A 66,373-nucleotide genomic window follows, 5' to 3' on the forward strand; every position below is an offset into this window, starting at 1 on the left:
AAAAAAAAACAACAAAAAAAATTTATTTATTCATTATGTATACAGTATTCTGCCTGCATACATGGCTGCAGGCCAGAAGAGGGCGCCAGATCTCATTACAGATGGTTGTGAGCCACCATGTGGTTGCTGGGTATTGAACTCAGGACCTTTGGAAGAGCAGTCAGTACTCTTAACCGCTGAGCCATCTCTCCAGCCCTCTGTTCCTCTTTCTTAACCTTTCCTCTCCTGGTCCCGGCTAGAAAACTTCAGCCTATATCGTCCCCAGGCCAAAAACGTTTCTGTCACTCCAAGTTGTCTTCTGACATCCCTGCATCCAATCTGTCAGCATATCCCATTCATTTCACCTTTGTGAAAATTCCAGGGCTGGAAGGCGGCTCAGTGGTCGAGTGGTTGTCTGGCATGTGCGAGGCCCTGGGTTCCATCCCCAACACTGGAAATAAAACCAAAACTAAGAGAGCTGGTGTGGTGGCACACACCTTTAGTTCCAGTACTAGGGAGGCAGAAGCAGGAGGATCTTTGTGAGTTCAAGGCCAGCCTGGTTTACAGAGTGAGTTCCAGGACATCCAGGACTATACAGAGAAACCCTGTCTCGAAAAACGAACAAAAATAAAAACAAAAATGATGAAAATCCACTCACTCCCTTTCCCAGCTCTTCGCCAGTCCAGGGCTAGGTACTGGGAACTCCTGTTCCTTCGTCAACCTGTTCATAATGTTGCCGCCAGAGGGCGCCTGTTACAACCTTTGCGTAGAGCCCTCTCAGCTCAGAACCGTGAGTAGCTCCCACCTTCCCCAGAGTGAGAACCTCAGTCCAGGGCAGGTGAGATGGCCCAAAGGGTATCTTAGTTAGGGTTACTATTGCTCTGATGAAGCGCCATGACCAAAAGCAACCTGAGGAGGAAAGGGTTTATTTCACTCACAGCTTCACAGGGCGCATGTTAATATTCTGACCCGTCCCTTGAAATCCTGCCCCCTGGGACCACCCTGCATTCTGAAAAGCCTCATTTTAAGGAAAAACCCCTCCCCTTCCTCTCGCTCTTCCTCTCTTTCTTCCCTGCCATGAGGTGCGCACACCTCTCTGCTTTTCCTTCTTCTCTTCCTTTCTCTCATTTCTGTCTCCTTCTGTCTGTATTATAATAAACTCTTTCCGCGAGGATGCAGCGCCTGGGTTGTGAATGAATGTCCACAGCCACTGCCACCGCCATGCCTGCATGGTGTGTCTCGCCGGCTGCCCACCGCTGCATCTGCGCAGCATGCCAGCATGTTTCCCTGCACGTGCAGGATACCCTTGGGGTCCCCCATGCAGTGTATCATAACATTGGTGCCACACGTGTCTTTTGGGCTTTAAGCCCTCTGGGCCCTGTCCCCATGCGACGGCATATGGAGACAGCTGTGCCCACTCAATTCCAGGGCCCAAAGCCTTCGGTACAATGATGGCCCATTGGCTGTCTTGCACCACTATCGTTGGCCCTTGCTGACCCTCTGGGACACTGGGGGTCAGTCCGCTGGACCTTACTAACGCACTGTGGAAAATGCGCCTATTTCCTCCTATCCCGCGCCTCTGCTCCACTCGGGACCAAGCCCATAGCCTAGCCGCAGAAATGTCTGTTCACTTGACTGTTCACTTGCCGTTAACACTGGGACTCCTGCTGTTGTGTCAAGCTGGGTGGAGCGTAGCCCCTGCCCCCACCACGGCCACGCACACCATGCCACAGCCCAGGGGGGTCCCTCTCTCCACTAGGCTGCACCGCTACTCTGTTTCCTCTCCACAGCACACCTCTGAGCTCCAATGCATTAACTGTAAAAGTTTTCCCCCAATTTTTTCTCTGTCTTTGTTTCACAAAGTCTGTTTCCTATGTGCGGATTGATACGGCCATCTCTATTTCTTTCTGACTGACTTTTAAATGCCGCTGTTTATATGTTCCTTATCATTTCAGTTTATTTTGCAAAACAAAACAAAAAATACCCCACATGACCACCATATTCACCATATTTGATAAGGGCTGTTATGTGGTCAGACAGACGCCATCTTTGCTAAGGTCAAAGGGGGACAGGTCATATGACCTCACCACCATCTTTACTAAGGGCACCAGGAAGTCACTTTCTGACTCAGTTGTGGGCAGGGGCAGCAAGATCCTATGCAGGGATAATGGGATAATGTAGCAACAATGATGCTTAAGAGATTTTAAATCTTTTTAAAATGCCACATGCTTTATTTTTGGTATTACAAGAAGATATTCCAGAGATCTTGAACCTTTCCTTGGGGAGCGGTCTTTAGGTCTCTTGATAAATGGTTCAGGATATAAATACCAGTTATACATACTTCTTTAGCACAAATCTGTAATTCTGCTAGAACTCAAGGGTATGAGTCTATTTCTGCTGTTTTGCAGACACCCATTGTCTGCTCTCCTATGATAGGGATTTCAGTACTGATTGATAATACTAATTAATCTAAAACTTTTATTTCTTTTTATAAAATAAGTATTCATATACACCTCAGGAGATCAAAAGAAGCCATTGGGTCCACTTCACAGAGGTCAAACGACCTCCAGATAAATGCATTTCCTCACGTGTCTATTCCTGAGGATGGTTATTTTCTCCCTCCTGGTCTCCCTTTCCCAATCACTAAGACCATGGGACAAAAGGTTCCAAATAAGTTCATAAATTTGAACTCTTGTTTCTAGTCTGTATCTCAGCAGACTGGCAGAAACATCGAAGCAGCAGTGTGGACCACAACCTGCAGGGGCTTTCCCTGCTACGGATGCCAGCAGAGACTCTTGTCTGTGTGATGTGGACCAGCCCAGGCAAACGTAATTGTTCCCTGTCTCTACAGCCGGGTCAGATGACCACATACTTTTGATAAATACCCCATTTCCTGGGCTCCCTCCTTACCTTTGACTAGCCAGGGTCCTGAGCACCTGTGCCCTAGTTCAGCTTGAAGCAGCTATGGAGGAGAATACGTCATCCTGTGTCCCCTGTTCCCAGGACAGGTTTCAGGGCTGAGTTCAGGATGGAACCCCTGGTATAGGGAACCGAATTGGCTACCTAATGACCATTGATATACCAAGAAACTGGACCCAATATTGCAATAAGACGAGACACTTGACCTTCTTAGTGCAGAACAAAAGAGGTATTACATAATCTTGAGAAATTATTTCTACATAAATTATTCAGGATTATAATCTGACTGTACTCAAAGATCAGAGCTATAGAGCTACAGGGCCTTAAAAATATGTAATAGATTCAGATATCACTGCCATCATCTTAAAAAATGTCCCTCCTTGCTCAAGGTCTGTTCAGCCTCCCTGTCCTTGCTAACTTCATTAAGCTGTAGCTAACTGGGAAATCTGTACACTGAGATTTAAGTCATATATATGCTCTCAAAGTTATAAATACATCTAACAGATTTTGTTCCCCCAGTCTTCAAACACCTTTAGAAATCTGAGAATATGACATTTAGTATAAAAGCTTTTATGATAGAGAGACATGTCGGCTCCTGGCAGCATCCTGTATCTTCTCCAAGAAGGTAGATGGTCACAGAAGAACTTCCACCTGGAAGCTTATGGCAAGGTCAGCCATGAAGTGAAAAGTTGAGATCCTGTTCAGATTGTGAATAAGTAGAACAATGGAGGACTGATTGCCCCATACGGAAAAGTCAAGGTGGGTCAGTCTCCCCAAATTTCTACTCCACAGGAAAAAAATCTCTCAATCTTCTGGGCCTATCAGCTGAACAACTGCTGCCTTTGGGGCTTCTGTCTCCCAACAACCACGGAGAGACTTGGGATTGCTGCCCAGGTAGCTGGAAAGCTGTCTCACTTCTCTTTAAATTTATCCTTCTTAGATCTGATGATGTTTGAGACAAGGGTGGATCAGTTTAATAGCCCCAGTCCCAAGATTACTGGCAGCTCATTAATAAGTTTCCTATTAAAATTACAGACATGCATGCCTCATTCACAGACTTCATGGTACAGAATAGGTTGGTTTCAGATATAACTTCAGAGGTTCAATGTTTTAATATTGATAAATGCAGCTTTGATAAACTGATAGAACACTGACTACAAAGAGTTCTTAAGAGTCCTTAAATTTCTATAGATTTTTAGCCCCCTTTCTATGACGTAAATCCATTCCAGCTGTCTTACAGATGCCTGTAGGTTCTTGGGAAAAGTTCTGCCACTGTATCAAGAAATCTGGTCTGATGAAAACCAACAATCTCCAGAGCCCATTTTTGACCCCACCTATTTTTTGAGCGTATTTTGCAGATTCACTGTTCCTGCCTGACCTCCAGAGAAACGGCAGATGCTGTGGCTTCTCTACTCCTGATTTGGCGTGCCATTTCCCCCCAGGCTCCTGGAACACCACTGCTGCAACCTGCCTTCCGGCTTCCTGAGATCTTTCGCCATGCATGACTCCAGTTCCCCCCTGCCCACTTCACCCCTTGTCAGCTTGGAGCAGTCTCGGGAATTCAGCGCCCTTGTTCCCCACTTGCTTGCATAACTCACCTCTTTTTATAATAATCAAAATGGAGGAATGTTAATATTCTGACCCGCCCCTTGAAATCCCACCCCCTGCGGGCCACCCTGAATCCTGACGTAAAAGTCTCATTTTAAGGAAAAACCCCTCCCCTTCCTCTCTCTCTTCCCCTCTCTTTCTTTCTCGCCCTGAGGTGTGCACACCTCCTCTTCTCTTCTCTTCTCTTCTCTTCTCTTCTCTTCTCTTCTCTTCTCTTCTCTTCTCTTCTCTTCTCTTCTCTTCTCTTCTCTTCTCTCCTCTTCTCTCCTCTTCTCTTCTCCTCTCTTCCTCTCTCTCCTTTCTGTCTTTCTGTCTCTTTATCTCTATATTATAATAAACTCTGTGAGGATGCAGTGCCTGGGTTGTGAATGAATGTCTACCACCACCACCACCACCACCGCCACCATGCATGCATGCATGGTGTGTCTCCCCCACCGCCCAGCATCTGCCCAGCATGCCAGCATGCTTTCTTGCCTGATGTCACTGTGTGCCAGGCAGAAGCAGGAGGGAAATGGTTAGCAGGAAAAGGCACTTGGAGCCCAGCCTGAGGATCGGGTATCCATACAAGAGTTCATCTTCAAAGCCAGTGAGGGCAGGAACTTGCAAGGACAGGAACCTGAGGCAGAGGCCATGAAGGGGTGCTGCTTACTGATTGTTTTCCGTGGCTGGCTCAGCTTGCTTTCTTATAGAAACCAGGACCAGCAGCCCAGGGATGGCACCACCCACAGTGGGCTGGGGCTCTCCATCAATCACTAATTAAGAAAATGCCCTACAGGCTTGCCTACAGCTGGATCTGGGTGCTCTCTCTCTCTCTTTCTCTGTCTCTCTCAGTAACTGCTGAAGACCTTGATCCAGGGTCTGGGACTGGTAAAAATAACTCTTAGCTGTTTCTATCCTCCAGGGTCTTCCTTCCTTCCTTCCTTCCTTCTTTCCTTCTTTCCTTCCTTCCTTCCTTCCTTCCTTCCTTCCTTCCTTCCTTCCTTCTTTCTTTCTCTCTCCCTCTCTTTCTTTCTTTCTTTCTTTCTTTCTTTCTTTCTTTCTTTCTTTCTTTCTTTCTTTCTTCTTTCTTCTTTTTTCTTTTTCTTTTTCAAGACAGAGTTTCTCTGCCCTGACCATCCTGGAACTCACTCTACAGACCAAGCTGGCCTCGAACTCAGTGATTCACCTGCCTCTGCTTCCTGAGTGCTGGGATTAAAGGCACGCACCACCACCACCCAGTTCAGGGTGTTTCTATTAAGCCAGATTCACTTTGTTTCAGTGTTCTGTTTGAATCTATTGTGGATCCCAGGGTTTCATACATACTGTGGAAGTGATCTACCACCAAACCACTCCCCTAGCTCATAATCTTTTAAAAAAGTAATAAATTGAGGGGCTGGAGAGTTGGCTCAGCTGTTAGGAGCACAGGTTACTCTTGCAGAGGACTGGGGCTCCGTTCCCAGCACCCACATGGTGGCTCACAACCATCTGTAACTCCTTCTGGCCTTCTCAGGCATTGCATGCATGGGGCATACAGACATACCTGCAGGCAAACACTCATATACATACAAAATAGATAAAATCTCAAAAGTAATCGAATCGGGCGTGGTCTTGCATGCAATGCCTGCACTTGGGAGGCTGAGGCAGGAGGATCATCAGTTCAGGGCCAGTATGGGCTATAAAGTGAGACACTGACTTTAAAAACAAAACGGTGAGGGCTGAAGAGTTGGTGCAGTGGTTAAGAGCATTTGTTGCTCTTGCAGAGGACCTGGTTCAGTTCCCAGCACCCACATGGTGGTCCTAACTCCAGTTCCAGGGGAATCTGACACCTTCTGAACTCCTCGGGCACCAGGCACACACATGGTATATAGACATACATGCAGGCCCAACACCCATAAACATAAAATTAGAAAGAAAATAGACTTGAGTAGGTAAAAGTACGTGGCACCAAATCTGATGACTGGAGTCTGGTCCCTGGGACTCACGTAGTAGAAGGAGAGAACCAAGTCCCATGGGCTGTCCTCTGACCTCCATGCACACTTGTGTCTTCCCCCACATACATATATATATATACACACATAGAAATTAATAAATAGCCGGGCGGTGGTGGCGCACGCCTTTAATCCCAGCACTCGGGAGGCAGAGCCAGGCGGATCTCTGTGAGTTCGAGGCCAGCCTGGTCTACCAAGTGAGCTCCAGGAAAGGTGCAAAGCTACACAGAGAAACCCTGTCTCGAAAAACCAAAAAAAAAAAAAAAAAAAAAAAAAAAAAAAAAAAAAAAAGAAAAAAGAAAGAAAGAAAGAAAGAAATAGATGTAAGAAAAAAAAAGAGAGAGAGAGAGAGAAGTTTGGAGCTAGATGTAGCAGCACAAGCCTGTAATCCCAGAACTTGGGAGGTGGAAGCAGGATGGTCAGACATTTAAGGCCAGCCTGGACTACATGAGTCACAAAAACCGAAAGAAAAACATATCATTAGTTTTTATGACTGGTTATTGTTTTGGTGGGAGCTCCGCCTCAGCCCTTGGCACCCTGTCATCCCTATACCCAAAGAGTCTGGAATGTTCTGGTAGAAGATCTATCCTCAACTCCCCTCTCCCATCTCTTTTCCCAAACCTGCCCCTTCAAAGCCCGCCAAACACAGCTCCTCTCCCAGAGATGCTCAAGACCGTTCCCACAGGGTATTTAAGCTGCATCCCCCAAACCAGACACGTGGTTTTCCAGTCTCTCATCCCCGTCTCCTCTCTAGTGGGCTGGAGAATCATCTGGGAATGCTTTACCCATTAAACCGGGGCTGTTTCTAATTCGGTCTGGTTTGGATTGCTGCGTCAGCAGCGAGTTATATCGGGGTGCAAAAACCCTTTCAGTTGCTATTCTATCACCCAGATGAGCTGCTTTCCTGTTTTCTTTGACGGGTCACTTAATTTTCCCATCTTTTTATTGATCACGCAGAGTGCTACTGTAAGTACAAAAGCGAACATGTGTATGTGTTTTCAGTTCTTTGGGGTCTGTACTTAGGAGTGGAATCTCTGAGTGACAGGGTAATTCTGTGCTCAACTCCTGGGACCCTTGCTGTACCACTTTACCTCCCCACCAACAGAGTCAGCGGAGGGCAAACTCTTTTTGTTTGTTTTTGTTTTTCGAGACAGGGTTTCTCTGTGTAGCTTTGCGCCTTTCCTGGAACTCACTTGGTAGCCCAGGCTGGCCTCGAACTCACAGAGATCCGCCTGCCTCTGTCAGGGCAAACTCTTTTTGTTGTTGTTGTTTTGTTTGTTTGTTTGGAGACAGGGTTTCTCTGTGTAACAGCCCTACCTGTCCTGGGACTAGCTCTGTAGACCAGGCTGGCCTCGAACTCACAGAGATCCGCCTGTGCTGGGATTAAAGGAGTGCGCCACTACAGCCCAGCTGAGGAGGGCAAACTCTTGCTCAGGTTTGGGAGCCCTGGGAAATACCTTTCAACTTCATTTTAAAGTTACATTTACTTATTGGAAGAGGAGTATCGTTGGCAGTGTATCGTTGGCTAGAGGACGGTTTGTGGGAGCCGACTCTTTTCGTCATGTGTGTCCTAGTTAGGGTTACTGTCGCTATGATGAAGCAACATGACCGAAAGCAAGTTAGGGAGGAAAGGATTTACTTGGCTTGCACTTTGGTATTGCTGTTCATTATTAAGGGAAGTCAGGACAGAAACTCACACAGGGCAGGAACCTGGAGGCAGGAGCTGATGCAGAGGCCATGGCAGGGGTGCTGTTTACTGGCTCACTCAGCCTGCTTTTTATTTTAAAATAGAACCCAGGACCACCAGCCCAGAGCAGCGCCCTTCCCCGTGAATTACCATTTTAGAAAACCTCCTACAGGCCTGACTACAGCCTGATCTTACAGAGGGATTTTCTCAGTGGAGGAGTCTTCTTCTCTGATGACTCAAGTTTATGTCAAGTTGACATACACCAGCCAGCATAATGTGGGTCATGGGGATCAAACTCAGGCCTTCAGCCTTGTCAGTAAGTATCTTTACCACTGAGCCATCTTTTTTACCTTAAAAAAAAAAAAAAAAAAAAAAACTTTTTAAAGATTTTTTTTTTTTTTTTTGAGAGAGAGAGAGTCTGTTTATGTAGCCTGCTGGCTTAGAATTCACTATCTAGACCACACTGGCCTTGCCTCTCACATTTTTAAGATAAAAAATTATTTAATGATGTTGATTTGCGGCAGAGTATGTGTGTGCACATGCGTACAGTGCCTGTCAGGTCAGAAAAGGAGCTGAAGGTACAGTTGGTTGTGGGTTGCTTACAGTGAGTGCAGTGAACTGAGCCTGGATCCTCCTCCCGAACTGTGAGTGCTCTTAACTGCTGAGCCATCTCTCCAGACCCTGGAAAGACCTTTTAAAACATTAATGGTGCTGGGAGAGTAGCACAGGCCTTTAGTTCCATGGAAGGCAGAGGCAGATGGATCTCTGGGAGTCTGAGGCCAGCCTGGTCTACAGAGTGAGTTCCAGGACAGCCAGTCTACACAGTGAGACCCTGTCTCAAACATTATTTTTAAATGAATTCTTTGAATTTTATACATGTATATACTACATTTTGAGCATATTCATCCCCCCATCTCACTCTCACCCCTTTCTTGCCAACAACTTCCCCTCTCACTTTCCTGCTTTTCTATGACGTAATAGGGGCTTCTTGTGTAAGCATGGGTCAGGGGGTGTCATTTTCCGGAGCGCTGACTGGCCCCTTCTGTGCTCTGCCTCTGGAGCCCACACGGCTGTCCTGAACCATCTCCCAAGTCTAGTGATTGTTTCCAGCTCCTCCCGTTCTGTGGTCTTGCTCCCATCCTGTCTCCTTCCTTTTGCCCACCCCCATTCTGTGAAGTGGGAGGTGACCAATGCGAACCCCTCTGGGTTTGCCTGCTGGCTTTCGAGTTGGGTTCAACTAAGAGGGAGCCACAGCAGGCTTTAGAGGGAAGGAGAAAAATGAGGGGCTCGGCGCAGGGGTCCTTTGGTGACCTGGTGAAGGCCCAGGGTCCTTGGGATAGGCCATTCACGTGATGTCACCTGTCACTACCTTCCTTACCCTCCGCCCCCAGTCGGCCTCTGCCTGTCCTCACTCTGAGTGAGCTGTCACCCACATTCGACTCCATGCACAGCTCTGTCTTCCCTTTTCACCCAAGTGACCCATCCACCCACTCCCGTGCTGTCCACTTTCACCCCAGTGAGGTGACTCAGACTCTCACATGTGTCCTGCTGCCTACCTGAACATCCCACGGCCCTTGTGGACTGGAGGTGATGGAGTGAGAGTTTCCCTCTGCACTGCTGACACTTGTGACCCCTTAGTCTCTGTTGCTGGGGGTGTGCTGTGTGTGGCAGGACACCGACGGCATCTCTGCTCTCCACCGATGACATGCCAGTGGCACCTTTTACCCCAGCGTGATGACCAAAAGTGTCAGGAGAGACTGCCCGTGTCTGCTAAGCTGGCACAAATCAATTCCCAAACTCAAAGGGCCAGTACTTGCTTCATGCCAGATGCAGGGCTGAACGTTCTGCAAGCACCACCTCATTTCACTGTCCATTTTATCTGTAGAAGGATGGGTAGCTCAGAGCAGCTGTGTGACTTTCCTAACACCACACGGCCAGGAAGCCTACTGCCGGTGCCTCTACACCCAGACTGTTGGGTTTATTCCTCTTCCCTGGTATTCATCTCTCTGTATCTTCCAGTCCCACATCCAGCCTGTGATGGAGGTAGCTAAGGGTCCTGGGCCTCAGCCCCAGCAACTCCCCTGCCCCCCGGCCAGGTCTCCATTAGCCATTTTCAGTCACTGGAAAGATCCTTTTCAAACTCTCTGCCTTCGGAAATTTGTGTTTCTTCCATGTCCCCAGTAAGGTCTTCGTTAGCACCATCAGCAAAACTAAATCACACAAGTGAAAAGATAAGTAGGTTCTAATATGTTTTAAAACTAGGCAAGCAGTATGGGGGCACTTTTGCCCAGACGCCGTCTGTGACTCCCCATTGCCCACCAGACCAGCCGGCATCCACTGAAATTGACCCTCAGGGCCCTCCCAGCCTCTTCAGCTCTCACACCCCAGGCCAGGAAAAGCTACCTGCCGGGCTGCACCTTCAGGTTTCTTTGTGCCTGAGCCCCACCCCCTCTGGCGAACAGGTTGAAATTCAACCTCTCCCCACAGACCTAGCTCTAATATCACCTGCTTCAGGCCACCTGGTCTGCCCCCCCTTCTGTGGTTTCCAAGCAGAAAGCTTCGATTATTTCTAACTCTCGTTCTTCACTTCGAATTCCCACCTTCCCAGGGCAGAGTGAGAGAGGTTGACTGGAGGGAGAAGGGAATCTCTGAAGTGGAGGCCAAGTGTTAGTTAGTTAGTCTTCAGTTAGTTCTCCCCGCTCTCTGCCAGCGGGCCCATGTCAGCTGCCTGCCCACCCCAGCCATGTGCTCTGTCTCACATCTAAGGGTGGGGCTGACTGGATACCTGTGGGACGGGTGGGGCTGGCCAAGGACAACATCCCGGTGCAAGGTCAGGGTGCCTGTGAGTGGGTGGCTTGTGCCGAGGTGGCAGCTGAATAGTCTAATGCCTCTGGAGACTCTCCCTTCATCTTTTCTGTTTTCATTTATTCATTTAAAATTTTAATACTTTTTAGATGTGTTATTTATTTTATTTTGTATACGTGAGTGTTTTTGCCTGCATGTATGTTTGGGCATCATGTGCGTGCCTGGTGCCCTCAAGGTCAGAACAGGGTGTTGGATCCCCCAGAACTGGAATTACAGATGGTTGTGAGCTGTCACATGGGTGCTGGGAACCCAGCTCGAGTCCTCTGCAAGAGCAACAGATGCTCTTGACGTCTGAGTCATCTCCACTTTCTATATTTATTTAAGTACTGTGTGGACCACAGCGGTCTGTGGCAGGCCTCTAGAGGTCAAAGGACAACTCGTGGGAGTTGGTTTTCTCTTTCCATCATGTGGATCCTGGGGATTGAACTCAAGAAGTCGTGCTTGGTAGCAACCGCCTTTAACCTGGTGAGTCACCTGGTTGTCCCTTCACTTTTTTTTTCTTTTAAAAAATATTGCTCTTACTTACAGATTTTTAAATCATTTTTGATTGTGTGTGTGTGTGTGTGTGTGTGTGTGTGTGTGTGTGTGTCTGCTCACACGAGTGCACAGCCTCTGGTCTCCTATGCCCTGGAACTGGATTTACAAGCAGGCAATTGTGAACAGCGAGTGTTTTAAATGTCCGAGCCGTCTTCCCAGCACTCTCCCTTTCATATATATTGCAACATTTATAAATAAACAAATACTACACACACACACATTTCGACAGGGTTTCTTTCCTTAAGTAGCTCAGGCTGGTCTGGAGTTTGCAGTCCTCCTGTTACCAAGTTCTGGGACAACGGAGATGGTGTTGGGAGGACTTGAAGAACAGCGGTAGAACCCCACCCGGGAGGGCATGCAGGGCCGGGTCCAGGAAAAGCAGGTAGCCCGCCACCTTGGCCTGATGGAGCCTGAGAACTCTTGAGAGCCCCCAAAGAGCGCTCCGGTGGGACAGTGACGATCTCAGAGGTGATGGTTTAGCAACTCCTCTGCAAGCTTGAGAGCCAGTTCTGCCTTGGGGCTCTGAGGGGTTGGTGTGGGAGATGGGTGACCCTGAGTGGTAAAAAAGCTCTAATAGGAGTCAGAGCCAGGGAGTCTGAAGGTTCCCGGCTGTTAGCTGTCTTAGTCTTCTCATCTCCATCTCTGTCTGTTAAGTTTTTGCTTTTGGCGCCTGTCCCCACCTCCATGTTTTGGGTCTAGTTAGAGCTCTGGATTTCGGGGGCCAGGCTGGCAAGCGGCAGGGCAGGGGTGTTGCCGTATGGGCGTGGCCCCGCCGCGGAGAGGAAGGGCTCCGGGCTCAGCCTGGCGGGTTTAAAGGGCTGGCGCTGTCAGACCGCGCTGTCAGAGCCCAGGTGGCTGGCGGCACCTGCAGATCTGGATCTGGATCGAGCTCCGCAGACTTAGACCCGGGTGAGTGAGCCGGTCCAGCGGCTGTGGCCTGAGCGGGGCGGGCGGGGCGTGCGTCTGTGGGCGCAGTCAGTTCCAGGACCCCGCGACCAGCGGATGAAGTTGAATGACCAGGAGTGGAGCGAAATGTCGGTGTCTCCCAGACAGTTGTGGGGTTTTAAAATTTTTTAATTTTCTGAGTGCTCCCGGTGTCCTGGAGTAGCTCATTTTTGAGTACCAGTGGTGGAGATAGAGGGAGCTTCTTGGGCCAAAGATTTCTGTTCTGGGACACCTCTTTAGGCGCTGCCTGACATATTGTCTTGAAGAGGAGGCCTGAGCTGGCATGTAGTTCAGTGGTACAAGTTTTTTTCAGCATTCTTGAAGCTGTTCATCCTGCAGATGAAACCTATCTGCTTGTAGCTGCTGTGTGCATCCACAGAAGTGTCAGGACCTCCAAGTTCCCTTCTTGAAATAAAATGGTGGCCTAGCCCCTCGACTTTTGGCTCTGAGCTCTGGAAATCAGTCAAAGGTGGTATTTATCCCATAAGTGCTGACTGGTGTCTCCGGGGCCTTTTAGAACTACTGCTGGGCTGCCCAGCTTGAGCCTTGCAAGGGGGATCTCTGGCTTGAGGTGAGAGATAGGGAGGAAGAGGCTGCCTTTGGCCTCTGCACCGGCAAGTGTGTGTGTGGGGGGTCCTGACAGTCCCTTTCTTGGTTCATCTTCACAGTTCACCACGCCCCCTTTGCCCACAATGAAGTCCTCTCTCCACGTTTCCCTTCCCTCCCAATCTCTCTGTTTTGAATCAAGAGCTCGTAACCTCTAGTGTCTTGAAGATGAAACCCCTGAGATCCCTGCACAGACTCTGATGTGACTGATGGGGAGCCTGAGGGTTAGAGAAAGGGAATGGGTACCTATGGACACTCAGTGGGCATGCTGGGATTGGAACAAACCAACCCTGTCTGACCTCAAAATCCTGGGCTGCTTTCTGATGGCCTCGGCATCTCTGTAGAGCCCAGCTTAGGTTTCTGAGCAGTAACCTTAGCCGTGGGCTCGTGTCTTGGTGGTGACCAGAGTTGGGAACCACAGAGGGGCTCGGATGACCTGGGAGATATTCAGAGAATGAGACCTCATCTCTCCTCCATGACCAACTAGCTTTGGGCTTTGTTCTGTAAATCCCAGATGTCCAGGTAGCAGGAATGAATATGCTTACAGTAACAAGTGGTACTATGCCTGATAGTGAATGAACACTTTGAATATTCTATATGATTCTTGTTTTAATGTGTGTGTGTGTGTGTGTGTGTGTGTGTGTGTGTGTGTGTGTGTACAGGCACAAGTGTGGAAGTCACAGAACAGCTTTTGGAAGTCTGTTCTCCCCTTCAGGCCTGTGGGTGTCAGGGACTGAACCCAGGTTGTGAGGCTCGGCAGCAGATACTTTGACTCAGTGAGCCATCTCGATGACTCAAATATTTTATATGTCATCATAGCTCTGCAAGGTGGAGAAATATGGTTCCCATCTGAAGCAACTGAGATTCAGAGAGGCATGGACACCTGCCTCAAGTCACACAGCTACAAGGGATAGAGCACTATAGAATCCCTTCTGTGGCTCCTGTCCAAGTGTGGCCACATTTGCAAGGGTGTGCAGAGGTCATAACATCCCAGGGTGCCAGTGACCTTTGAACTTCTTTTAGGCTGGGCAATGGTGGCGCACGCCTTTAATCCCAGCACTCAGAGAGCAGAGGCAGGTGGATCTCTGTGAGTTTGAGACCAGCCTGGTCTACAGAGTGAGATCCAGGACAACTAGGGCTACACAGAGAAACCCTGTCTCAAAAAACCATAATAAGTAAATAAATACTTCTTTTAAAGGCAGGACCTTTTGCGGAAAATGCATCTATGTGCTTAACATCGACACTCTATTCTTCCCTGCTTGCTTTGGCAGCTCAGTTCTGTCCTCATTCGTGATAACTGATCCCGAGCTTTCCCTCTGATTTCCAGACATTTGGCGTGCTCAGTGTGGAGAAGCAGACCCAAAAGGCTGTTTTCTTCAACTCAGACCTGGAGTCTGGCCCTTTGGTGGGGGAGAGGAGTCCCTAGGGTGAGGCAGATGTTTTGTGTTGAGAGTCAAGGATCGGCTGGGACAGGAAGCAGATCGCCCTAACTATTGGCTAGGAGAGGGAGACTGGTTTGTGGGGTGATAGATTAACTCTGGGGTGTTCCTATGTCAAGCCCTGGCCAGTGCTCGACATTCAGGAAAAGGCATGTATGCAGTACCTGGCCAGGGTACATGCTCTGAGTTCTTTCTTGTGAGCCCACACACCTTGTATAACAAGTCCCTGGCTGGTGGCTTGCCAGCAGAACCTGACAAACCAGAGCTCCCTGGGTGTGGGTTGGGCTAGGCTAGGCTGCAGGGCTGGTTGATGGCACCACTTCTGCCAGATAAGGCAGCCCCAGCAGAGTGGAAGGGATGCTGTGACGGGCAGGATGGGCATCTTGCTGATCAGGATGACACCCGGGGCTGGCCCTGCCAGCCTCCCACAGCCTTCCAGAGGTGTGGGCTTTGAATTTGTTTCACTTTTTATTTTGATGAGAGAGTGTCCCTTGTAGCCCAGACTGGCCTCAAACTGACTTTGTGGCTGAGGATGATCTTGAACTTCTGATCCACCTGCCTCTACCTCCCAGGTGCAGGGGGTGACAGGCACATGACACACACCTTGTTTTCTGGGATGCTGGGAATCAAACCCAGGGCTTCATGTGTACTAGGAAAGCACCCCACCAGTTGATCGACACCCTCGGTCCCATTTCCTCCACTTCTGCAGAATACTAATAAGCTATGGGAATTGGTTCACACCTGTCATTCTAGCACTTTAGAGGCGGAGGCAGGAGGATCTTGAGTTCCAGGCCAGCTTGGACTACAGAGCAAATTTTGGCCTAGCCTGGGCTATGAGACACTATTTCAATCCTAAACCAAAACTCAAATCAAACCTATGAAATAGTGGTCATAGGAATGGATCACATACTATGTGTATGTGACATGTCCTCACATACCACTGAACTCTCCCCCAACAACTTCAAGAGATAAACCTAGTTGTTGTTATATTGCTACATATTATTAATTTTTTTTTGAGACAGGGTCTTACTATGTAGTTTTGGCTGGCCTGGAACTCACTTTGTAGACCAGGCTGATCTTGAACTCTCAGAGATCTGCCTGCCCATGCCTCCTGAGTGCTGGGATTAGAAGCATGTGCCACCACACCCAGCCCCAAATTCTTAAATTTTATCACATTTGTTTATAGTGTGTGTGTCGGTAAGCACCTTTACACACTGAGCCTAAACCCTCTTGCTGGATCCTTAAAAAGAAAACAAAATGAAAGTCTTACTGTATAGCTCAGGCTGGCCTCAGACTCTCAATCATCCTCCATCCCACCTCAGCCTCCCAAATGCTGGGATTGCAGCCTGCATCACCACATGGGCTATTGTGTTCCCTCCCTCCCTTCCTCCTTCCCTCCCTCCCTCCCTTCCTCCCTTCTTTGTAATTGTGTGTGCAATCATGTGTATGTGTGGTTTGTGCACATGAGCACAGGTACCTGTGGAGGCCAGAAGTGGGGGTCAGCTCCCCTGGAGCTGGAGTCATAGGTACATTGTGAGATATCTAATGTGGGTGCTGGGACTTGAACTCTGGTCCTCTGGAAGAGCAGAATGTTCTTCTTGAATCTGGCTTCCAAGCATTGAGCTGAAGTCATCAGGCTTGTGTGGCAAAGCACCTTTACTCATGGAACCACCTTTTTGGCCTCTTATATGTATTTTTTTTTTGTTGTTGTTGAGGCTTAGCTATTCAGTATAAAATTAACTCTTTTTTTTTTTTGATGTTAGGGACCGAATCCATGGCCTTGCACACATTGTCATGCCCTTGCACACACTGTGCTCACACTCTACCACTTAGCTGCATCCCTCCATTGAAACAAACCCTGTTACAGTGCACAGTTTACAGACATTTGATTCTAGCATCTTCAAAATGGAGGGTACCACAACCTCTTCAGGGTTCCGAAGGAGACCCGATGTCCGTTATCGGTCACTGTCCACCCTCCCTCCGCTGTCCCTAACCCTCGCCAGTCTGCTTTCCAGCTCTGTGGATTTTTGTATTCTGGACATTTCTTGTCACTAGATGGTGTGTATGGCCTTCATGTCTTTCTCTTAGAATCGTGTTTTTAGGTCCATTCAAGTTCTGCCTTTATAACAGCCTCATTCTTCTCCATGTCTGAATAGCATTCTGTTGTGTGAATGTGCCATATTTTACCTGTCTCCTCTCTGGTGGGCACTTGGGGTTTTCCTCTTCTTGACAGTTGTGAATCACGCTGGTATGAAAAGTCTTTGAATACTTGTTTTCCAGTCCTTTGAGTATACACCTAAAAATGGAATTGCTTGGTCATGTGATAATTTAAGGTTTAACTTTATGAGAAAGAACCAAATTGTTTCCTGTGGTGGCTGCACCTCAAAACTTTTTTTTTTTTTTAGAGGGAATCTCACTGTTTTAGCTCAAGTTCTCCTGGAACTCACTGTGTAATCCTCGTTGGTCTCAAACTCACAGAAAGCTGCCTCTCAAGTGCTGGGATTAAAGGCCTATGTGAAAGCTTGAAGACTACTCGCAGGAATCGGGTAACAGGGATTGACCTCAGGTTGTCAGGCTTGGCAGCGAGTACCTTTACCTGTGAGCCATCTTGTTGGCCCTCAAAACTTTTTGTAGTGTGTGTGTGTGTGTGTGTGTGTGTGTGTGTGTGTGTGAAGTGATCTTCTTTGGGGTCAGAATATACTCAGATGTGGAAAGGGTAAGATTTCTCTATTGCAGGCTGGGAGTGTGGATCAGTGGCAGAGTGCTTGTCCAGCATGTGTGAGGCCCTTAGCTCCCTCCTTAGAACAGAAAAAGAAACAAACAAAATTTTCCGATGTACTATTTATGTAATTTTCATTTTTTTAGTATGTGTGTGTGCATGCACACACATGAATACATTTGTAGGTGTTGCATATGGAGTCCAGAGGAAGATCTCACTTTCCAATTTATTCTCTTGAGACAAGGTCTCTCTCGCTGAGCCTGGAGCTCACTACAGTCTCTTCTGCTCCCAGGGGTAGAGGTGGGAGTGTGACCTCAGGTGTGCTAGAGCCCACAGTTGGCACGGGATGAGGTGAGGTGGGCACAGGACTTCAGAACCCTTCTTATCCTTGCACAGTGCCCCTTGTGTACACAGCCCCCAGAACTAAAGCCAAGAGTCCCCTAGCCCCGGTTCCTTCCTGTGGCAATCCCTTTTTTCCACGCAAGGCCTCAAGCTTGACATGGCGTTTGCTGTGTCTGCACTGAGCTGTCATCCGCCTGCCTCCAAATGTTCCTGACCAGAGTAAATGAATGAATGGGAAGGCTACAGCCTAGGGCTGGTGCTCACTCATGCTTCTGAGAGTGATGGAGGGGTGGAGGCTGACCGGGGGGAGAGGAAATAGGCTGCTGACAGGGTTGGGTTTGGCAATGAGAAGGAGCTGGTGTGGGCAGAGCAGGGAAAGGCATGTGAGCGAAAGGAACAGCACATGCAAAGCTTAGAGGTGAGAACTGGCTTGGCCAGAGTGGCCTGGAGTTGTCAAGGACCACGAACAAGGAAGAGGGAGACAGTACTACCAGGATAAACAGGGACCAAGGCATATAGGGTGTCACAGTCCAGGCAAGGTGTCTGAATGTCACTCAGAGTGTAATGGGGACTCAAGGGATGGTTTGAGCAGGGGAGTTTTATGATCTGATTTAAATTTTGTGATTTTAAAAACATTTTCATTTTTTGGTAAGTGTGTGTGTGTGTGTGTGTGTGTGTGTGTGTGTGTGTGTGTTACAGGCCACCCTGTGGGTCTGAGGGGATTGAACTCAGGTTGCCAGGGTTAGCAGCAAGCACCTTTATCCACTGAGCCTTCTTGCTGGCTCCTGATTTTATTTCCAGAAGATGCTTTTAGCTTCTGTGTGTGCCTTGGAAGACTGTGGGAGCAAGGGCAAACCAGCGGGGTATTGCCACTGTGGCAGGCAGATGTGGGATGAGAAGATGGACTTGAGGAAGAACTACTCTGCATTGCAAAAGAATCCACCGGCATATGGCATTCTTCTGAGGCAGTGATTGTGAAACTTGGGCTTAAAAAAAATTGTTACCCATTGATGCAACAGGAACTGAACAGGGCTAGTCACTGAATACATTTGTTGAACTGACCCACTCAGGAAAAGGGATTAAAAAGACTTGTTTGTGGAGGAGGGGCCTTGTAATCTGAAAATCTCTCTCCTTTTCTTTCTGTTGTGGTGGTGTTTAATATGGAAACTGTATACTATACATAACACCCTTTTCCTAGTGTTTTTAAAGATTTATTTTATTTGTGTGTGTGTGTGTGTGTGTGTGTGTGTGTGTGTGTGTGTGTGTTCTTACGAGTGCAGGTGTCTTTAGAAGCCAGAGGCTTTGGAATCCCTGGAGCTGGAGTTATCTGTGGTTGTGAGCTGGCTGTTGGAAACTGAACTCAGGTCCTCTGCAAGAGCAGCAAGTGCTTTTAACTACAGAGGCATCTCTCCACACAGAGGCATCTCTCCAGCCTGGAGACTTTTTTTTTTTTTGCTTTGTTTTTAACATGTTTAGTTTGGATGTAGGAAGGGGTGAGGAAATTTGAGAAACTCACTGTTTGGTCCTGAGGCATAGGAATCAGCTCTGATATGAGATTGCTGAAGGCCTGGGGGTGGGGTGGAGAAGGGGTGTGGTGATATTTTATTTGTGCTGAAATGTGATATTTTATTTGTATGTTAATAAGTAAAGCAGCTAAGAACCCCCAGCATCTATAACTTGTGTGACAAAGAGGACTCCACACTGGACTGGGGAAAAGGACCCTCGGTGAGGAAGAGAATGGTGGAGGTGGGACCTCCGAAGGGGCTCTGGAGCCAGGTGAAGACAGACAGTGGGGACCCACGGAGGGTGTTAGAGCATGGGACTGGCAAGCCTTTAGGAAGCTGGTAATGGTAGGGCTGGTAGATGGTTTAGCTGGTAAGCATGCAGATCTGAGTTCAGTGCCCAGCACCTATGTGAAAAGCTGGGCATGACAGTGTGAGTCTTCTCCCCCTCTGGGGAAGCAGGGACAGGAGGAGCCATGAGACTTCCTGGCTGGCAAGCCAATCAAACCAGCTGTAGGTTCAGTGAGAGAGTTGGGGGGGGGGGGAAACAATTGAGAAAGAAGCCCGGCATGGATTGCACAAGCAGGAACACAAAACCTAAAAGAAAGAAAGAAAGAAAGAAAGAAAGAAAGAAAGAAAGAAAGAAAGAAAGAAAGAAGGAAGGAAGGAAGGAAGGAAGGAAGGAAGGAAGGAAGGAAAGAAAGAAAGAAAGAAAGAAAGAAAGAAAGAAAGAAAGAAAGAAAGAAAGAAAGAAAGAAGGAAAGAAGGAAAGAAAGAAGGAAAAAGAAAGCTGTTAATGGTGGTGTATGCCTGTAACCCCAGCATTCAGAAGCTGTGACTGGAGGATCTGTAGTTTAAGGCCAGCTTGGGCTCCACGAAACAAACAAGCAAATAAATAACCGGAGCTGGGGCGATGGCTCAGTGGGTAAAGGCACCGGCCACCGAGCCTGACACTGGAGTTCAATACCTAGGATCCACAGAGCAGAAAGGAAAAAGCAGTTCTTGAAGGCTGTCTTCGGTCTCCACACATGCACTGTTGTGTACTTGCCTCCTCAATAATAATAATAATGGTAAATAAACGTAATTTAAAAATAAAACTAAGACAGGAAAATGGGAGGAGGGTGGAAGCATGTCCCTCCCCGCCTCCGCCGCGCCACCCTGATTCCAGGGATTAGAAAGCGCCACTCTGGAGAGATGGCTCAACAGGTGTAGTCACTTGCTGTAACATTTGCTCGCCTTAGTTTGATCTCTTGATCCCATATGGTGCAAGGAGAGGACTGATTCCTGCAAATGGTCCTCTGACTTCAGCATGGCACCAGGACACACACACACCACACGCACACACACACAAATAAATACTCTGTGAGTTCGAGGCCAGTCTGGTCTATAAAGTGAGTTCCAGGACAGCCAGGTGTACACAGAGGAACCCTGTCTCAAAAACAAACAAAGAAACAAACAACAACAACAGCAAAATACACGTAAAATTTACTAAAAAAAAAAAAAAAATGAAGTCCCTAAGTGCCACCCTCCCCACTCCCCACCCTCCCACCCCACCTGCTCCTTGGCAACATCACCAGATACCTTGGACCCAGTTGCATCATTGCCATAAGTGATCTCCTCCCTCCGGAGCCAGAGCCACGTCCGTCATGTTCACCACTTTAATCCCAACGCCCAGAATTGAGTCACTCACATCGCGGCCTCTTGAAAGTATTTGCCAACCAGCTTTCTGAGGAAAGGCATGCGGAGCACTTAGCGTGGGTGTGGCAGGTGAAGGCCCTTTGAAAAAGGTCTCAATGGACGCATTCAATCACTGGCTGGCTTCCTTGGCCTTGCCAGAGAGATCTTCTCATCAGCTACTGTTAAATTGTTAAACAAATAAAGAGTTATGGATACTTCTTAGGGTGTGTGTCCCCGGGAGCTGCTCAGGTGAATGCCATCCATTTTTTTCTTTTTCTATTTTTAAAGATTTATTTTATGCACGCAAATGTTTCCTGCGTATTTGCCAGTGTATCACATATGTGTCCTGAGGAGGTCAGAAGAGGGCATTGGATCCCCTGGAACTAGATAGTTGTGGATAGTTGGGAACCGCCATGTGGTGCTAAGACTGGAACCCAGGGCCTCTTAAGAGCAGTCTGTGCTCTGTTGAGCCTCTGAACCATCTCTCCAGGCCTCCTTCTAAAGAGTTACTTTTATTATTTAAAAATTATGTGTATGTATGCATGTCTGTGTGTGGGTATGTACTTGCGAACACAGGTGCCTGTAGAGGCAGAGGCATTGGATTCCCTGGTTCTGTAGTTGCAGGTGGTTGTGAGTTGCTTGACATTGGTGCTGGGAGTCCAATGCAGGTCCTCTGGCAGTAGGGTCCTTAACTTTGTTTTCGTTAGTTTATTTTTTTAATTTTGGAATAGGGTTCATGTAGTCCAGGCTAGCATTTAACATAACATGTAGCTGAGAATGGTCTTGAAATCCTGCTCTCCCTACCTCTCCCCGCTGAGTGCTATGATCACAGGCATGCACCCCTCTCCCCTACCCTGTGATGCCGTGCTGGGATAAACTCTAGGGCCTGTGTACCCTAGGCAAGTGCTCTACCAATGGCACTATGCTCTCAACCCTCTTGCTGTTGTTGTATTTATTTATTTATTTTGATGCAGGGTCTCACTCTGTAAGCCAGGCTGGCCTTGGACTCAGTCAGCTGAATGCTGATGTTTCAGGCTTGAGCCACAGTACAGCTAGTTGACCACTTTTGAGCATCTGTCTGCCTGGGACAGTGCAGACTCTGGAGCTGCTGTGCTTCCATTAGGGAAGCTGTTCTCTCTCCTGCCCCCACCCCAGGGACATACCTGATCCTCTTGGCCTACGTGTGTGTGTGTGTGTGTGTGTGTGTGTGTGTGTGTGTGCGCGCGCGCGCACGAGCCTGTGAGTGCATGTGGAGGCCAGAGGAGGATTTCTGTTCTCCTGCTCTCTACTTTCTTTGCATTGGTTTCCATTGAGGTGGGGGTCTCTCACTGAACCTGGAGCTTGTCATTTTGGGGCTCTAGGAACCTGCCCTCTTCCAGGCCTGTGCTTGTCTCTATCCCCCAACACCCTGGTTAGAGGTGCACACAGTCACACCAGTTTTTTTTTTTTTTTAAATTCTATTTACTTTTAATTTTGTTACATTTTTTCTCTTCTTTCTTTCCTTCTTTCCTTCCTTCCTTCTTTCTTTCTTTCTTTCTTTCTTTCTTTCTTTCTTTCTTTCTTTCTTTCTTTCTTTCTTTCTTTCTTTCTTTCTCCCTCCCTCCCTCCTCCCTCCCCCCCCTCTCTCTCTCTTTCTTTCTTTCTTTATTTATTTTCTATTATCAGCTCGATAGAGTACAAATTCTTATCCTAACAGTGAAATATTTCACTGAGGCTTGCCCAATGATTGAGTAAAACCAAAACTTATTATAAGCCACAGTCATTCTAGGGTCTCCCATGCTATATATATATAGCCTCCATGGTTCTGTGGGTTGCAGTCTGATTGTTCTTTGCTTTATATCTAGAATCCACTTATGAGTGAGTACATACCATGACTGTCTTTCTGTGTTTGGGTTACCTCACTCAGGATGATTTTTTTTTTCTAGTTCTATCCATTTGCTTGCAAATTTCATGCTGTCATTGTTCTTCTCTGCTGAGTAGTACTCCATTGTGTATATGTAACACATTTTCTTAATCCATTCTTCAGTTGATGGGCATCTAGGTTGTTTCCAGGTTCTGGCTATTACAAATAGTGCTGCTATGAACATAGCTGAGCATGTATCTTTATGGTATGAATCAGCATTCCTTGGGTATATGCCCAAGAGTGGGATGGCTGAGACTTGAGGTAGATCAATTACCAACTCTTTTTTTTTTTTTTTTTTTTTTTTTTTTCCCGAGACAGGTTTTCTCCGTGTAGCTTTGCACCTTTCCTGGAATTCGCTTTGGAGACCAGGCTGGCCTCGAACTCACAGAGATCCGCCTGGCTCTGCCTCCCGAGTGCTGGGATTTAAGGCGTGCGCCACCACTGCCTGGCAGATTCCCAACTTTATGAGAAACCGCCATACTGATTTCCACAGTGGTTGTACAAGTTTGCACTCCTACCAACAGTGGAGGAGTGTTCCCTTTGCTCCGCATCCTCTCCAACATTGACTGTCATTAGTGTTTTTGATCATAGCCATTCTGAGAGGTGTAAGGTGGTATCTCAGAGTCGTTTTGATTTGCATTTCTCTATGACTAAGGATATTGAGCATTTCTTTAAATGTCTTTCAGTCATTTGAGATTCTTCTTTTGAGAATTCTCTGTTTAGCTCTTTAGTCCATTTTTAAATTGGATTGTTCAGTATTTTGATGTCTAGTTTCTTGAGTTCTTTATATACTTTGGAGATCAGTCCTCTGTCAGATGTGGGGTTGGTGAAGGTCTTTTCCCATCTGTAGGCTGTCATTTTGTCTTATTGACCATGTCTTTTGCCCTACAAAAGCTTTTTAGTTTCAAGAGATTCCATTTATTAATTGTTGTTCTCAATGTCTGTGCTACTGGTGTTATATTTAGGAAGTGATCTCCTGTGCCAATGCTTTCAAGAGTACTTCCTACTTTCTCTTCTACCAAGTTTAGTGTAACTGGATTTATGTTGAAGTCTTTGATCCACTTGGACTTGAGTTTTGTGCATAGTGACAGATATGGATCTATTTGTAATCTTTTACATATTGACATCCAGTTATGCCAGCACCATTTGTTGAAGATACTTTTTCTTTTCCATTGCAGTTTTGGCTTCTTTGTCAAAAATCAGGTGTTCATAGGTGTGCAGATTAATGTCATGGTCTTCAATTTGATTCCAATGGTCTTTATGTTGGTTTTTATGCCAGTACCAAGTTGTTTTTTATTACTATAGCTCTATAGTAGAGCTTGAGGTCAGGGATGGTGATGCCTCCAGAGGTTGCTTTACTATATAGGATTCTTTTAGCTATCCTGGGTCTTTTGTTTTTCTATATGAAGTTGAGTATTGTTATTTCCAAGTTTGTGAAGAATTATGTTGGTATTTTGATGGAGATTGCATTGAATCTGTAGATTGCTTTTGGTAAGATTGCCATTTTTACTATGTTAATCCTACCTATCCATGAGTATGGGAGATCTTTCCATTTTCTGATATCTTCTTCAATTTCTTTCTTTAGAGATTTAAAGTTCTTATCAAAAAAGTCCTTCACTTGTTTAGTTAGTGTTATCCCAAGGCATTTTATATCATTTCTGGCTATTGTAAAGGGTGATGTTTCTCTGACTTCTTTCTCAGCCCTTTTATCATTTGCGTATAGGAGGGCTACTGATTTTTTTGAGTTGATCTTGTATCCTGCCACTTTACTGAAGGAGTTTATCAGCTGTAGGGGTTCCCTGGTAGAATTTTTGAGGTCACTTATGTAGACTATCATATCATCTGCAAATAGTGAAAGTATAAATAGGAATCTGCGCTCTTCCAGGCCTGTGCTTGTCTCTATCCCCCAACACCCTGGTTAGAGGTGCACACAGTCATACCAGTTTTTTAAAAATTCTATTTACTTTTAATTTGGCTACATTTATTTTGTGTATGTGCATTTATCCGTGGCTCCTGTGTGTAAAGTCAGTGGACTAGACCCGGCATGGTAGCATGGTGGCCCACGCCTTTGATTCCAGCACTCAAGAGGCAGAGGCAGGCAGATCTCTGAGTTTGAGGCCAGTCTGGTCTACAGAGTGAGTTCCAGGACAGCTAGGGCTGTTACACAGAGAAACGCCATCTCAACAAACAAACAAACAAACAAACAAAAACAACAACAACCCAAAACCCAAAACCAAAAACAAATAACAAACAAAACAAAACAACAACAAAAGATCAGAGGACAACTTGCTGGAGTCAGTTTTCTTCTTCCGCCATGGGATCTGGGGGTCAAACTCAGGCCGTCAGACTTTCAACGCAACACTTCCCCCACTGACCCATCTCACAGGCCCAATAAACAGCTTTAATTGTAGTAGAATAGAGGCCACACAAGTTTTCCCATCGGAAGTGTTTGGAGCATAACTCAGTAACACAGAGCACATTCATCATGTGGCACATGATGTTTCCACACTGTGGAAACTGTCCCAGTACACATTCAGTACGTGGCTCCCCTTGCCCTTAGAATCTCTGATGCTGCTTCCCGTATCCACACCTCAAACGGCTCTAGGACCTTAATAAATAGAGCAGCACTACTGGTCTGGCTTTCCATTTCTTTCTTTCTTTTTTTTTCTTCTTGTTTTGTTTTACAAGACAGAGACTCACTACATAGCCCAGGCTGGCCTTGAATGCACAATCCTCCTGTCTCCGCCTCCTGAATGCTGGAGTTATATTCATGAGCTACCATTTCTAGGTAACACTGATCTTTTTACATTGGGCTTATTTCACTGAGTGTAATGACCTCAAGATTCATCTGTATCAAAGCACATGCCTGACTTCTCCTTTCTTGTCTTCACTGAGTAATGTTCTGCAGTAAGTACATGCCATCTTTTACTCATCCCCTCACCTGTCTGTGGACAGTATGGTGGTTTGTGCTTTTCCACTACTGTGAATATTGCTACTATTGGACAAGCTGTACAAATATCTCTTTGAGATCTTTCATCTGGAAATGCATCCAGAGGTGGGCTTGCTGAATCATATGTTATTCTAGGTTTATATTAGTTTATTTATTTACATTTACTTATTGATTGATTTTTCTGTGTGGATGTGTGTGTACATGCCATGGAATACATGTAGAGGTCATAGGACAACGTACAGGAGTTGAATCTCCTTTTACCACATGGGTCCCGGGAATCAAACTCAAGTCATCAGACTTGATGTCGAGTGTCTTTACCCATGGAACCATCTCTTTGGCCCTTTGTGTGTGTGTGTGTGTGTGTGTGTGTGTGTGTGTGTGTGTGTGTGTGTGTGTTTAAAAACATGAGCTCTCATGTAGCTATGTAGCTCAGGCTAGACTTAAACTCACTGTGTAGCTGAGGATGGCCTTGAATTCCTGTTCCTCCTGCTTCTGTCTCTGAGTGCTGAAAAGTGCAGGCAGCACACACCTGTTTAATTCTCACAGGGATAATTAGCATGCTTTGCAAAGTGGTTGAACCTTTCACAGTTTTCTCAGTGGTGCACACAGGTTCCAGTTTATCCAGTTTCTCACCAAAACCTTATTTTATTTGATTCTCTCTCTCTCTCTCCCTCTCTCTCTCTCTCTGTCTCCCTTCCTTCCTTCCTTCCTTCCTTCCTTCCTTCCTTCCTTCCTTCCTTCCTCCCTCCCTCCCTCCCTCCCTCCCTCCTTCCTTCCTTCCTTCCTTTCTTTCTTTTGCTAGGATGAAACTGAGGGCTTTGGGCATGCTGAGCCAGCATTCTACCCGAGTCACGTCTTAGCTCCTCAGTGGGGGATTCTAGGCAGGCACTCTGCAGCTGACACATGCCCCTGGTACTCATTCATTACTTCTTTGAATTGGAGGAACTGAGCTGAGATTTAACCTCCTGGTCTGGAAAATGAATAGTGTCACAACCTGCTGTGTAAGATTGCCTGAGATGGAGGCTTCACATCCCTGTGGCGTGTGGTGCCATGCATGGGGAGCACTATGTCCCTGCTCACGCTTCAATTCATGCCACTGCTTTCCTTCTTTCAGGAGCTGACCCCTAGTCAAGGATCTGAGTACCAGTAACTGGGCGATTTCAGCAAATACCAGTAAAGAAAGAAGAAAGTCAAGAGAATTGAAAGCAGGTACCCAAAGGAGTATGTACAGGCACATGCTCAGAGTAGCACATTTCCCCATTCCCAGAGATGAAAACAGCCCAAATATCTATCAAGAGATGAGTGGCTAAGTCCGACAGTGGTGGTGCACACCTTTAATCCCAGCACTTGGGAGGCAGAAGCAGGCAGATCTCTGTGAATTTAAGGTCAGCCTGGTCTATAAAGCAAGTTCCAGGACAGTCAGAGCTATGCTTGAGAAACCCTGTCTCGAAAAACTAAAACAAAACGAAACAAAAAATGAGTGGCTGAACCAAAGTGTGGTACGTCCAGATAATGGAGTATTACTCAGCAGTACAAAGATCATACCGATGATCCTTGCCAATGTGGCTGAATTTGGAACAGGTAGAGGAATAAGTCAGGCAAGAATGGTGCCATTTGTATGAAAGAGAAGAAAACCCACAGAAACACAAAGATGATCCGACACTGAGTAAACTGGATGTGATGGCCCACCATGTCATCCCAGCACTTGGGAGGCAGTGCCCGGCAAGAGGAGCAGCAAGTCTGAGCTAGCCTGCGCTAACTACATGAGGTCATGTCTGTCTCAAAAGTTTTTCAAAAGGGAAAAGAGAAAAGAAGAAAGAGAGGGCAGTAGAGGTCAAGATTTGTATGAAGGGAAGACCAAGGGAGTGGTTGCTAATGGACCCGGGGTATTGTTCTGATCACAGTGTTCTAGGTAGAGGCAATGGTTGCACAGTGTTGTGAAAATGCTAACTGCCAGTGAAACCTTTACTTCCTTATTAATTCCATAATCTTTATTAATTATTTTTGTGACAGGACCTACTCCGAGGCAGTTCTGGCTCGGAATGTACTCTGTAGCCCAGACTGGCCTCAGCTTGTGCCTCTCAGATGCTGAGATTTCAGGCACACACCACCACACTTGGCTTCCAGACTGATTACTTTTTCATTTTGAGACAGAGTCTCACTAAGTTGTTGGTCTGACCTGGACTTTATTGTGTGATCTGAACAAACCTAAGATATAATTTTTTTTCTTTTACTTTTACGTGTGTGTGTGCGCGCATGTGTGGATGTATGGGTGTATGCACAAGTACATATGTACCCGAGGAAGCCAGGAGAGGGTATCAGATCCTCTGGAGCTGGAGTTACAGGTGGTTGTGAGCTGCCTGAGGTGGTGTGTTGTGAACAACACTCGGGTCCTCTGGAAGAGCATAAAATGTTCTTAACCATTGAACCATCTCTCCTGCCCCCCACCTCCCATACTTTTCTTGTGTTTTAGAGACAAGGTTTCTCTATGTAGCCCTGGCTACCCTGGAACTCAGAGAGACATGCCTGCCTCTGCCTCTCAAGTGCTGGCATTAAAGGTGTGTGCCACCACAGCCAGGCTGGCCTTGGATGTTTTCAGCCCCCTTGTCTCCGTCTTTTGAGTAGCAGAATTGTCGGCTTGTGACTCCTGGCCCAGGTTTCTTCTCAGACTCTAAATAATCACTATTATATCTCAGTGGACTTAAGAAAAAAGTACTCATATACGAGAGAGAACTGATGTTCCTTTTCTGCCAGCTTCTCTTGTCTGAGAAAAATCTAGCTTTGCAGCCCAGGCTAGTCTCACTTGTGATCCTCCTGCCTCAGCTTCCTGAGTACTGGGAGTATAAACATGTGCCTCCATGCTTGGCTTGCCATCTATTTTTCTGTGTTTGACTTATTTCCCTTGCCCTGCATGGTTGCCCAAACCTGCAGTCCCAGCCCCTCAGGAGGCTGAAGCAGAATATCACTTCACACCAGGGGTTAGAGGTCAGCCTGAACTACAGAACAAGACACCATTTCAACCAGTCAACCAATGAAAGAGGTTGAGTGACTTATGTTACTTAACATGATGTCTTCCAGGTGCTTTTTTGGCCAAAAATAACAGGCTATTCTTTTTTGTGGCCGAATAATATTCTATTGTAGGAGTTGCTCATTTAAAAATGGCATTTTTTTTAGGCCTAGGAAGATGCCTCAGTGGTTAAGAGTGTGTACTACTCTTACAGAGGAGGGGGTTCTGTTCACAGCACCCATGGTAGGTGACTCACAACTGCCCCAAATTCCAGTCCCAGGGCATCCATGGCTTGTGGCCTCCGAAGACACCCGCACATGAGAGCACATACCCACACACAGACACACACACACAATTAAACACTTAATATGCAAAAATTAAGAAAAATGATGTTGTACATTATGTGAATCTTCACTTTAGTTGAAAAAAGAAAGAAGGAAGGAAGAGGTGAGTCAGGGAAGGGGAAAAGCAATCAGGAAAGTCCTTGCTTTGGGCTGCTGGAGTTAATCTTGCTGGGAAACCCTGCATAGAGTACATGTCTCGGTGTTATTTATTTCACACACACACACACACACACACACACACACACACACACACACACAGAGGCACGCACGCACTCACGCACACGCGCGCGCATACACATACACACACACACACACATTGAGAGAGAGAGAGACAGACACAGAGACAGACACAGAGACACAGAGACAGAGAGAGCTAGAGTGTTGATTTACCAAGACTGTAGGGCCATTGATTGAGGGCTACTTTGTGTGCATGTGTGCATGGTGTGTGTGTGTGTGTGTGTGTGTGTGTGTGTGTTGCCTCCCCCCGACTCTGACTATCTGTGCCCAAGCAGATAGGAGGGTCCAGAGGGGGTCTTGGGACTGGGGACATGGAGGGAGGGTAGACAACCTTGGGTATAGCATCTCCATCGAGCACTGCAAACATAAACAAACAAACAGTTAAATAAATAGAAAAGAAAGAAAATAAGGGTGGGGGGAGTAGGGCTGGAGAGATGGATCAGCAGTGAAAAGCAATGGCTTCTCTTCCAGAGGACTCGAGTTTGAGGCCCCCAGCCCCCATTTTAGGATGCCCACAAATCCTTATAACTCCAAACCCTGTTCTAGCCTCCACAAGCGCCGCACCCACAAGCGCAACTCCGTCACCCCGATACACACATAATTAAAAATAAGCCCTTTTTAGAAGTTGTTTTTGTCTTTTAAAGAAAGATGTGTGTGCCGACAAAGTGAAGGATCCTCCTGTGTGTGGCTGCGCTGACTGGTCCCCGCGTGTCTTCTAGGATGCTGCCCATCACGGACTATCTGTTGCACCTGCTGGGGCTGGAGAAGACAGCCTTTCGAGTGTACGCTGTGTCGGCTCTGCTGCTATTCCTCCTCTTCCTCCTCTTCCGCCTGCTGCTGCAGGCATTCAAATTATGTTGGGACTTCCGCGCCCTCTGTCGCAGGCTGAGCTGCTTCCCAGAGCCTCCCGGCCGCCACTGGCTGCTGGGCCACGTGACCATGGTGAGTGCGCAGGGGCAGACCTGGTGGCGGGGTGGGTTTAAGGTTGGACGCAGATTCACTGTGTGGAGTAGGAGACCAGACCTTAGAGAGGGCAAGCAGTTTGCCCCGGGTCTCACCGTTGGGAGGAGGCAGAGCTGACTATAAAGTCAAGTTCGTACCCTGTGCTGGCTAGCTTTCCTAGTACTGGAAGCTGCATCAGTGGTCTTCTTACTCAGAGCGGAATGTTCCAATAAAGACCTGCCAGGCAAGATGTACCCACTGGTACAATAGTGACATTACAGTTACGGGTGTAACCAATTGTCTTTTAAAGAAAATGATCCATGCCCAAAACAAATAATAATAATAATAAATAATAATAATAATAATAATAATAATAATAATAGTTCTTTCTATAGTTCTGTAGCTACCAATGTAGCAGGGAGGTACTGGTGCCCATAAAATTTGGGGTCTGGAGCCTAGAGTGGGAGCAAGGAGGGGGCTCCTGGAGATTGTGTTTCTCTAGCCTTACCTAGATTAGGGTGATTCTACTCTTGCTCTTTTGCTTCTTTTGTTTTGAAACAAGGTCTCTATGTATCCCTGGCTTCCTAGAACTTGCTACGTAGACCAGGCTGGCCTTGAACTCACAGAGATCTGCCTGCCTCTGTCTCTTAGGTGCTGGGATTAAAGACGCGCTCCACCATACCTAACTACTCTCATTATTGGAATGTTATGATACTACACTGAGATTCTAACTCTTTCCTTGCATTTGATTTTTTTTTTTTTTTAACAAAGTCTTTTCATGTAGGCCACGCTGGCCTCAAACTCATAACCCTTCTGCCTCAACCTCTTGAATGCTGGGGTTACAGACATGTCAGCATGCCTGACTCATCTATTTTTGTTTTTAATTTTTACTTTGAGACAAGGTCTCATTCTGCAGCTCAGCCTGGCTTGGAATTCCTATGTAGCTCAGGCTAGCCTCAAGCTCACAGCAAATCCTCTTGCCTCAGCCTCATGAGTGTTGAGGTTACAGTTGTGAGCAATCATGCCTGAGACAGTAAGAGTCTCTTTAGAAAGATGGGGCGCTAAACATGACATGAGGGCCCCAGCTTAGGGACACACACACACACACACACACACACACACACACACACGCACACACACACACACACACACACACACACACATACACACACACACCATTCAAGACATAAAGATTAGTTTGCATGGCGACACAAGACCACTGGTCCCAGTTACTCAGGCTGATTGAGAAGGATCAGCTGAACACAGAAGTTCATCTTGGGCAACATAGGAAGACCTTGGCTTTGGTATCCCAGGCTGGCCTTGAAATTGCCATCTTCTAGCTTTCCTGAGAAATTCTGGATTCCAATCATTCCAACCCTTTCCTGCTCATACACCACCATGGCTCCCCATTACAGTCTAGAGGAAGGCTCCTGACCTGTCCTATCATCCCTCTACAGTCTCCAGAACTCACTTCCTGTTTCTGAAGCTGGCCTTTGTCAACTCTCTGGTCCTTCGTCCAATTGTGTTCTCTGTCAGAATATCTTTTTCTGCTACATGAATTTTCACGCTAATCTCCAAGCGCATATTGGCAGGAAGTCATCTCTGCTTCCGGGCTTCGTTTGTTTTTCCTGAGGAAAGGGTCTCAGTATGTAACCCAGGCTACTACAGCCGCTATTACCTTCCTTGGTGCTGGGACCGCAGGCATTCACGACCAGGCCCAGCTCCTCTCTCTCTCTCTCTCTCTCTCTCTCTCTCTCTCTCTCTCTCTCTCTCTCTCTCTCTCTCTGCAGGGAACTCATCTAGCACAATCTGGTCTCAAACCTATTGTGTAGCTAGATGACATTGAATTTTTGATCCTCCTGCCCTCTACCTGTTGAGGGCAGAGATAGCAGACATTTGCCACCGTAAATGGTTTAATTGTAATTTTTATTTATTTGTTTTTTACTAACACTGTATTCTACTTTGCTTGTCTGTGGCTATGATAAAACACTCTGACTCAAAGCAGCTTAGGGGAGGAAAGGATTTATTTGACTTACACTTCCAGGTCACAGTCCATCGTTGGGGAAGTCAGGGCAGTCGTAGAAAACCATGGGGGTGCACTGCTTACTGGCTTGCTCCCCTGGCTTGGGGAGCTTTCTTATACAACTCAGGATCACCTGCCCATGGGTGGTACTGACCACAGTGGGCTGGACCCTCCTGCATCAGTGACCAATAAAGACAATTCCCCACACACATAGTTACAGGCCAGTCAGATCTGGGCAATCCCTTGATTCTTCTCGGATGTCCCGGTGACAAAACTAAACAGGACATACAACAAACATCTGATAAATGCCAGCTCTTACCACTGCTGTGCTTGCTCCCCGCTGTCTCTCTCTGGGTCTCTCTCTCCCCCCTCCCTCCCTCCCTCCCTCCCTCCCTCCCTCCCTCCCTCCCTTCCTCCCTTCCTCCTTCCCTTTCTCCCCCTGCTATGCTGTCTTTGGAATCCACCTTCTCACAAATCCTAGGCAAGAGTTCTACCCCTGAGGCATGTCCCCAGCCCCTCACTGGGGGATTCTAGTCAGGCCTCCAGCCCCATTGCGCTTAATTTATTTTTAGAGGAGGGGGAGACTCAGAGAAAGGCAGCAAGAGGCCCTTGGTCTGGTCGGTGTTCTGCAGGAGAGAGGCAGTGGTGGGAGGGGGCGGGAGCAGGTTAAGCCGAGTTGTCACGTCTTCGCTGTCCCTTTCTGTCTGCCATAGTATCTCCCCAATGAGAAGGGCCTTCAGAATGAGAAGAAAGTGCTGGACACCATGCACCACATCATCCTGGCATGGGTCGGGCCTTTCCTGCCTCTCCTGGTGCTGGTCCATCCTGATTACATGAAGCCTGTGTTGGCTGCCTCAGGTAGGCAGGTTGGGCCTGGGGGGAGGGAGATGAGTGAACTTCCAATCCCCAGAACCTTCCTGGGATTTATAGACACGAGGGTGCCCCAGAGGAAGGGTTATTTGAGTAGGGATTTGAGGGATGAACAGAAGTTCACCAAAGAAGGCAATACAGGCTGTGAGAACAGCATGGGCAAAAAATGCGACAGTGTGCAAGAGTCTCAGGGACTTTGCAAGGCTGCGCACCTGCTGCAAGTCACATCCAAGCAATTCATTCATCCAAACTGTCCATCCAGGCTTGGGTAAGTAAGTGCTGCTCAATCCTGGGCCATGGTATTCTCCTCATTAAGACTGTGACCTGCCCACCATGACCAAGCATTTCAGTTATCCAGTGGGCAGCTGGCTGGCAGGGAGGCAGATGTGGATCCTTCTGTCTGCTGTCCCTACTTATCTTCCAAGTGTGCTTGGTGAGTTCTCACTCATTCTCAGCACCCAGCTCCAAGAGCCCCCTCTTCCAGGAAGTCCTTCCCAAATCTTCCAGGGGTCTCTGTCTTCTAGACATCCTCAATCCTAATCCTTTAGGGTGAGTGAGTCTGGCCAACTCTATTCCCCTTGAAGTGGATCCTCAGAATGACCTTGCCTGGAGCTGGTTGTCTTCATAGCGCCAAGGGGACTGGTTTGGTATTTAGAGACAGGGTCTGTCTATGTAGCTTAGGCTGGCTCACACCAAAGATCCTCTCAGTTGTGTGCCAGCACTCTGCTCTCTGGAGCCTTGAAAGAAGTCTATTATTATATATTACTGTGTGTGTGTGCCTGTATGTGTGTGTACATGCATATATGCATAAAACTGTGGGAGTCAGTCAGTTCTCACCTCCCAAATAGGTCCTGAGGGTGGAGCTGAAGCCCTCAGCCTTGGCAGCAACCACCCTTACCCTCTGAGCCACCTCCCCTTTTTCCTTTTCTCTCTCTACTGATTTTCCTCTTCTCTTTCTCTTTCCCTTCCTCTCCGACCCTTCTCTTCCTCCTCCTCCTCCCATGGTCAGGTTCCTGGGCTGAGTTCTCCAGACAGAGTGTCAGCTGTGCTCAGGCACTTGGCAAAGAGGCCCGGCTCCCTCCGCACGCTCTCTCCACCCTCTCCAGGTCTGTCTCCTTGGCTGCCCCCACTGGAGGTGCTGGATGGAGAGCTGAGAGGGGCTGAGTCAACCTGGAGGGAGATGGGGGGGTCCCAGGAGCTTCTCGCCCTCCTGCTCCTCCCTGTAGGCCTGCCCACCTGCCACTGCCACTGTTGCCCAGGCTGGACCCCCTCCCCCTCAATGTGTTCTTTCCTCAGTGAGGCAGAACTGGCCCAGAGTGCAGTGCATTGCTCTGAGGTGAACCGTCACTGACGGACTGGTGTGTTCACAAGGTTGTGCAACAACTCACTCTCTCTAGTTTCGAAGGTTTTCATCATTCCCTCAAGTAGCTTGCACCGGAGGCGGTCCTGCCTCTGGTTCCTCCCTGCTGAACCTCCTGGCTCCCAGAACCTGGTTTCTGTCTAGATGGACTTGCTGCTTCCAGACTTTTTGTGTCTGGTTTCTCTCAGTCGGCCTCTTGTCTTCCCGGTCCATCCACACTATTGTGCAGATTGGCCCTGTGCTCTTTTTATGATTCATTGTGTAGATGGGTCCGACTTTGCTTATTCACCGACCTGCTGGCTGTTGTGAACAATGCTACAGTGAACATTCACGCACGGGTTGTACTCTCACAGACAACCCCCCCCCCCCCCCCGCCTTTTGTCCCTTCATTCCTTCCTTTTTTTAAAAAAATAAGATTTATTTTTATGTGTGTGTGTGTGTGTGTGTGTGTGTGTGTGTGTGTGTGTGTGTGTAGGTCAGAGGACAACGTGTGGGAATCAATTCTCCGTCTACCATGGAGGTCCCAGGGACAAAACCCAGGCTGCTTGGCCTGGGCAGCAGGTGCCTTTAAGCCACGGAGCCGTCTTGCTGGCCCCCTCCACCCTTCTCTCCCTGATACCGGGCATGGAACTCAGGGCCTTGAGCACAGCAGGTAAACACTCTGCTACTGAGTCCTGTCTCCTAGTCCTGTGTTTGACTTTTTACAAAGGTTCTATTATTTTTATTTGTGTATGCATGCTCTGTGTATGAGTACGGGGAAGCAAGCACCCTTAACTGCTGAGTCATCCTTGGGGTCCAGAGTCTCTCATTCATTGCTCCTGGCCAGGGATCTTCACCTGTCCCCACCCTCCCCCCACCACCCCACCTTCCCCCCACCCCCCCACCCCCCACCTTCCCCCACCCCCCACCCTCCCACCTCCCCTCCCCGTCTCACTGTAGGGGGCCTTCCCTGTGTGGTCTTAAATGGCTCCAGGGGATCCGAACCCAGGTCCTCACACTTGTGAGGCAAGTGTTTTACCTGCTGAACCATACTCCCCAGCCTTGTATTTTACTTTCTAGGGAATTCTCTTGCTGTTTTTCACAGTGGCTGTGCATTATTTGTCCAGTAACAGGCTTCCCAAGCATTCAGTTCACAAGTGTTTGCTGTCAATAAGCGATAGTCGTAATCAGAGTAATGAATCAGCCGGCAGTTTGTTCATCAGCCACGGACACGTGTGCAGACTTAAGGAGCATATGCCAGGATGGAGGGGCAGTGTATGGCTCGGCAGGCAAGCGTGCTTGCTGCCAAGCCTGATGACCTGAGTTTGATCCCCAGAACCCCATGGGGGAAGGAGAGAACCTACTTCTGCAAGTTGTCCTCTGACCTTCTCCTGCATAGCTTGCTTGGCACACACACACACACACACACACACACACACACACACACACTCAAACATGTAAATGCATTTTTTTTTTTTAAAGAAAATGAAATGGAGGGTCAGAGTGGTGACCTGTCTAGGTTTACATGACAAGGATTGGCAGGGCCAAAGTCTGATGCCAGACCTAGCTGTTAAGCACAGTTCTGAGCTGGGCACCGTGTAGTAGGAGCCTTTCCGAAGCACTTTCCTTTGAAGTGGCATGACCAGCCTGGTAGAGGCAGCTTCCCTTTCTAGCATGGCCATCGTGGAAGGACAGTGATAGAGTTGAGGAGGAGCCAGAAGATCCCAGGAGAGAGCTTCCTAGAAAAAGAGTCAGTAAAGCCAGGCTTTGAAGGATGTGTAGGAGTTAGTCAGGTGTAGAGTCGGAGACAGAGGAGCTTGTCAGTCCAGAGGTACAGAAGTGGGAGGATGCTAGGGGAATTCAGGTGCTTTGATTGGATGGAGTAGAGGGGATGTGCGTGGGGGAGTAGGAAAGGAGACTGAGAGTTAAGAGGAAGCTGGACCAAGAAGCAGATGGATTTGCACTTTATCCTGGGGTGCTCGGGCCAGTGGCGGGTATATGAGCCAGGCAACCATGGGCCAAACCTGAGTATGGGTAAGACTCCTGACTAGTTCAGCCTGGATTCCAGAGCCAGGAAGAGAGAGGTGACTGTCCTGCCATCTTGCTTTCAGTGCCACTTCTGCTCGGAAACCTCTCCAGCCTTCCGGTAGGTAGCCCTTCCTCTGTGGCTTTCTTAGCACCTGGCACGCTCTCTGCCATTTTGGTAATTGGCTGGTGTGGGCCTTTCCTTCCCTTTCCCACCCCACCCAGGAGCTCCTGCAGGCAGGGAGTGGAGCTGAGCCATCCTTGGATCACTGGCATCACCTTGCATGGGTTGGGCACAGAAAGGCAACAGAAGGGGTGACTGATGAAGGATGACTGTGCATGCTGTTTGCCAATGCAGGGAAGTGTGCGTTGGTGGCTGAGTCACGTTGGGTGTACAAACATCCTTGGGTGCCTGTTCATTCGAACCTTTCTATGGTGTGTAGTTTTTTTTTAAACTCTTTTGGGGCCTACCACCCAGCTCCCAAATAAATACATGGAGACTTATTCTTACTTACGAATGCCTGACCTTAGCTTGGCTTGTTTCTAGCCAGCTTTTCTAACTGAAATTATCCCATTTCTTTTTACACTTTGCCGCTAGGCTTTTTACCTTTCCTTATTCTATGTATCTTTCTTTCCTTCTTACTCTGTGGCTGGTTGTGTGGCTGGGTGGCTGGCCCCTGGTGTCCTCCTCTCCTCCTTTTCTTGCTCCTTGCTGTTCTCTCTCCTAAATTTCTCCTCCTATTTATTCTCTCTGCCTGGTAGTCTGCCTATCCCTCTCCTGCCCAGCTATTAGCTGTTCAGCTCTTTATAAGACCCATCAGGTGTTTTAGGCAGGCAAAGTAACACAGCTTCATAGAGTTAAATAAATGCAACATAAAAGAATGCAACACACGTTTGCATCATTAAACAAATAATCCACAACATAAACAAATGTAACACATCTTAAACTAATATTCCACAACAATGGTGTACAAGGGGGATGGTATTCATTAATCCATCCATCCATCCATCCCTCCCTCTGGCCATCCATACATCTGTCTACATATTCATCCACTCATCTGTACATCCACTTACCCAATCACCCATCCATACATCATGCATGCATACACGCAATTTTCCACGTATTCATTTATTTACCCATCCAACCACCTTGCACCTATCCATCTACACATATGCTTTCCATTCATCCATCCATCCATCCATCCATCCATCCATCCATCTATCCATCCACTCACCTACTCACCCATCTATCTGCCTACCCATCTTCCCATTCATCCACCAATCTGTCTATTTATACATCCAATTACCCACCCAATCATCCATTCATCCACTTACCCATACTACCTACCAACCCATTCATCTGCCTACACATTCATCTACCCACCCACCCATCCATCCACCCACCCATCCATTCATCCACTCACTAAATATCTACCCACCCAGTCACTAAATTTCCATCTATCTACCATTCACTTACCACCCACTCATCTACCTATCCCTTTTCCCATTCATCCACCCATCTATCAGTCCACCCATTCACTCACCCATCCACTCACCAACCCCACCCACCTATCCATTCATCCAACTATTCATTTCTCCTTTCCTTCCTTCCTTTTCTTTATTCTTTTAAAATTAAAAACAAGTGTACGTATGTACGTACGTATGTGCGTGCGTGCGTTCGTGCATGTGTGTGTGTGTATGCACACTTGTAGTTCAAGGAACAAGTCCTTAATGAACCTGAGACTTGACATTTTTTCAGCTAGACTGGTGGTCTGTGAGCCTCGGAGATTCTGTTCTCACTCTCCAGCACTGGGGTCACAGGTGCATGCAGCCATGCCTGACTTGTTTTTTTTATAATAGAGTTTTTGTTTATTGATTTTGTGTGTGTGTTAGGGTAGGTGTGAGCCACAGCATGTGTGCAGAGGGAAGAGAACAACTCGCAAGAGTCTGATCTCTCCTTCAACCATGGGGGTTCCGAGGAGCTAACTTGGGTCTTTAGGCTTGGTGACGAGCATCTTTACCCACTGAAGCAGCTCTCTGGGCCCTGACTTTTTTCCTGGGTTTTGGGGATTGACACTCAGTCTTTATGCTTGTACAACAAGTGCTCTTACTTTCAGAACTGCTTTTCCAGCTCCTATTTTTCCCCTGATCCACCCACCCTTTGATCCATCCATTCATTCATTTACTGAATGAAAAAGGTTCTTTTTTCTTCTTTTGAGGCAGAGTCTCTGGTGTCTCAAGCTGGCTTTGAACTCACTGTGTAGCCCAAGGTGATCCTGAACTTCTGAACTTCCTGCCTCCTCCTGGGATTGCAGGCATGTGCCACCACGCCCAGCTCATTGCATCAGCTTTGATTTCTCTGAGTTTCCTTGGTTAGCAGTCTTTGCAACATCATCTACAAAGATCTGGGATCCACACCTGATATTCTTAACCTCATAGTGCCAAATAGCACCCCCATCTCTGAAGGTCTTGGGGACCTGGTGTCCCACAGTGACATGGGGTTCCTTCCTAGATCTCATTGCAAAGCTTATGACTTGCCAGTTCACAAAAATAAACAGCAGTATGATACCAGGCCCGATGGTATTACTGATGGCCTGAAGCCATCGGTAGCAGGAAGTTCACCCTGGCATGCAGTTGCTGCAGGACACCCTCGAGGAGTCTCTTCCCTTGAAGAACTGCTGTACAGCACCCCCGCCCCCGGCCCCGGCCCCGGCCCCGGCCCCGGCCCCGGCCCCAGGACCTGCCTCGTTAGTGCAGGCTCACTCAAAGCTGCCATGTTCTCTTCCCTGGAGCTTCTTGGTCATCACGGCAGCCAGATCCAGCCATGATGGATGGTTATCATGGTAGATGCAGGTTAAAAAAGGAGAATGGGGCCTTCCAGATCCCCTAATCCAGCTTTTGGTGTGTGTGTGTGTGTGTGTAAGTGTGTGTTGGTCTGGGAGCATGTGTGCAAGTGGGAACCCGAGGACGACCCTAGCTGTCATTCCTCAGGTGCTTCCCGTCTTTTTTTTGAGACAGGATCTCTCACTAGCCTGGAGCTGGCCAAGGCTGGCTGGCCAGTGAGCCCCAGACAGTCACTTCTTTTCACCCCCACATTGCTGGGATTGTAAGTGCAACTTAAAAAATTAAATTGAATTTTTGTCTGGTATGTGGGGAAGGCAGAGGAAGGGCCATAGCACATGTGAAGAGGTCAGAGAACAACCCAGAGGAGTTGGTTCTCTCCACCCTGTGGGACCCAAGATCAGAACGAAGGTGTTCAGGATTGACTATAAACTCCTTTACCCACTGAGTCATCTCATTGGCCCACTCACCATCTTATCAGCTTTGGTGTCGTTTAAATGTGGGTTCTGGGGACCAAACTTAGGCTGTCTTGTTTGCAAGGCAAGTACTTCACTAGCTGGCTTTTGGTTTAGTCAGAAAGAGCCTCACTATGTATCGCAAGCTAACTTAAAACTTTGGGCTCAGCATCTGAACTTTGGGGAACACAGATATGCTCTCCAACAACAAGGGACACCTGACATTGTTTAGGAGCAGAGAGGCTCTATGCTGTTGGTCCTGTGTGATGGGAGTGACAAGAGCTGGAGGATAGAGATGTCTGTTCGGGGCAATGTCCGGACCAGGGCTGATCATGGATGGCTCTGAAAATGAGCCCTGTCCAGGTGCCGGTGGGTGATGGGTGGGTACAGCGGCGGGTGCTCTTGTCACTCACTGTCAGCAGGCCGGCATGTCAGACAGACGGGAAGGTGAGGCTGGCTGTGGGATTACAGCCGTGATTCAGATGCTGGGCCAGAGCTGAGAGCAGGGAAGGTTAGGGCGTGTGGTCCTTCCCAAGGGAACATGGCCTGGCGGTGAGTGATGCTGTGCTGTGAGACTGTTGAAGGATTGAGCAGAAGAGTCTGGGTGCAGGGACCGGATGCGTCAGAGCCATCAGCGGGAGGCTGAGCGTGGATTTTTATTATTTATTTATTATTTATTTCAATATAAGAAAGTCCAGCATCCAGGCCCAGTGAGATGGCTCTCCTCAGGTAAAGGCAATTGTTGACAAGCCTGACAAACTGAACTTAGTCTCTGAGACCCAGATGGAAGGGGAGTACCGACTCCTACAAGTTGTCCTTTGACCTCCACACAAGTGCCAGGGCACGAGTGTGCCTACACATGCAAACACATATGTAAATAAATACATATATATTTTTTTCTAAAGCTTGGGTTTCTTTTATATTTAGTTTTAGTGCGTGCGTGCACATGTGTATGAGTCTGCACTACATTATGTATGTGGATGTCGGGGCACAAGTTGTGGGTGGGAGTCAGTTTTCCCCTTCCTTCTGAGTCCCAGGGATTAAACTCAGGTCATCAGGCTTGGCAGGAAGCACCCTTATTCACAGAGACATCTTGCAGGCCCAAATTATTTATTTATTTATTTATTTATTTATTTATTTATTTATTATTTTAGAAAAGCTGTTAGTACACAGCAGCCCAGGTTGGTCTAGAACTCACTATGTATATAGCTAATGCTATCCTGTATAAATAAAAAAAGAAATTTACAGTAATCTTCCTGATTTAGTATCTCAGCTGCTGGGATTACAAACATAAAACACCATGCCCAACCCAAAAACTCTTTTACAAGATTAATGGGGAGCCGAGGGAGGTGTTCGAGCAGGAGAGACTCGAGTTCAGATCAGCATGTTGTAAGATTTCTCAAGTGATAGATGTGAAGGTGGGGTGAGATGGGAGGCAGGAACCTAGAGAAGAGGCCTAAGGAGGTCCTAAGCGGAGGTCAGAACTCGGTCTGGAATGCCCATGCCTCCTCTCTCTCCACAGCTGCCATTGCGCCCAAGGATGAGTTTTTCTATAGCTTCCTGAAGCCGTGGTTAGGTGAGTGCTGAAGAAAGGATGCTGGTCTTCATTTCATAAGCATGCAGGCTACTCAGCGTAGTAAAAGTAAACCTGTTTATTTTACAACTTTGGAAAGCTGCCTGTTAGCACAGAGGATAGGCAAAATGGCTGTCCACCCACTCAATTTGATCCCAAACTGGTTTTTATACTTCTTTTTTTAAAAAAAATTTATTTATTTTTAGCGCATTGGTGTTTTTCCTGCATGCATGTCTGTATGAGGGTGTCAGATCTCCTGGAACTGGAGTTACAGACAGTTGTGAGCTGCCTTGTGGGTGCTGGGAATTGAACCTAGATCCTTTGGAAGAGCAGTCAGCGCTCTTAACTGCTGAGCCATCTCTCCCTGGTTTTTATATTTCTAAAATTTCTCTGCCCTTTGGATTTCTCATTGGCTGAGATCTTCAGTGAGTGGTGTCTAGCCCTGTCCCCTCCCCAGATTCCTATCCCATTAGTTCAGGACACAAAGCCTCATCTGATGTGTGTCTTGGGGCTGAAGATTCCCTCCATTTCTGACACATGGCCTGAGACTTCGTGTAGCTTTCAATCTTAAGGATGAACTGGGATCATGTGAAGCAGGCACCAGCTGGCAGCTGGGGAGGAAGTGGGTGTGGGGTGGGGATGTGTGTGTGGCTCCTGTTTATCTGTGATTCTCCAATGGCCTCTTAACACACCTCATACTGAACGTGGAGCCAAAATGATTGCATTTTACATGAAATCACAGAAGGGTATGGGGTTTCTTGGAGCGCTTCAGCAGGCGGGGGAGAGGAGAGGCCAGTAGCCCTTGGTTTTCTGGGTTCAGGGGATGGACTTTTGCTCAGCAAAGGGAACAAGTGGAGCCGGCACCGACGCCTGCTCACGCCCGCCTTCCACTTCGACATCCTGAAGCCCTACATGAAGATCTTCAACCAGTGCACGGACATCATGCACGTGAGTCCTGAGGCTGAGTGGTGGGAGGAGGTTGGCCTCATCCGGGAAGACCTCAGAGCGGAGGGGGGCAGCGTCCCTTGCTACGCCTGAACTGGATTGGCGATTAGGATCCCGCCTGCTCCCGTCTGACTAGCTCGTGGGCCGTGGTCTTCATGCCTGGTTGCCTTGGGTCTCTCTTCCAGGCTAAATGGCGGCGGCATCTGGCAGAAGGCTCGGTGGCCTCCTTTGACATGTTTGAGCACGTCAGCCTCCTGACCCTGGACAGCCTTCAGAAATGTGTGTTCAGTTACAACAGTGACTGCCAGGAGTGAGTGTGGCCCCTAGGGTAGGTGGGGGCGGGAGGAGAGAGGGACCCTCCCTGCTGTGATGCAAGCTGGGTTGCGCACCCACAGCCTTGCTTTCTTTCTTTTTCTTCCTGGGTGGCCCCCAAGATGACACCACCTCTCTGAGCCTCAGTTCTCTTATAAAAAGGATTAAACGAGATTTTGGCTGGGTGTGGTAGTTCACACCCACAATCCATAATCCTAGCATTAGAGAGGTTGAGGCAAGAGGATCTTGAGTTTGAGTTTAGCCTGGACAGCTTAGAAAACCCCATAGAGCATCGTGGTGGTCGCTTTTAATCTCAGCACTCTGGAGTCAGAGGCAGGCAGATTGCTTTTGAGTCAAGGCCAGCTTCGCTAGTGAGTTCTAGGATAGCCTGGACTATATCTTGAGAACTCATCTCAAAAGCAAGCAAGCAAGCAAGCAGGCAAGCAAGCAAAACCCCCATATAAATACATAATTAAGTAAGTAAAACAATGTCAGCCAGTGTCTTGGCACTTAGTAGATGCTCAGGAAACCCTACTCTCCCTCATTCCTCCACAGAGAGGGTACAGCCTGGAAATGCCCACCTCATTCTTTCTTTAGTTCCTCCATCTCCTTCTCTTTCCTCTTCTCTCTCCTCCTCTTGTCCTTCTTATCCTTTTTCTTCCCTCTTATTCCATCTTATTCCCTCTTCTTCCTTTTCTTCTTTTTCTTCATCTCCTTCCTGTATTGTTATTTTTTCGTCCTCATCTGCCCTCCTCCTTCTTCATCCTCACTTTCTTTTCCTTCTTTAAAAAGATATATTAAAAACTTGTCTGTCATTAGATATCATGCCTACGTGTCTGTGCATAGGTACGTGCACATGAATGCAGGTGCCCCTAGAGCCTAGAGGTGTCAGACGCCCTGGAGCTGGAGTCACAGGCAAGCTGTGAACTGTCCAACGTGGGTGCTGGGAATCAAACTTGATTCCTCTGGGAGAGTAGTACGTGCTCTTAACTGCTGGGTCATGCCTCCATCCCATCCTCCAGGCTTTCACTCTGTACCCAGGGTGGCCTCTTGATCCTCCCTGATTCCATCTCCTTAGTGTTGGGATTGCAGGAGTGAGCCACTGCCCCCCCCCCCGCCCCAGTCCTTTGCTACACAAAGATGAGAATACCTGATGTTGAGATAGGCTCGAAGGATAAAATAATGTGGCAGCTTCCCTGGCATGTAAAAAGCGTTCAGTGAATATTTGTTGAGTGAACTAATAAAACAACACTCACTCCCCAGATATTTGTTATGGACTGGCTGTGCAGCTCTGAATGGAGGGCCTCATGTAGGAGGCCCTCGGCTCCATTTCTAGTCTTGTGCAGTAAAATAAAATAAGCCAGGTACAGGGCTTAAGGGATAAACCAGTGGGTAAAAGCACATAGTGCTCTTGCAGAGGACCAGAATTTGGTTCTAAGCACAAACGATGGGCAGTTAACAAACCACCTTCAGCTCCAGTTCGGGGGGAATCTGGTACCTTCTTCTGGACTCCTAGGCAACCTGCATGCAGGTGGTGAACACACATACATTCAGGACCCCCCCCCCAGACATAATTAAAACTGAAAACACGGGCTGAAGAGATGCCTCAGTGATTAAGAGCACTTGATGCTGTTGATGCAGGTTTGATTCCCTAACACCTCTCTGGCAGTTCCCCACCACCTCTGACTCCAGTTCCAGGGATCTAGCACCCTCTTCTGACTTCTGAGGGCACCAGGGACACATATGTAGTGCACAGATGTGCAAGCAAAGCACTCATACACATAAAATAAAAATAAAAGAATAACAAAACAAAACAAAACCCTTTAAATAAAATAAGTCATGTGTGGTGGTGCATGCCTGTAATCCAAGCACTTGGTGGGCAAAAAGGCAGGGAAATCAGAAGCTCAAGGTCAGTCTTTGCTACATAGTGAGTTTGACTCCATCCTGGGCAACAAGAGACCCTGTCTCAGAAACACAAAAAGGCTGGCGATATAGCTCAGTTGGTAAAGTGCTGGCCTAGCATGTGCACAGCCTTGCAGTCCATTGACAGACAGACAGACAGACAGACACACAGATGGGGGAGGAGAGGGGAGAGAGAGAGAGAGAGAGAGAGAGAGAGAGAGAGAGAGAGAGAGAGAGAGAGAGAGAATATAGATTAAATGAAAATATAGGGGCTGGAGAGATGGCCCAGCTATTAAGAGCACTTGCTTCTTTTGGGGAGCTCATCATTCAGTTCCAAATACCCACGTGGCAGCTAACAATCATCTGTAACTCCAACCCCAGTAGATCAGACTCCCTTTTGGTCCCTTCAGGCACTGCACACAGTTGGTGCACAGACATACACGCTGGCAAACACTCACAAACATAAAATAAAAAATAATTAAAAAAATAACAAAATACGGTTAATACAGGACCTCTGTCTGTCATTATGCAACAGAGGCTGGGCCCCATGCGTTTCTCTGGGCCTCGCGGGTGGCTGACTGCCCTTCTTTCTGCAGGAGAATGAGCGATTACATCTCTTCCATCATCGAACTGAGCGCTCTGGTGGTGAGACGCCAGTACCGCCTGCATCACTATCTGGATTTCATCTACTACCTCACGGCCGACGGGCGGCGCTTCCGTCAGGCCTGCGACACCGTGCACAAGTTCACCACTGAAGTCATCCAGGAGCGGCGGCGGGCGCTGCGCCAGCAGGGTGCCGAGGCGTGGCTGAAGGCCAAGCAAGGCAAAACCTTGGACTTCATAGATGTGCTGCTGCTGGCCAAGGTAAGGCTGGGTGAAAGCGGGCTTCTGCCCCTAGAGCCTGGCATGGGAATTGCAACCACTGATGAAAAAAGATGCTCAAACTCTTGGGGATTACAGGAAGGAGCCAGGTTTAGGGGTACAATGTGGGTGGGTTCCTTCAGATGTCACAACAGAGTACTTCGGTCTTTTTAATTTAAATGAGCCCCATTATAGTCTAGAGTGTGGTCTGTTCTGTGGAACATTTCTGTAAACTAAACACACACACACACACACACACACACACACACACACGCATGCTAGGGAGCTTTTATGGAGATCAGAAGACAACTTGTGGGAGCTGGTTTTCTCCTCCAACCATGCGGGTCTGGTTCCAGGGTTCAAACTCGGGGCCCATCAGGTTTGGTGTCTAAGTGCCTTTGCTTGCTGATCCATCTTCCCAGCTTAATCTGTTCATCCTTACCCCCTTCCTCTTCCTCTCCCTCAGCAATTTCCAGGTTGGCCTCAAACTCACAGTCTATAATCCTCCTTCTCAGCCTCCTTTGTGGTGAGATCAAAGGTATATGCCATGATGCCCAGCTATTCTGTTAGGTGGGCTTAAAGTATACAAGAAGATGATTATAGGTTCTGTGCAAACACTCTTAATTTTAACCATGTGTCTATGCATGGGTTTGTGCGCACAAGTGCACATGCCCGTGGCAGTCAGAAGAGGGCATTGGGTAGCCTGGAGTTACAGGGGAGCTCCCTGACATGGGTGCTTGTAACTGAACTGGGCTCTTTAGAAGAGCAGCAAGTGCTTGTAAAACCACCGAACAAACTTCCAGTCAAAACACTCTTGTTTTTATTATCATTGGCGCTCCGAGAATTGAACCCAGGGCATAAAGAATACTATGCAAGTGCCCTGTCATTCAGCTACGGCTCATCCTTCTGTGGATTTGTGTGTATGTAAGTGTGTGGGTATGAGTGCCTATACATGTACATTTGGATTCAGCAGCCAGCGTAGGAAGTGTGGTATCTTCCTCTATTGCTTTCTGCCTTGAGTCACGGTCTCTCATGGGATTGGAATCTTGCCATTTCATCTAGTCTGGTTATCCAGCCAGCAACAGAGATCTGCTTGTCTCTGTCCCCAATGCACACAAAGCTATGGCGTCTTTTAAAAATTATTTACTTGTTTATTTTTTAATAAAATGTGTGTTGGAGATCTAAACTCAGGTCTTAGTGTTTGTACAGCAAGTACTCTTACCCACTGAGCATCCCGCCAGCCTGCTGTTTTTACATTTATTTCACTCTTAAATATGTATACATGTGTATGTCTGAGTAAAAGTGCCCTTATGGTCCAGAAGAGGGTCAGACTCCTTGGAGCTGGAGTCACAGGCAGTTGTGAGATGCCTGATGTGGACGCTGAGTACTGGGCACCAAACCCAGATCTTCTACAAGAACAGCAAGTGCTCTTAACTACTGAACTACTTCCCCAGTCATTCTTGTTTGTTGCCTTTTTTTCCTTTTGAGGCAGTGTCTAGTTTAGTCAATACTGACCTCAAAGTCCTTGTGTAGCTGAGGATGACTTTGAATTTCTGATCCTCCTGCCTCCATCTCCCTAGTGCTGGAGTCACAGGGGTGTGTGCCTAGCCTCTCGTGTGGAATTTTTGATGCAGTTCTGGATTCCAGCCATGGCTCTGCCACTCAGAGGGCATATGATTGAGATCACCATTCCCATCTCTTGTGTCCTGGTGCTCGTAAGACCTGATGACAAACTTGTTGGCGATCCAGCAGGATAAATGGCTGCCAGGAGCTACCCAGTAAATGCTGGTGTGCAGAGATGATCGTGGCCCTTGTGTGGGTTAAGTCATCCTAGGTAACTTAGAACAGCTGGGTCTGGTGGCACATAATCCCAGAACGTGGAAGGTTGAAGCAGGAGGATTGTAAGTTTGAGACTACTCTGGGCTACATAACCTGTGAAGAAATGGAAAGGATCACAGTGAAGAAAGAGGAGAGAGAAGAGGAGGAGGGCTGGCAAGGTGGCTAGGTGGGTAAGGAGGCTTGTCAGCAAGTCTGATGACCTGAGTTCGATCCCCAGAACTCACATGATGGAAGGAGAGAATCGACTCCTGAAAATTGTTCTCTGATCCCAGATAGCATCTCCCAGGAGAGGCTTGAGAGGCAGCTTTGCCTAGGAAATGCACAGCTCTGACTCCATCTGCAACAACAACAACAACACACACACACACACACACACCTAATCACTTAGTGAAGTTGTATCTGTTGGTTTATGTAAATGGTGAAATTGCCTAATGCATTTCCCCTCCTCTTCTTTTTGCATTTATTATTCATTCATTCATTCATTCATTTTGTGAGTCCATGAAGGTGTGTGAACATGCATGTGCCACAGCATGAATGTGGAGGTCAGAGGACGTATTATGGGAGTTGATTCTTTCATACCATGTGGGTTCTGGAAATTGAACTCAGACTGTCGGGATGGGCAGGAGACACCTTTACATACTGATTCATCTTTCTGTTCCCTTCATTCGTTTTTTGAACTGTAACATAATTGTCAAGTGATGCTTGTCTGAACTCCCTTTGACATTCCTTCCCCTTTTCATCTCTTTTATAGTACATTGCATCCTTCCCTCTGCTAGGAGCATTTGTACCCAGTGTAGGTTAGGAGGAGGTGGATGGGAAGCCAGGCACAGTGGTGCGTGCACACCTGTAACTCCAGCGCTTGGGAGACTGAGATGAGTCTGGGCGGCATATGGAGTCTCTGAGAGAGTGGGGTAGAAGGGATGAGCTGAGAATATGGCTCAGCAGGTAAAGACGCTTGCTGCAAAGACTGACGACCTGAGTTCAATCCCTGGGACCCACATGTTCAAAGACGAGAAATGATCCTAGCAAGTTGTCCTGGTTCTCACATGTGCAGCATAGCATATGCATGAATGCATACATGCATGCACACACAGACTAAATAAATAAATGTGTGCATACACTAAATAAATAAATGTAGAAAATAGAAGTAGGAAGAAAGAAAAGAAAAAGTCAAATGGGAAAATAGGTAGATTTGACTTTGGGGAACCTCTAGGATGTAGGAAGTGGGGTGAAGTGGGCTCAGCATCCTCCACCGCCATTGCAGGATGAAGAGGGAAAGGAATTGTCTGATGAGGACATCCGAGCTGAGGCAGACACGTTCATGTTTGAAGGTAAGGATGCCGAGTGAGGCCGAGAAGAAGTGTTGCTGTCCTGGTGTGGGGAACACCTCAGGGAACACTAACCTGCCTGGAGGTGGTAGCTCCACTACACCTGTCTGCCCATAGGTCACGACACAACATCTAGTGGGCTGTCGTGGGCGCTGTTCAACCTGGCGAAGTATCCCGAGTACCAGGAGAAGTGCCGGGAAGAGATCCAAGAAGTCATGAAGGGCCGGGAGCTGGAAGAGCTGGACTGGTCAGTTGGGAGGGTCGGGAGGACTGAAGGGAGATAACTGAAGCCAGGGGCTTTGAGTGTGAGTCTCTTCGTTACCACGTTCTGATTATGTGGCCTTAGACAAGTCCCTTAAGCTTTCAGAATTCCAGTTCTTGGGACTGGTTGAGATGCCTACCCCTTCTTCAGCAGTTCTCAGAACCACTCCATCAGCAACTGTTGTGGTCCCACCACATGACAAACATCCCTCAAATCCAGTGGCCTGTAGCAAGCGTTTAGTTATCGCTTTTACCCACACACGATTTTTGTGTGTGTGACCACTGGGCTCAGTTGTGTAGAGTAGGGCTGCTTCCAAATCGTTGGCTGGGTTCAGGTCTCTTCCAGGTATCTCCTAACTCTCCTAGGATCCGGGGTTACTCTGGGGCATGTTCTTCTCAATGCGGATTCCAGAAGAGTAAAAAAAGTTCTGTGTGCACTGACACACTACAGAGGAGGCAAGTCATCAACAAGTGGGTAGGAAGGGCCCCCCTGGCCTGAGAGTAATGCCTGCAGACACATCGCCCTCTGGGATACAATGTTTCAATTAGGAGGAAATGGCTTGCCAGGGTGATCATGATGCAGAGACAAAGCGCAGAACAGAGAACAGGAAGACAGTCTTGAAATGTGAGCTGACTCTGAGCGATACAGAGAGCACAGCCCTGTAGCCAGGCATGGTGGCACACCTGCCATTCCGACTTTCAAAGGCTGAAGCAGGAAGCATTCAAGGCCAGCCTTGTCTACATATTGTGTTTGTGCCCAGCCTGGGCTATATGAATCATTGTTTCCAAAAAAGCATCTTTGAGGGAGATGCCTCAGTTGGCAAAATGTTGCCTTTCAAACATGAAAGAAAATCCATGTTACAAAAAACAAAACAAAACAAAACACCAAGCTGGTGTCTTAGTCAGTGTTCTATTGCTATGAAGAGACGCCATGACCACAACAACTCTGGAGGCTGAGGCAGGAGGATTGCAGTAAGATTGAGACTAGCCTAGGCTACATAGCAAAACCTTGTCTCAAAACAACATACATGCACACACACACACACACACACACACACACACACACATTCACAAAATGAACTAATAGTTATAACTAGTCCATTTGGGGTTTCTGAGTACAATAAACTATTCTGAAATCAGCAATAAAACAAAGAAAACACAACAAATGAAACCAGAAAGGATGCATACAAGCTAGTAACTTGCTGCAGCTTTGAGGCTCCTAGCTGCCCTGGTACCTCCCATGATGGCACAATGATTCACCAACAATAGGTGAGTGCTGGGCCCAGCAGCAGCCCCGGCAGCAGACCCATTGCTTGCTGTCTTCATCTGTCACGACTGTGATTGGTTGATGGTCAGATAGTCTTGTCTGAACCTAGGACCTCACGTATACCAACCCATTGGACCACCACTGAACGACATTCCCAGACATCTTTTGCTTTTTTGTTTCTATTACATTCATTTATTTATCTATTATGTGTGCGTGCATGCATGTGTGCCCCACCCTGCATGCATGTGTGTACTACCGCATGCATGTGGAGGTTAGAGGAGTTGATTCTCTCCTTCTTCAGGGACTGAGCCCAGATAGTCAGGCTTGGAAGCAAGCTCCTCAACCCCCTGAGCCATCTCACTGCCTTCTGCTGGTTCTTTTGTTTTTGTTTTTATTTGTTTGTTTCAGGACTGGACCTCACAAAGTTGCTTAAGTGACTTTGACTCACTCTCTAGCACAGCCTCCCAGGTAACTGGAATATGGACCTGGCTGGTGGTCAGATATTTTGCATCCTAAGTTTGTTATGGGCTTGAGGTCACAGCCCATGCTTGCAACAAACCAGGTTCAGTAGCCCATTCTCCATTACTCAATTGAAACAGCCAAATTACTAATGGAAAACGGAAAAGGGAGATCTATTCAATGTGGTCACATTGGAAAAGGGCAGATGACAAAGAGTAACAGTGATTCTTTCCAAAGTCCATCTTTAGGGTCCTGGAATGAGGTTAAGGTTTAAGTAGAGACCTGAGTTATGTGTGTATAAGCAGCCCTGTCAAGGTCCCACCCCGATCGGCTCATCATCATATGCTCTGTAAAGTGGTCCAACTCTAAGTCTCTTTCTGGGAAAGTTTCCCTTCTGGGTGGCCTAGCCTTTACCTTTTCCCTTCCTGGCATTAGATTCCTGGGGGAATTCCAGTTTCTAGGACTCCATGGCTTCAGTAGTCAGATGGTCAGAATGCATGGTGCAGTCATTTTAGAACATCTTCATTCCTTCCTGGTCAGCCACACTTACGACACCGGCCTGGGACATCTGTAAACTGCAGAAGCCATGGGGCCACTCTGGATCTTTTGAACTGGTCTTACAAAACTATTTCCGTGTGTGCATGAGTCACAATGCCTTTCTTTTCAGGGATGACCTGACTCAGCTGCCCTTCACCACCATGTGCATCAAGGAGAGCCTCCGACAGTTCCCACCCGTGACGCTCATCTCTCGCCGATGCACCGAGGACATCAAGCTGCCAGATGGGCGCATCATTCCCAAAGGTGCCTGCTCTGTGCCCTCCACTGCTGCGGCGTGGTTTACAGGGGTCGGGCCAGGCCTGCTGTCGGTGCGGGATCCCTGTGAGGGGGAAGATGCCTGTGTGTCTGTTGCTAGTGATGAGGGCATCTTACTTTCATTTCCTGTCAATGTGACAATATAACCTGACAAAAGCAATTTTAGGGGTAAAGTGTTTATTTGGCTGTAGTCCATCATGGTAGATGGGTCAGGGTGGTAGGGATTTCAAACAGCTAGTCGTATTGCAGCCACAGACAAGAGCATAGAGCAATGAATGGCTCTGTGCATGCCAGTGTTCAGTTCTCTCCTTTTTATTCTGTCCAGGTCCTAGCCCATGAAATGCTACCACCCACATTCAGTGTGTCTTCCCACCTTAAGTAATCCAATTGAAAGAATCTCTTATGGGGGCTGGAGAGACGGCTCAGTACTTTAAAAGCGCTGGCTCCCAGCACCCATACGGTGGCTCACACTATCTGTAATTCCACTTCCAGGGAATCTGATACCCTGTTCTTAACTCTACATGCACCAGGCTTGCAGGTGGTATGAACACATACATGCAGGTAAAATACTCATATGCACAATAAATAAACCTAAAAAAAATAATAAAAGCACTTGCTATTCTTGTAGATAACTGAGTTTAGTTCCAAGCACCTGGTTGGGCAGTTTACAACTACCTGCAACTTCAGAATCAGAGGATCTGACACTCACTTATAGCCTCTGTGGGCATCCACACACATGAATCGTATACACACACACACACACACACACACACACACACAGAGTACATATAAAATAAAAACAAATATTGAAAAAGAAAATTTCTTACTGTCATCCCAACACAAATCTAATTAGGCAATCCCTCGTTGAGACTCCTTTTCCAAGTGATTCTAGACTGTATCAAGTTGATATAGCTAATCATCATGGAGGGAAACCTAGATGTGTGTGAAGGAGGTAGATGTGTCTGTATCCGTAGTGGAAAGGAAGGGGTGGGTGAGGCAGGGCTGGATCTGGGGGTACTGATGGCAGAGGGTCAGTTTCTTTAAAACAAATTATTATTGTCAGTATTATTATTATTACGACTATTATCCCCTTATTATTATTACTATCCCATATATATATATATATATATATATATATATATATATATATGTGTGTGTGTGTGTGTGTGTGTGTGTGTGTGTGTGTGTGTTTCCAAAGACTCCCTTGGGTCCCACTGATTCTAAATGTCCCTACAGGTATTATCTGCTTGCTCAGCATCTATGGGACGCACTACAACCCCTTAGTGTGGCCTGACTCTAAGGTAAGCTCCTGCCTGTGCCTTCCTATGGCTCTGGCTCCTTCTCAGGGCTGCTTGCAGGGACTGGTCCTCCTGCTCCACTCTTCCACCCAGTCCTTGTTAACTCACAAAATCAACAAATAGTCACTGAGTGCTCTGCTCGGCACTGACAACCTACAATGACACTGCCTTTGCCCTCATGGACCTGGAAGTCAAACTCAGGGCGACAGGCCAATAGAGAAGATCATTTTGGGAATTGCTAAATGCTTTGAGGAAGTAAAAACAGACGGGGTGGGGTTATTCAGCTCAGGGGATCAGGAAAGGCCTCGAAGACAAGATGATGTTTGAGCTGAGACCTAATGAGTATGAAGAACAGGGAGAGGCCTGTTGCAGGCTCAGGAAACATCAAGTGCAAAGGACCTGAGGTAGAAAAAAGCCCGGGTGCCGGAAAACAGAAGGAGACAGGCATGGCTAAGCTCTAGTGTGTGAGATAGATTGGAACAGATGGCCCCGAGGTGTTCCAGCTGCAGGAACCCTCAGAGGCTGAGGTGCAGGCTAGGCTGTATGGTTGGGCCAGAACCCAGACTCACCCAGGCAATTCCTATCTAGGTGTACAATCCTTATCGCTTTGACCCAGACACCCCACAGCAGCGCTCCCCGCTGGCCTACGTACCTTTCTCAGCAGGTCCCAGGTAAGGCCTCTACTAACCCCAGACATCATCACAAGTGGGAGGGACTTGGCCAGTGTCAGGCCAGGAATGTGCCCCCATGGAAGCAGAGACCAAGTCTCACCCACAAGTAATTTCTGGCAACCCAAGTCCCCTTTGTACCCTTGACGAAACCAAGGGTTCAGCATCAGATCGCAATTCCGTCCTTGATAAGAGGGTACCCCTCCTGTATGTTAGACCCCGGGTTCTGGGCTCTCACACTTCTAACAGTTCTGTGATGTGGTCTTCGATCGTTTCTATAGAAGAGGGAACTGAGGCTCAGACAAGGGCGGTCATCCATCAGGATGCACTGATAGTAGCAGGCTGTGCTAGGATTTGAACATTTGACTCCAGGGTCATGTCCAGAGACATGTCCTAAGGATCCTTGCCTCTCATTTGAATCCTCCCTGCAGGAACTGCATTGGGCAGAGCTTTGCCATGGCAGAGATGCGAGTGGTCGTGGCGCTTACACTGCTGCGCTTCCGCCTGAGCGTGGACCGAACGCGCAAGGTGCGGCGGAAGCCGGAGCTCATTCTGCGCACGGAGAACGGCATCTGGCTCAACGTGGAGCCTCTGCCCCCGCGGGCCTGAAGGCGCCAGGCCCTGCGGATCCCCGGGTTCAGGCTCCGCCCACTCAGGCCTAGACCACGCCTCCAAGGGCCTGGGTGCCCCTCCAAGATCCTGAAGGCGTAGACCACGCTCCTTGAAAGTACAAGAAGGATAAAGCTTTGTGGAGGAGCATCTTGTTGGTGCCGACCACGCCCCTCAGGACAAGGCCCAGCCCCTTGGGATCTGATTCCACCCCTTGAGGTCAAAGTCCCGCCTTAAATTAACCTCACAGCCCTTCAGCCTGTGGGAGTCAGATTAGGCCCCGCCCCCTAGGGCTTGGGCCCCGCCCCCAAGGCAAGGCAGCTCACCCTAGCCCTGTGGATTCAGGTTCCCTGGCTGGACCCACAGAACCTTCCCTGGACCTAAAACTCAACGCTGGGACTGGATCCTCGCCTTCCCTCTGGCTACGGCCCAGGTTAGCTTCTAAACTGAGGATTTAGAAGCTGGAGTCTGAGGTTGCAGCCCTGAATCTTCACCGTCACCTTTCCGGGACACGCAACCACACTGAAGGACTGCATAAGCTGAATCTCAGGACTTCGGCTGTTTGCTTTGTTGTTGTTGTTTTGTGAACCCGGACCCTTGCAAGCCATTTCCTCCTTGGTCACTGTCCCTTTGCTGAGTTTTCTCATTTTTTTTTTTTAAAGAGTAAAAGCAAGGAGATGCAGATACCTTCCGCCTCATCCCATCCCAGATCCGGAGCCCAAGTTGGGGAGGAGGGCCTCTTGGCAGCTGGGAAGCGACTAGGGGGAAGCTGTTTGTTCTTGAACTAAACTCAGATTTTTGGAGACAGTTTGTGCACTGTTTATTTGGTCAACAGACTGCATATTAATTCAGTGTCTACTGTCATGGGGCCAGGAGCACAAACCAGCCTAGTTCCTACCCTCCTCGGGGAGAAGCAGGTGCTGAACGAACAATTACACACGGCAATGATTATTTGAAACGGATGACAGGTGCTTCAAACATGAGACCCCTGGTTCTGGGTGATAAGACAGAGGTATGGGGAGTGGAGCATCAGGGGACGTTGATGCTGGGGAGTGGAAGTTCAGTGGATGGGAGGGAAGGGTGTCGCAGGCAGGGGAACAGTGTCAGCGAAGGCCCGGGTTGGAGAAGAGCGTGAAGAGCTTTAGAAACTCACAGCAGGCAGAGGTGTTTGCATCTGGGTGGTGGGAGCGGAGGACAGGGAAGGGTAATAGACCGGAGCAGACAGCAGCAGGGAGCCATGGAAGGGGTGAGCAGGGGCAGGGAAGGGTTAGATCAGGCTTAGGGTGAAGGGGCGTTGTGGGGGCGTACTGTGGGTCAGGGCCCTGGGAAAGATGGAAATTAGACCCAGGGAGGATGGCTCTGGACCGGGGTAGTTAACTAGCTGTGGAGACTAAAAGGAGGGAGGAACCAGGTCTGGCTCCGGGAGCCAGGCTGACATGCAGAGTATTAGAGTTGGGGCAATGATGATATTGACCATATCAATTCATCCAATATTAATAGGCATCTGCTGGGAGCCATGCTTACTTTGGGCCTTTGCATAGGTGACATCTAAGGGCAAGATGATAAATGACAATAGATATGTAAAGAAACCAGCAAATTCACTAAGCACGCTGGAGGATACTATACAGATGTCAACTTCTCATGTGAGAAAAAATGGGGAGCTATGGAGGGGCCCAAACAGTGGTGGGACATGACAGCTGCTGTGTTGAATGGAGACTTCATGAGGCAAAGGGGTCAGGTGGTCCTGATGATGGCTGAATCAAGACGGTGCTATAGAGGTGATTAAGGTGATAGATTCCAGGGAGGAGTGGCTGTCCCTCGAAGAAAGTTCTGGCAGGTTTGCCTTATGTGGGGTTCAGGAGAAGGGGAGGACTCTAGGTTTGTCTCAATCTCTTGACAAGGTGGACCTGCCACAGGCAGACACGGGGGTGCAGAGTGGAGGAGATGGTAGTGGTGAGATCAGGATGTCAGATTCTGAAATGTGAAACAGGATCCCAGAAGGATGGTATGCAGCGTGGGAATCAAATCCAAGGTCCTGTGCCTGCTAGGCAAACACTCTACCACTGAGCTGTACCCCTGGTCAATAGTTCTTGAGCTTGGATGTGGATTCCAGGCTGGAACACACATTTCAGAAGTCTAAGTGTTTAGACAGCATTTAAAGACTTAGGGAGCCAGGCTTGGTGGTGCATATCTTTAATCCAAGCACTCTGGAGGCAGAGACAGGTGAGCTCAAGGCCAGCTTGGTCTATATAGGGAGCTCCAGGACAGCCAGGACTACATAGAAAGAGTGTCAGAAAAAAAAAAGTCAAGAAAGGACTAAAGGGTTGCAGGGGTGGGGTGAGGGTGGTGGAGGGAATGTAGCTCATCTGGTAGAGCATTGCACTTGAATTTGATGCCTACATTACAAGAAACAGCAAATCCCGCCCCCAGAGAAGACTGTGTGCCCCACTATGTGAGTGTCCTTACATTTGTGTGTGCATATATGTCCTTACATTTGTGTGTGCATGTGTGTCCTTACATTTGTGTGTGCATATATGTCCTTACATTTGTGTGTGCATGTGTGTCCTTACATTTGTGTGTGCATGTGTGTGTGTCCTTACATTTGTGTGTGCATGAGTGTGTCCTTACATTTGTGTGTGCATGTGTGTCCTTACATTTGTGTGTGCATATGTGTCCTTACATTTGTGTTTGCATGAGTGTGTGTCCTTACATTTGTGTGTGCATGTGTGTCCTTACATTTGTGTGTGCATAATGTGTCCTTACATTTGTGTGTGCATGTGAGTGTGAGACCTAATGCGTCCTCTGTGCTCTTCCAAGGCTTGGCAGAGATAGGCAAGCACATCCCCAGCCCTTGTTTTCTCGAGACTGGGTTTCCACCTGGACCAAACTGGACTCAAGATGGAATGACTCTTTTTTTCCTTTTTCTTTTTCTTTCTTTTTTTGTTTTTTTGAGACAGGATTTCTCCATGTAGTTTTGGTGCCTGTCTTGGATCTCGCTCTAGATCAGGCTGGCCTTGAATTCACAGAGATCCGCCTGGCTCTGTCTCCCAAAGGCTGGGATTAAAGGCGTGCGCCACCGCCGGGAAATGACCCTTGTCACTTGGCTCAGTTATCTTCCCACATGCTCTCATTAATCCATGCACTGCCTCACAGTTTAGATGACTTATCTTTAGATGATTATCTTTTTAGATGACATCTTTTTTAGACGATTATCTCATTTAACAGAAGCAACTCACTCAATACCCTTATCTTGAGGTCCCAGCGCAGATCCTTTCCTGCAGCATCCTTCAGGATTCCTGTCTGGTTGGATTCCTAAGCCCCTGTGTAGCACTGGGAGTCAGCAGGTGTCAGGAAGATCTGCTAAATTGAATTTGGAGACAGTGGCAGCACAGCTATGTGTCCTGGGGCGACCCCTGGTGGCATGTTGTGGGATCGTCTGCCCGTATCCGCTGTCCGTCGTACTCGCGGGCTGAGTAGTAAACTGACAGACCCGGGTTCTACCTAAGCCGCAAGGCTCTCCGTGGTGCTCTTGCTCCCTCATCGTCGTCACGATGGAGGGGCTCCAAACGCGCATTATTTCCCAAGACCTTCCCACTTCTCTCATATGCAACTCTGTCGCCCTCTAGCGACACGACAAAACAAAACAACCACAAAAACTTGGAGCCAATATCTGTGAGATCTAACTCTGGTAAGGGCCACTTCCTAGAGGTGGCTGTGAGCACCGAATTGCTCCTCTCTGCGGCTCATTTTTCCCTGGTACCATGAGTCTTACAGGTTAATCAAGCTCGAAATTCATAAACCTTGTGAGGGCGAATAAAGGAGAGGAGGAAGGGAGAGGTGGCGTCAGAGTTCAGGGGCTGTTGCATCTTTAGGGCCCTCCTTCTTTCTTAAGATAGGGTCTCATGTAGCTCAGGGTGGCCTGGAATTACATTAGCCACTAAAGATGACCCTGAACTGGATTTTGTTGTCTCCACTCTCATATGTTGAGATTGCAAGTGTATATCCTCAGGCCTATGTGTACACAGTCTGTGTGATTGACTTTTTAAATTTATTAATTAATTTTACACAAGGACTGCAGTTTCAGTGACTTTTAAGACAATGAGTCTGGGGAGGAGGCACCCTATTCTTCTTGTATATGTGTAAGAGGCTCCCTCTGCTGGCCAGAGACATCAGTCTATAAAGTTCTTCCTCCAAGAATTCCCATGTTTATGTGTGAACACCTGCCAGTTTGCTTGTGTCCAGGCAACTGCATGTACACATCTCAGGGGCTATGCACAGGTTTATGTGCATGAACATTCATGTATGTGTGTAAATGAGCATGTGTGTGTTTCTGTGTGTATGTGATTATGTGTGCATGTGTTGGCGGCACAGCAGGAGAAACACCACTGTGCTTGCAACTGTCCACACCAGCTGTGCTCATGGTCAGTGTCTCAGCTCTCTGCCCTAGTTGGCCTCACACTCCAGAGAGACACTGTCCTTAGGAGCAGTCCCAGGTCTTCCCTCTGGCAGAAATGACTCTGAGGTTCGTGTTCCTTGACCTCTGTCCAGAGCTGAGCACTGGTTATCCATAGTGCAAACTCCCTTCAAACTGCCTTTAACTCCTGTCTCCCTTTCCATCCCACTTCCCACGGAGTGTTTCTGGTGTTTCTTGGCATCTCCTCCCAAAGAGATGCCTGGCAGTTGAAACCCAGTCCTTGACCTGGAATCCTTGTATCAGGACCTGCAGGTTCAAACTCACCAGACATAATGCTGGCTGGCTCCCCTGACTCCTGTAGTCATAGTCTTGTGTCCTGATTACTAAGGAGGGATTTCATCACTTGCTCAAGTCACACATAGTTAGTGAGTGGCAGAACCCAGCCTTGACCTTGGTCTGCCGGATCCCAAGCCAGGTGCTCATTGCTTTCCTAACAGCCTGCTAAGGGTCAGAGAATTCATGCAGGGTGTTTACAGCAGTGGGTTCCTTGACAAAATGACCCCAAGCATCATCGCTGGTGTGTATGCCTTCATTCTGTCATAGAGTAGGTGTTAAAACGCTTCATTCTGTCCATTATAGCCATGTGTTAAGGAACATTGCAGACCTCCCCTTACTTTCCTCCCTCCCTTCCTGGCTGGTTGTAAAAAGTAGTAAGTGTGGGACATTTCTTGTAAGTGTACAAATTCATACTCTGGGGAAGGCTCAACAGGCTGTCTTTCTATACTCTACTGAATATTATCCAGAGCAACTCATCCAAGTGGGAAGGAGCCATTTCCAAGATGGCTGACTCTCATGGTGGACATGGCTGTGTATCTCATGTCTTTTCAGACACGGCCTCTCCATGGGGCTGCTGGGGCTTTCTCTTACAGTGTCCACTGGGGCCAAGACTGTGTAGTCCAATGGGATTGGAAGGAAATTGTACACTGTCTGTAACATGAACACCAATGTTAAAGACATCATGGGGACTGCCCAGATTCTTGAAGAGAGGAATTAGGAGTCATCCCTGAATTGCTAGGGTTCTCTAGAGAACCAGTCAACAGATGGCTTCAGGTGTATAATATTTTGATGTTTCAACATGACATTGTCACACCTTTGAAGCTGGTGCTCAAGAAGCATAATCAAGTCACCAAAAAATAAAAAAATAATAAAAACATTTAAAGATGTGTCTACGTGTGAGAGCATGTGCATGTGAGTGCAGATACCTTTGGAGTGCAGAAGCATTGGAGCTGCCTGACTTGGGAACCAAACTCAAGTTCTCTGCAGAGTGGCACATGCTCTTAACCATCTCACTAGTCCCCTCCCATCAAATCTTATAATGATTTAAATAAGTTTATGATCTTGTGTTAGGGACACTCAGAGCTATCCTGGGAGCAGTATGTGGCCCTTAAGGTGCAGGTTGGATGTACCTGGATTATTAAAAAAAAAAAAAAGAGGTGCATCTCTTTTTTAATGTCTATTAATTGTGCAAGTAATGGGTTCACTGTGATATTTTTATACACTCATGTAATATACACAGGTCATACTCCCGGCTATTACCTTTTCTTACCTCTCCCCCACCTTATTCTCCTCCTCTTTCCTAATGGTCTTCCATCTGTTTCGTGTCTTTTTCTTCCTAGCTCCCACAATGGAGAATAAATGTGATATTTATCTTTCACTTAACATGATGATTTCCAGTTCTGTCCATTTTTCTGAGCACAAAGTGATTTCACACTTTTCTATGGGTAAGTAATACTCCATTGTATTTATATGGCACATGTCTTTTAACCATCCAAACATCCATTGACAGACGTGTAGGAATATATATATCAGTTAAAAGAAAAGAGGCCAGAGTCTATGAAGTTGGGAGAGAACAAGATATGCGTGTGTGTGTGTGTGTGTGTGTGTGTGTGTGTGTGTGTGTGTGTGTGTGCACATTAGGGATTGTTGGAAGGAGGAAAGGGAAAAGAGAAACAGATGTAATTATATTTTAGTAAAGAACTCAACAGCTTCAGGAAGTCCCAGAAACTGACCAGGTTTTCCAGACCCTCTCCTCTCCAAGCTGATATAAGCTGTAAGAATAGTGGAGTGACTCTCTGATCTAGTGAGCTGCCTTCAAGTTGTACATGCAGTGAGCTTCAGGGTTCCAGCTTTTGTGAATGGTCACACCCCATGTTGGGATGTGCTTTTGATGATGCAACTTTCTTTCAGCCATCCTTGCTTGTGTAGGTAGCTGTGGTCAGAAAGTTTCTCCAGTTCCGCCAAGCCTCAGTCCTGTAGCCCACTTATAAAATAATCATTTAGTAGCTTATATTAATTATAACTGCTTGGCCATTAGCTCAGGCTTATTACTGACTAGCTCTTGAATTAACCCATGATTCTTATTTATGTTTATCCATGTGGCTTGGTACCTTTTCTCAGTTCTGCCTTCTCATCTTGCTTCCTCTGTGTCTGGCTGGAGACTCCTTACTCTGCTCTTCCTTTTCCCAGAATTCTCCTCATCTGCTTACCCCACCTATACTTCCTGCCTGGCTACTGGCCAATCAGCATTTTATTTATCAACCTCTCAGAGCAATACATATTCACAGCATACAGAACAAAATTCCACAGCAGGTAACCCCTCACCCACACTTCTGTAAGTAATCCCAACAAACTTATTGCTTTACCAGGTTGAACTTTTGCAGTATCTTTGGTCTGTCTTTGATTCCCTGTCTGAGATGAGTGGCCAGCCACTTGTTTACATCTCCCCAGGAACAGTATCACTCAACAACACAGCACTTCATCTTTAATTAATTAGTTAAATGAACATGGATGTTTTGCCCCCTTGTGTGTCTGTGCACCATGTATGTGCCATGGAGGAAGTCAACGTCACATCTCCTGGAACTGGAGTCACAGGCAGCTGTGAACTGCTACATGGGTGCTGGAATCAAACCCAGGTCCTTTAAAAGAGAAGCCAATGTTCCTAACCACTGAGCTACCTCTTCCCTCCACATAGCACTTTGAATCATAACTTTCCACCCATACCCCAATTGTCACATTTTCATCCATAATGTAAAATTCATTTACTCTTTCTTTGGAAGTCTTTTTTCCCTTCCTAAGACAGGGTTTCTCTGTGTATATATCCCTGGAACTCTTTCTGTAGACCAGGCTGGTCTGGAACCCAGAGATCCACCTTCCTCCCAAGTGCTGGGATTAACGGTGTGTGCCGCCACTGCCTGGCTATCAAGACAATCTCTGAATGGGAATTTCATCCCTATAAAATAAAAAAGCAAGTTGCATGCTTCCAACACACAATGACACAGAATAAATTTTCCCACTACAAAAGGGAGAAATGAGAGTGTAGCAAGACTAAAAGCCATCAAGAAAAGCACAAAACTTCAGCTCCATCCATATCTAGGACCTGGCTCTTACCTCTGACTCATGCAGACTCCAGCAGTCCTGCCTCTCCAGCGCTGTCCACGGGCGCTCATGCAGACTCTCTACTCTGTGCACGAAGCTTTCCCCAGTGGACACTCAATGGTCCTGGTATTTCCAGCATCTTCTGGTTTCCACCTCAACTTAGCTTCATCTTCCCATTTTTTTTTTTTTTTTTTTTTTTTTTTTTTTGGTTTTTCGAGACAGAGTTTCTCTGTGCAGTTTTGGTGCCTGTCCTGGGTCTCACTCTGCAGACCAGGCTGGCCTCGAACTCAGAGATCCACCTGGCTCTGCCTCCTGAGTGCAGGGATTAAAGATGTGTGCCACCACTGCCAGGCCATCTTCCCAGTTTTAAGTAATCTACTTTCACGCCCTCCATGCAGGGAATCTTACCCGGACACACACTGCTAGGCCTCAGAGGTTTTCTGGAATTTTGATTTCTGGAAATTTGGTATAAGTCACCCTCCCCTCATGCATCTTTCAAGCTTGCAAAAGAATTGCCAGATGGAAGATGCTAAGTGTTGCTGTCGGTTTGAGATCTCGCCTGGACTTTGCTTGGACCACAGCTGTGGTGATGTATTGTGTCCCCCAATATACTGTGTCTCCCAATAAAATTTACCTGAGGATTAGAGGAAAAAGCCAGCCACAACACAGAAGTCAGGCAATGGTAGCACATGCCTTTAATCCTATCACATGGGAGGCGGGGATCTGTCTGGATCTCTGTGGTTTCAAGGCCACACTGGGAACAGAGCCAGGCGTGGTGGTACATGCCTTAAATTCCAACACTAGTTAAGCATGGAGGTCTGGAGGTCTGTACAGACAGACAGGAAGTGACAGAGCTGGGCAGGTAACTGGACAGAGAGAGCAAATCAGATGGCAGAATAGCAAGGCATATAGGCATGGGTAGAGAGGAAATAGCTCACCTTTTGGAAGCTGCAGAGTTGGTGAGGTAGGGTTAGCTGTGAGACCAAAATGAGCCATCTTAGAAATAAGACCAAAATGCTTTCACCCTAAAACTAAGGCCTAAGATTTCTCCTTTTAGGAATAGGCCATTAGTTACTGAACCAGTCAGTTCAGATTCCAGAAACCAGGAAGTGTAAAAGTAGAGTCACAAGATAGTCACGAGGTAATGCCTGCCAGACTATGGAATGTCCTCTCCCTGGTTTCCAGGGTAACTGACCACAGAAATGCCACCACCTGAGGGAAGCCAATGAGAAATGGTAGTGGGCAACCACTCCCTTAGAAGTAATTTCTAGAAGTCCCTAGAAGCGAGCCAATCAGAATTGTATCCATACTAGCACCCCTAAATGATGTAACCTTGTGACTTTTCCTTTTAAAACTGAGCTTGCAGACAGGTGGGCGCTTCCTCCAGCCTCCACTGCGTTGGATGTATTGGACGAAGTCCCTGCCTAGGCTTGTATTGCTTTTGGATATCCAGAATTAAACCTTGCTTTTGCATTCCGGCATGCTCGTCTTTGGTGGTCTCTCTGGGGGTCACGATCTGGGCACAACATTTGGGGGCTCTCCGGGATCCCCAGAGACCCCCCCGCCGGGACCCCTAAGAGCTCCGGAGGTCCATCTGCACCGATCGGTAAGAGCGCTCCATTTTCTCATTTTCTTGTCTTTGCTTTCCTTTTACTTTCATTTTCTTATCCGAAGCTGGTGGTTGAGTCTGACAGGCTCACCTTGGCGGACGCGCCTGTAAGGTGACCCTGGAGGAGTTGGAAGACGTTCCAACCCCTCATCAGGATGCGGGGGTCCTCACAGGTCCCCCCGTCATAGGACGCCCGAGAGGGGTCTGTCTGTTAGGATGCCCGTGAGGGGTCCGTCTGTTTGGACACCTGTGAGGGGTCCGTCTGGGGATCGGGAGACTCTGCTGAATTGTCCCTGTCCCATCCGTAGGTCTTTGGCATTATCGAGGCTCCCTCTCGGACTCTCGTCTGCCTGGACCATCTGTAGGGCCCTTGTTCTTCCTTTTTGTCTGTCTATCTTGTTCATCAGTGTTATTTGTTATACCTTCATAAATGTATAAATGTGTGAGCACTGTGGCCACATGTGTGAGTGTTTTATGCCTGAGCTTGTGTATGCATTGGGACTTGTGGGCCGGATTGCCAGCCGAAGGGATGGAGACCCCTTCGGTGGTTGAACTGGCACAGACTAACCTAACATGCCTCCTTGCTCTCTCTGACCAGAGCACAGGCAGCAGGCAGCAGAAAGCTTGCAATGAGTCCGGCAGGCAGCAGCTGCACAGCTGCTACTTCGGGGACCCAGGGCGCCGCTGAGAAGGCTAGGCGGCCCGTGAGCATCACGGGGTCTAGATGCAGTGGGTTCGGGGCCCCAGCTCGCTCAAAAAGCTGGGGAGTAGAGGCTTGGCTGCATGGGAACTAGGCATGGCTGTGTGCTAGGGTGGGCTGTGAGCACTGTGGGGCCCAGATATGGCCGGCAGGTTCTGGCTGGGCTCCTGTGTGGACATGGGGCAGAGCCGGCAGGAGCCAGCAGGAGCCTCAAGGAGCTCAGTGTGGGGGCTGGTGGAGAACTAACTGCCCCTCCAGGGTCACAGCTGAGGAGTGGCCTACAGATCTGTGGGCCCAGCCAGGGCATGGAGTCACTTTCAGTCTGCCGTTCTCGTGTACTTGAGGGTCTGAGGTTGACAGCAATCTTTTGTCTCCATGGTGCACACTTTCCCCGTTCTCTTCCATGCTGTTGGGCGGGGCTCCCAAGACCTGCCCTGGGGCTAAAACCTGATCAAGGTCTGGCTCCAAGAATGGAATGTCACCAACAGTTTGTCTGCGGTACAGTGCTGATGCAAATTGAGTTATTCTTGTTATGGTATAATGCATGTATTTCTGTTCTTGTTTAAAATATTGTAACTTTACAATATATTCCAGAGTACTGAGGGAAATCACAAGAAAGACTTTGGTAAGAGTTTCTGTTTTAAAGGAAAAGAAAAAAGTGAAATTTGTCTAGAGTAAATGTCTGAGGGATCAAAGGAACGGACTGAGGGTACATGGAAGGTTGTAGAAGGTTAGAGGTGATGTGATGTAAACTGTTTGTTATGGTTTCTTATACCTGCAAATACTGAATTTGAAAGTTAATTCTTATTGGTTTTCATCTTAAGAATGGCTAATGATTCTGCAAACTGCTTATGTGTGTATGTATACTTGAAAATGAAAGCAAGCTTTAACTGTATGTATGTATGTGTGTAACTTGGATCCAACTGTGTGTATGTGTGCAAGTAATTATTGTTTAGAAAAACAAGCTTTAAACAGCAACCACGTGGCTCCCTCCATCTTGGCTGGTGACCTCATGGGCAGTCATGTGACTGGCAGCCATCTTTTACTAAGGTTATAAAGATCTACTCGGGTTAACACCTAATACTTATGTCTTTACCAAGTGTTCAACAGCAAGTTTCTAGAGAATTTAAATAGATGGCAACATATGTTTAATAAATAAGATACTTAGTAAATATTAAAGCTGCATATCAATGCTTTTATACACAGGAATATACCTTGCTCTGGCAGCCAAACTTTGCAACATAAAGGAATCATAGGAAACAGCTGAGGTTTGCAAATGTATGGCAGGACTAGAGTTCCAAAAAGAGTCTAGTTGCAGTGGTGGAAGACATTTGAGAGATATCAGTCTTTTAAGAACAGTTTTTATAGTTAAAAATCAATGGCTTAAAAAAATGTTTCTCCTTACCCAAGGTACATTCAGGCTTAAGAATGTTGTCTAGCCTCCTTGTATTTGCTAAGTTTGTTATATTTTCAGGGTTGAGCTTGAAACAAGTAATTAGAAACAAAGTTTGTCTATTCAGATATGCCTGGAAAGCCCTCATACTTCAGAGATCTGCAGAATATGGCATTTAAATGTTGATCTAAAAGCTTACTATATCAGACAGGCTTCCAGATCCTAGCAGTGACCCAAGGTCTCCAAAGAAGATTACGTACGAGGCACCACAATGTCTCTGCCTGAAATATGACAACGCTGACAACAGGGCAAGATGCCCCAATGCAACACCTGCCGCCAGGACCCAGCCCAGACTGTGGACAAGCAGTAGGACACTGGAATTGATTGCACCCTTTTGCCTCATCAAGGTCAGTCTTCCATGTCCCTATTCCACAGGAAAAATACTCTGCCTTATGGACCTGATGGCGGAAGAAGATTGATGCTGTTCTGACTGGTGCCTCCAACACTTTGGAGACCTGGGTAGGGTTTGGTCCCTGTAATTTATAGGATTGGAAGCTTCTTGGTCTGCACTCAGATATAGTTTATCCTTCTCAGATATCTGATAGTACTGATGGCTGGGCTAGCTCTAACTTTGTCAGCATGGCAGCATCAACCAGATCCTCATGCAAGGCTATAGCTTTCTTGTTAGCTCACTTTTAGGAAAATGTTCTAAGATATAAAAGTTTAAGTAAGTCATAAAGGTTCAGATATGAGTCCAAAATGAGATAAGTTTCAGATTACTCTCCTGTTCTATGGTTCAGAGCTTAACATTTAGGAGTCCTGATGAGCTGGTAGAGCAATGACTACTTACTGTTCAGTCACAAGCTCAATATTTTGGATTTGTTTTAGATGTCATATTTAAATGTAACTTGTTGGGACTCAAAGGTATGAGTCCACTTCTGCTGTTTTACAAGATACCC

General features: G+C 47.5%; 1 protein-coding gene across 3 annotated transcripts; it reads left to right on the forward strand.

Moving 5' to 3' along the window:
* The first annotated feature begins 12,375 nt into the window (after positions 1 to 12,375).
* On the forward strand, positions 12,376 to 54,670 carry LOC114680858 (cytochrome P450 4F22). 3 transcript variants are annotated; one of them, XM_037197912.1, is made up of 15 exons: positions 12,376 to 12,471; positions 16,958 to 17,098; positions 26,760 to 26,854; positions 29,953 to 30,175; positions 32,912 to 33,056; positions 41,251 to 41,304; positions 42,122 to 42,249; positions 42,432 to 42,556; positions 45,057 to 45,324; positions 48,425 to 48,491; positions 48,606 to 48,735; positions 51,143 to 51,276; positions 52,525 to 52,589; positions 53,175 to 53,257; positions 53,686 to 54,670. In XM_037197912.1, exons 4-15 carry the CDS (start codon positions 29,954 to 29,956, stop codon positions 53,861 to 53,863), a joined length of 1,599 nt encoding a protein of 532 aa, XP_037053807.1. In that variant the 5' UTR covers positions 12,376 to 12,471; positions 16,958 to 17,098; positions 26,760 to 26,854; position 29,953; the 3' UTR covers positions 53,864 to 54,670. The 3 variants fall into 3 exon arrangements, with proteins under 3 accessions (XP_037053807.1, XP_028709855.1, XP_037053808.1); XM_028854022.2 differs by lacking the exon at positions 16,958 to 17,098; XM_037197913.1 differs by lacking the exons at positions 16,958 to 17,098; positions 26,760 to 26,854.
* Positions 54,671 to 66,373: the final 11,703 nt, after the last annotated feature.

The sequence above is a fragment of the Peromyscus leucopus genome, chromosome 22, assembly GCF_004664715.2.
Source record: "Peromyscus leucopus breed LL Stock chromosome 22, UCI_PerLeu_2.1, whole genome shotgun sequence".
NCBI lineage: Eukaryota > Metazoa > Chordata > Mammalia > Rodentia > Cricetidae > Peromyscus > Peromyscus leucopus.

Coding starts and splice junctions, on each gene's coding strand:
- LOC114680858 (XM_037197912.1), top strand. CDS start 29,954: ATGCTGCCCATCACGGACTATCTGTTGCACCTGCTGGGGCTGGAGAAG. Junction 30,176..32,911: donor TGCTGGGCCACGTGACCATG/GTGAGTGCGCAG, acceptor TGTCTGCCATAG/TATCTCCCCAATGAGAAGGG. Junction 42,250..42,431: donor AGTGCACGGACATCATGCAC/GTGAGTCCTGAG, acceptor TCTCTCTTCCAG/GCTAAATGGCGGCGGCATCT.